Source organism: Phragmites australis, chromosome 9 (genome assembly GCF_958298935.1).
Source record: "Phragmites australis chromosome 9, lpPhrAust1.1, whole genome shotgun sequence".
Taxonomy (NCBI): domain Eukaryota; kingdom Viridiplantae; phylum Streptophyta; class Magnoliopsida; order Poales; family Poaceae; genus Phragmites; species Phragmites australis.
The window spans coordinates 22,795,855-22,867,943 of record NC_084929.1 but is presented as its reverse complement, the minus strand read 5'-3'; the positions used below and the strand labels follow the sequence as shown (position 1 = coordinate 22,867,943).

Below are 72,089 nucleotides of genomic sequence, written 5' to 3'. Positions count from 1 at the left end.
AATTATTATCCTTGTTTGTCTTTTTCAATTGATATAAATTTCTCCTACCATTACAAGTGGTATATCTTTTCAATTGGTATCATTTCATTGGATCATAATTTATAAAACTCTCTCTCTCTCTCTCTCATGTGCTCTAACGCTCTTCCTCGAGTTCAACATGTGTTTGTAGCCTTTTTTGAGATTGTTGATAAAGGCGGAGAAGTTTGAAGACCAAAGCAAGAGGCATGCCTAGTGGAGAATAAGCAAGATGCAAAGGTTAACAAAGGGGGACTCATTTACATTGGTTATGAACAGCATGCAATGGAGAAGTTCTTGCATGGGTCCATCAATGGAGATAATGGCAATAGAGAAAGGGAGAGCCAAACAAAAAGGGGGACTAAGTGGTAAGAGCATGCATCGAAGCAATGTGGTAAGGCTTTGTGCGATCTACAATTGGTATCATTTATTATTTGCCATTTGCTTTGGTGGTGTTGTCATCAATCACCAAAAATGGGGAGACTGTAGCAAAAATGGCCCTATTAGGCCATGTTTTTTATTTTGGAGATTAATGACAACATAGTCATTGGGACTAACATGTTTGTCAAGTATATGCTTTAGTAGGTCTCATAGATGAAGTATATAAAAAAGCCACCATAGGTGGAACAAAGATTGACTGAATTCGAGAAGTCCCAGGAGAATTGCTCTCATCGGATGGTCTGGTGTTCTCTGTGTTGAACTCACCAGAGCATTTTGACAAAAGGGGATAGATTGCTGAAGACCTAACCGGATGGTCCAGTATCAAATGGGTAGAAGCAGCAGAACATTGTTGATAAAGGGAAGAATGTAGATGGCTTCACTGGATGGTCCGGTGATCACCAAAGGATCACGCTGGATTAATTTTTGCAGAGAAGAATCCAAGCATAGAACAACAACGATCAACTCACCGGGATATTCGATGCCTGTGTTGTACACACCAGATGATTCACACCAGAGTATTTCCTGCAAAAGCATTGCCAAAAGTTGAAGATCGAAGAATACCTCACTGGATGGTCCGGTGATAGGTGTTGTGTGCATCAGAGGATTATATCAGAGCAATTTACACAGAGAGGCTGCAGAGGCTCGGATGGCTCAAATGTACTCACCGGATAGTCTAGTGATGGAGATGAAGTATACACCGGAGTGTCCAGTGTTCACATAGGCTTTGAGTGGGTGTCCAAAAGCTAGTTTCTGAAGATGTACTCACTAGATAATCCGGTGTTAGTACTACTGTTCTCACCGAATCATTTGGTGTTAACAGCTTTTCTGAGTAGTTGGAAAAATGGCTAGTTGGCAGGTTTGAGGCTATAAATATCCCTCCACTTAGTCATTTGAAGGGGTGGAATGCTGCTGGAGTCCTGAGAAACACATAGACACTTGAGAAGACATTCAAGCCACCATAGTGCTTAATGTGATCATCCAAGATGATTAAGCACACAATTAGAGACTGATTAGTGCTTATAGGACTAGAGAGAGTGTTGCTAGGTGATAGCTACCTAGAGAGTGGATCAAGGAGTGATCCTAGCTTGTAGCAAGTTTTACGCCGATGTCTTGGAGTCTTTGTGACTCGCTGGCAACTTGAGCTAGAGTTGCTCAAGCTTGTTGACCCTCTGACTCGGTGTGGAGCGGCAAAACATGTGTATGGGGACACAAAGATCCTTGCCTTGGTGGCTCAAGCTCTGAAGTGATCACGGTTGCAAGCGACTGGAAGAGAGGCTAGTTGTGAGACCTTACCTTGGTGGCTTGCTGGCTCAAGAGTCGTGACCGGGTGCCGACCAGGAGCATATCCTTGGTGGAGCTCCAATGTGCACTAGGGGTGGCGTTTATGCCATCGATACTACAGGATAAAAATCCTTGTGCTGAGTTTCCTCTCTCTACCATATTTACATTTCCAAATTACATACTTGTAATATACCTTTGCGCATTTATCTTCCTAGAGTAGTTTACTAGGACTGGCTATAGGTTGCAAAACTCTTTTGAGCGGTAGAGTAGACACACTAGATAAATCTAGAGCAAAATTAGATAGAAATTGAGATGGGTTTATCCTGTAAAGTTTTTGGAGCCGATTAGGTTTTCTACGTGTCCTAATTCACCCCCTCTTAGAACATCACCAATTCTTTACACGGGTTTGAGTCTATGACTAAAGTGGTCGCAGGTACCTCTCACCTTCGACCAGGCGGATCACCCCGCATGCTTCAAGCGCCCCAGATGTTACCCTATTGCGGTCGAGCCCATAATGCATAATGTCCGCATGGGGCGCGTATTGGTCGATGGACGAAGCTCCATCAACCTCGTCTTCGCTGATGCTCTAGATGCCCTGCAAATATCGAGGAGTGTGTTGAAACCATCTCCTCCCTTCTTTGGAATCATCCCTGGCTCTTCGGTCAAGCTGTTGGGGAACATCGAGCTGCCTATCACTTTCAATTCACCGAACATCTTCAGGACCGAGAGGGTCCTGTTCGATGTGGCAGATATTGGGACCGCTTACAACGCGATCCTAGGGCGACCAACATTGGCCCAATTCATTGCCACCGCCCACTATGCATACAAGGCAATCAAGATCAATGGTCTCCAGGGAGCCATCATGATACGGATGGTGTCCCGATCTTCACAATGAAGGATCACGAACAAGATAACTAGCTTCAAAGAAGCCAGATAACTAGTTGTAAGCAGCCGGATAATAGTGCAACCTGGCAAATAAAACTTGAAGCCAACCACCATCTTTAACCAGCAACCTGAATCAAGGATTTGCCCAATCACACTCTGAGTTACCAAGCAACACAACCTGCAATCAAACAGAGCAGGAGCACCAATTGGGAAACATCAAACATCCGCTTATGCAATTCCACAAGGAAACCACAAGAGCAAAGGGGTAGAGATCACTCTGCACACTTTGACAAAAGAATTACAACTGATTGCACTACTCGATTCGAGATTTACACACTTGTTCGAACCGACCTTTCTCACTTCTTTGCCAATCTCTCTATCTTTTTTTTCAGCAACTTTCTTTCTCTCTTTTTTTTGGACACTTTTTTTTGAACTCTAACACCACAATACCAGATATATGACTAGCACAGATAGAAGATAAAACCCAACACAACCAGCAGCTAGAACTTGATGGAATCAAAGTTTTCGCAAAGGATGAACTTGGCCTATGATTTTTTTTGGGATTTTCACTTATAAAAATGAAATGACACAAAAATATATAACAACACAAAGGATACACAAAAGATGGATGATCAGCAACTAAAACAAAGACTCTAATGGACAAAAACTTAACCAAACTCACCAAAATAACAGATGCAAACAAAGGGTTTTGGCTAATTTTTTTTGGATTTTTAGTGAATAGGACGAACACAAAGTATATGTAAATAAGGGTAAATAATCCTACCGTGGCAACAGAGGCTCTGATACCAGATGATACAGATGGTGTCCCAATCTTCACGATGTAGGATCATGAACAAGATAACTAGCTTCATAGAAGCTGGATAAATAGTTGGAAGCAGCCAGATAATAGTGCAACCTGGCAAATAAAACTTGAAGCCAACCATTGTCTTTAACTGGCAACCTGAATCGAGGATTCGCTCAACCACACTCTAAGTTACCAACATACATAACCTGCAATCAAATGGAGTAGGAGCACCAATTGAGAGATGTCGAATGTCCGGTTATGCAATTCCACAAGAAAACCACAAGAGCAAAGGGGTAGAGATCACTCTCTCTGAAATTGTTAGCACAAAGCTAAAGGGAGGGGTTCAATTACCAAAATTCTATGTATAATAGTGATACAAGGGTTATTTATACAAGGAACAACCCTCCTAGCTAGGTGTGAAAGATTGCTTAAGTTTCTTTGAAGATAAGCTTGCTGAAAGGTCTAAAGCCGATGAGCCTCACGCAACTTGTTTAGCTTATGGTAGTCTTTAGTAGATTCACCATTACTCCTTATTATGAATTCAAAATGACAAGCCATTTGTTCAGTGTGAAAGTAGTCTTGATAATCTTTCCAACCATGTGTATCATGCATGCTGAATCGTCACAGACTTGGCTGCGTAACTCATGGAAATTGAAGTAGTTACCATAAGACTGAGAGTGTGGAAGGTTGTGGAGGCAGTCAAGGCCTCCTCTTCGTGGTCGACGAGGTGGTCAATGAGATTGACCACTTGCTCTTCGTGGTTGCTATCTCTTATTTGTGGTCGAGGATCTCACGGCACTGCTCGTGGTTGGTCAAGGATTAAGCGTTGCTGCTCGAAGCTGGTTGATGAGCACGCGACACTACTCAGAGCTAGTCGAGGATCACATGGTGCTGCTTGGAGCTGGACAAGGATCATGCGGTGCTACTCGTAACCCTTTGCATCCAGAGCAATGTCCTTCTCTTCAGGTGTAAACCTTAGCAAAATAAATGTACAACATTTAGGTAGTATAAAATTCTCATCGATATTGAAGTTCAACTCAGTAAGAAGTGAGTTCACCTCTTATTGTAACTTTTTGGCATGGCCTCATGTAATTGGTCCTTGGACTGGGGGTGAAACATTTTGGTTTACATGACTGGCTAGGATGTCCGCATCACATCACCATTTTGGGCAACCAAAAGATGGTCCGGCACTCTAACAAGAGCAGCCTTGACATGGTTGAGCTAACTCTTGGGTCACAGCCCCAGAATATTAGGCCTAGTGGTCATTCAGAGAAGGTCCACATCATTGCCAATCTTGACGATTGACTCACGGCAATATGCCTAAACGATGCCGACCCATCTTGAATGGTCCAAATCGGGGCGGACCTAGATTTGAAATAGGAACTCGCGCTTGTCACTTTCCTCCGAGGAAACATGGATGTCTTCTCTTGGAGTCTTTCTGATATGCCTGGAGTCCCTAGGGGCGTGATCGAGAAGAAGTTGTCTGTACGGCCTGATGCACGACTAGTAAAGCAAAAGACACATTAGGTCACACCCAACCGAAAGGAAGCACTTCGTAAGGAGATCAATAAGCTCCTAGAAGCAGGCTTCATCTGGGATGTGCAATACCTAGAGTTGCCGGCTAACCCCGTCATGGTCCAAAAACCCAATGGTAAGTGGAGTATGTGCGTCGACTTCATCAACCTCAACAAGGCATGCCCGAGAGATCTCTTTTCCCTACCCCGAATTGACCAGCTTGTTAACTCGACTGCCAGCAACGATCTGCTAAGTTTCTTGGATGCCCATTTAGGGTACCATTAGATTAGCATGTATAGGGTAGACGAAGAGAAAACTGCTTTTGTAACGCCCTTCAGAGTCTTTTGTTATGTAAATATTCCTTTTGGTCTAAAAAGCGTCAGGGTCACTTACCAGCGATGTATTCAACTCATCCTTTGACCAAAACTTGGTAGAAATGTCAAGGCATATGTTGATGACATGGTCATAAAGGGCAAGACCGAGAATGATCTGGTCGTAGACCTCTTGGAATTGTTCAACAACCTTCAAAAGTACCGAATGAAGCTGAACCCAAAGAAGTGCATGTTCGGAGTCCCATCAGGGAAGTTGCTCGGTTTCCTCATATCTAGTTGGGGTAGAGAAGCAAACCCTGACAAGATCAGAGCCATTGACCATATGAGATCCCCGACCAGGCTAAAGGAAGTCTAGAATCTAACAGGGTGTGTGGCAGCTTTGAGCAGGGTCATCTCGAGGATGGGAGAGAAGGGTCTACAACTCTTCAAGCTTGTAGGACCAAGAAAAGCGACTAGAGTGGGGGAGGGTGAATAGGAGTCTCACCAATTTATTGGATGACCTATCCTAATCTTTCACCCAATGCGCATCAAATCAACATGTGGAAGCAACAACTTGAGAGAAACAAGTTACACTGAAACATCTCCAAGAATAACATTGCTCTACTTGATCAATCTGAATACTAGGTTCCATTGAAAACCAATCCAAGTGTCATTGCTCATAAAATCTTGCAACTTAAGGAAGAAACACTTAGATACAAGGATCTAGGCACCAGTTGAAGAAACTCTCCAAGTTGATGGTTCTAGAGGTGGGGGATAGTTCAAGACTAACTCATATATGATTTTTATTCCTCTAGCAACAAGAAGAACAACTCCCAAATGATTGAAAATTGTAGCTCTTCAAAAAAAATGAAAATCACCTAAAAAGCCCAAAAAAACTTGCAAATAGGAAAGGGATCCAAGAGAGGGAAATGAGAAGGAGATAAACACAAGCATAAGAGTAAAAAAAATCATCATTACTTGTAGAGGAACACCCTAATTTTGGTGGATTACAAAGTATTTTGCTCACAAAGCTCTCACCTAACACATCGACTAAGCACTTATCTCTCTCACTTCAAAAATCCTAGCACACACTCTCGAATGGCTGGCTCAAGAGGCTAACACCACCCCCTCTATTTATTTATAGGCCTTGGGAGCTTCCTTAGCCGCTAAGTTTCCTTGTTCCTTTCTTGCCCTTCTCATCCAATGCACTCCTACTTACCACCAAGGGTATTTTCGTCTGACTTTTCCTTCGTCCATCGAATGATCGTGGCGCCTCCATGACTTAGCATCATCTCGACGCAAGCTTCACGATGATGCCACTTGCACTTCCATCCTTTCCATGGTTTTGAAGCCAAACCATGAAACCGCTTTGCACGCTTCTCAAAGCGTGACTCACCATCACTTGCTTACACCTTAAGCAAGCTTCATGATGTCGACACGTGTACTTTGTCTTTAGATCTTGATCGTTGGCAAGTCTCTCCCGCTCTTGATTCCTCGGACTGTCTTGTCACTTGCACCGACATCCCTTTCGCTTGACTTTGTCAACATGCTGTCTTCATTCGCCTTCTCATCCTTTGCTTGAACTTCTTCATTGTCCACCACCAAGCAACCCACTTAGCCAGGATCATCCCGCCATCGACCGTCAAGATACGTCTATCATCTGCACATCATAAGACAAGCACAATGTTTCTCCAATTCCATCTCCAATTAGTCAAGATAAAGAATTCTCTGTCAAAAGAACGCATCCCAGAAAATTCATGAACACCGGATGTTCCGGTGTGTACAGCCTCTGATCACCGGACCATCAGGTGTGTACAAGTCATATCCCCTCTAAAAAACCTCCTAGAAAAAGCTCAGGTGATGCATCCGGTGTTCACACCATCAAACACCGGACCATCCTGTGAGTACAAAGCTTCTCTCCACCGAGCCAAGAGGGATCTCCTGGAAAATGCTCTAGTGAAGCATCCGGTGTTCACACCATCCAACACCAGACCATCCAGTGTGTGTAACCACACCAGACACACATTGACACACCTCCTAAAAATAGTCTGGTGTATTCCTCACTTGAACACTGGACCATCCAGTGAAAACTTCTATTTTTGCCTCTGAATTGAAATGCTCTAGCATGAACTTCATATGAACATCGGACCATCCGGTGTGGTCAAAATCCCAAGCACCAAACCATCTGGGGAGTGTATTTTCCTGGCTTAGAGACAAAAGCTTTAACTCCAATATGTTTGGTTAGTCCCAAAAATAGACAAGAACAACCTTGCTTATGCAATACCAAAACTCATCAAACCCGATCAACAACCTTGTCAATCACTCATCACATATAAACCAAGATACATGTCAACTCGATTTCTCAAAGCTCCTGAAGAAAAGTGAGTGCTTCATGTGGACGCTAGATGCGGAGGCATCCTTCCAAGATCTCAAAAGGTACATCTCTTCCCCTCATGTACTAACCGCTCCTCGACCCGATGAAGAGCTCCTACTCTATGTTGCAACTACCCACAGGTCGCGAGCGCGGTCCTGGTCGTCGAGCGTGAAAGTCTTCAATGAGCAGTCTACTATGTTAGTGAAGTCCTACACGATACGAAGGCTCATTACCCGCAGGCACAAAAGTTGTTGTATGCCATGCTGATGGCCTTTCGTAAGCTTAGGCAGTACTTTCAGGCTCATAAAATCAAGCACTACTACAAAACAACATATAAATGTTGTCTCCAAAACCCCCCTTCACTACTGTTTTAGAGCCAGCAGTGGGTAACGGTCAGTGATAGTCAGGGACTATCACTGCCAGCATGGAGGACCGATAGTGAAGGAGTTATCACTGCCGGCTGAAGGCTTCACCCGGCATTGATGATGGAGGAATCATTGCCGGCTAAAGGCTTCACCCGATAGTGATGCCTTGGGAATCACTGCCAGTTGGTGGTTTCATCTGGTTATGATGCCTCGGGAATCACTGTCGGCTGGTGGTTTCAGCTGGTAATGATTCCCAAGGTATCACTGCCGGCTGAATAATTCAACTGGTAGTGTTTGACCTCTCCTCCCTCCTTGTGCTCCCTATCTCCGTCCTCTCTCTATCTCCTCGATCTTTCTGTCTCTCTCCCTCTCAATACATTCATATAATGAGACATATATTTAATTTAAATAAATAATAAAGGCACCTTCATTAATACATAATAATTCATGTCATATTCGAGTGAATACATATTACAAGTCATAGGTATCGACAAACATACACATATACATAATAGTTCTCACAGGTCGATCGATTGAGTTGAGCCAATCCAGTATCCCTCTACCTCTCCCACGATGAGGATCGCATCTCCACATGTACGGCTGATGGCATGTACATCTAGGGACGCCGAGAGACCGATAGTGGTGGAGTGGATGGCCTGGCCACGCCTGATCGACCATAGTGTCGCCTATACTCTAGGCTCGCTGACCTGTCAAAGACATCGAAGTCTGATGCCTGAATGCCACTACGGTTGAGCCTTCAACCTCCTCCTTAATGCACTGATGAGCCACCCTCTTGTGCTCATCCACAGCACACTGACGGGCCATGCTCTCATCTTTCTCCTCTTGGGAATGCTTATGGGATGCTACTTCTTGCTCCTTCACAACGCACAGCTGACGGGCTAGCCTCTCATCCTCCTCCTCCTGGGCATGCTTACGGGCCGTTGCTTCTGGCTCCTTCTTCACATCATCATTGGAAGGCCATTCTATCGAAGAGTCGTCCAATGGTACCAACTCCAAAAGCAGATCGAAGGACACAGTAGGATCCTCTGGACCAAGTGCACTGACATGCATACAATGTGACACATATTTAATGCAAATCAAATAATAAATATAACTTCATTAATATACAGTAATTCATGTCCTTTATTAATACATAGTAATTAATATCCTTCATTGAAATGGTGTCATTTGGTGATATATAAGTCATCTAACCCCCTGGTAGCCTTCCTCCTTGTCGTATATTCTCTACTAGCAAGTATGGAATCATTTGAAGATCTCTCACATGTCAATGGTACAATCGGTTCATGAAACTCACTGGCTGGGTTGATAACATATTCCATGAAGAACCCAATGACCTATTCTTGAATGCCATGTATTTCTACAGGTTGTAACGCACCTATGCATTGTTTGGAGCATTGCGTTTGAAGAATCGAATTCAGGATCGATGAATCCCACTTTATTATTTAATTCTTTTCTGCACGCTTGAATCTCCATTCTACGAAAGAGAGAAGTTAGCCATGCGATTTCAATGTAGAAGATCATATAACATGAATTATATGCATTAAGTCAATTACATAGTCCACAGTCTGATTATGACCACATCGAGGGCTTCTTCCTTGTACCTTTCATACAAGCACTTGAACTTCACCCATAAGCAGTCATCACCATTGAGGAAATATTCATCTTGGTACCTTATGGAGAACGCCTATATACCCTGTCTGGACTACTCCAAATACCAATGATGTAATCGTGCATTTGAGTTGTAAGGTTTCTTTCTATATCCGGTTTGACCAAAGGTTTGCCCAACTCAAACGGCCATATAACATCCGACTTTGACATATTCGCTCCCACAGCAAGCCGTGCTAATTCTTCTACTACTAATCTAGAAGAAGCTAGGAAATCCCCAATGCTTGGAGCATCCTGAACGATCGGACCTGATTGACGGGTGGATGACATAAACCTGATCAAAGAGTTCCGTGATCATTCTCTAATTTGAGTAGCCCGATACCAGCAAAGCCTCAGGCACTACCATGACCGCTGGGTGTAGGAGCGAACCCTGGTTGTAGGTGACCTCATCCTAAGGAAAATCTAGAATAAGGTAGGCCAGAACAAGCTTTCCCCCAAGTGGGAAGGGCCCTACAAGTGGTCAAGGTTACCAGACCTGGTGTAGTCAAACTATACAAGGAAGATGGTCGTGAACCTTACAATTCATGGAACATAAACCAATTGCACAAGTTCTATGTGTAAGACTGCTATAGCATGAGCTCTTTTTTTCTCTATTTTGCAGGATCTCTCGGGCAAGAGCGGACTGTCCTTGGCTTGTAAGTTTTTCCAATTCAAAGGTCCTGCCCTATCAGACGCTCTATTTTGTGGCATATCCCGAACAAGACTAGACTGCCCTCGGATTGTAAGTATTTCCAATTTAAAGGTTAGACCGCTTAGTTAGCAGCCCTTCTGCCGACCAGATGGTCAGGGCTAGAGTAATGATGATTTATTTTCTTTTTTCATACTCATAAATTACCTTTTTATGCACCTAGATTATTTTGCCTATTCGCGCATTTTGTGAGTACCAAGTCGCTTAGAGGGGAAAGAAAATTGCCACTTGTGCAACATCAGAAATGTGGGTGGCTGGTGGAAAATGGCCAAGTGGTCTCATGTCCCACTTCGGGTCGAGCGATGGTCACCACCGAAAGGCTTGTCGTGCTAAAAGATGGCCTAGTCACCACAAACCTAACTAGCAAGCGGCACAAAAAATCTTGGCACCCTCTAGGAATAACAAGCAATTAGAACCTGCTCACCACATAAGCATAGGAAAACAATTTCATAAACAAGTTTGGTCACAAAATGACCCTCGGGTAACGCCCGAGGGCTAGTTCTAGAATTTTGTTCAGTGTCCCCAGGATCTGAAGATGCTTCCTATTGGTTCGAACTAGATGGTCCAAATAAGGGAGTGAGCTACAAAAAGATATGATTGTGCAAGATCATGAAGCTCCTCCGTGGTCTTCATGGCACTGGTGAAGCCTCTCAGAGAGTGCGAGAGCAAGGTTGAGGTAAGGAAAGTGCTTGCTAACACAGGCAAGGGCAAGGCAGGTGCCGTAGACTTTGACCTCAAACAGGTGGCCATCGACGGTCTCACGAAGCCTCTGCTCTAGCACTCCTACCTCCTCGGAGGCTGCCAAGAGCCAATCAATATGACTAATAACGGTGTCTTTGGGAGTTGGGCAAACTTGAATGCTGGCGGACGAAGAAGCGAGTCGAAGGGGGAAAACATCTGACTAAAGCAATCGTAGAAGTACGCACACCGCTGGTCATTTTCCCTCGTCATCCGCTCCAGCTCCCTTTGCACTGCTAGCAGCTCCTCCCGACAAGCTGGTCAAATAAACAGGTCACATAACATGCAGAGGTCAGCTGGTCGAATCTTACTTGGCTAGCTTGAGACTACATGTGACTTAGCCTATGGCAGGGTTGGCGCACCTTGAAGATCGCTCTACAGATTCTCGTCGATGAGGGTGGTTGCGGGCTCAAAGCAAGCAAAAGGGACAGTTAATGCAGAAGCACTACGGTCAAAGTAGCAACACAAGCCCATCAAAGAAAAGGAAACTTCATTCAAATATATTACAAACCTAAAGTACAATACGATATTTACTCTTCGGTGGTTTCCACCAGGAAGAGAGACCCTACGTACTCCACTAGCCCTTGGCACTCCGCCTGCAGCCTTACCTCGGCTTCACAACCAATAGTTGGTTGGGGTGGCGAAGGAGTGTTTATGGTCAGGGTTGTTGACGGGGTCGAGGACCTCCAGTGACCATGAATTACGGAGTCAAAAAAAGAACTCAAAGTGTTTACGACTAGTCGGAGAGCTTACCGTGTGGTCAGAGCAGTGAGCAAACCACTCGTCCTCGCAAAGCCACTAATAGTACGCAGGGGGAGGTCGTAACCACAAGAGAGCCACCGGTGGTCAGCATCCCACTAGCGCATTTGGACACTTATAGGGAGGCCAAATCCACCACCGATCTCTCCCCACTGGTCGTCCCTAGCTGGATTGGAACGAGGCTGGTCATCCCCCTGCTGACTGGCACAGATCGCAGAGCCTCCACCTTTGGTCGATAGCCAACTCTGAGCAGTAGCCTTGATATGACCACGCCATCAAGCAACATGTTACAACCTCCAATTCAAGCTACACCAACTCAAGTACCACCTACATCGACACCAGCCCAAGTCTTTGATGGACCGATTACACGTAGTCGAGCAAAGAAGCTACAACAAGAGGTGAACGCACTACTTTATGAAGTTCATCTTAATATTAATGAGAAGTATATACTGCCTAAGTCGTGCACGTTGCTATTGCTCAGGTTCACCAAGGAGGATGGCAAGAACACACAAGGCGATGACTACAGAGAAGAACCACACTCGAACCAGGCCAGTCCTGCAGAACAGTCGGAAAGAAACATTCATAACTTTTGATTTCCAAAGGCTATGAAGGTGAATGAGCACATTTTGGAAAGATTATTAAGTCTAGTTTTCAATTCCACCAGGGCCGAGTACTTTGGAATTTCCAATGCTGAGTTTCGACTGGATTAGTGAAGACTGGTCAGAAAGTCAACAGTCATCCTGATGTTCAAGTTCCCGTGTAAACCTGTACCACTCTAGAAAGTTTTGTGGTGCATTCTGCACATGGTGTGAAAGCTTATCAAGTTAGCTTTCCAACTCAACCAACAGCACATCATTTGGACTTTCCAAGATGGAGTTATTGCCAAAACACTGAAGACTGCGCAGAAGACCAACAGCCACGCGGGAACTACTCAGAGACTCTTTTCGTGGAAGCCTATTCACATAGTCTATCTTTTTATTTTCTTTTCGTATTTATACCTATCTAGGAGGGCTGTTCCTAGTATAAATACCCCATTGCTTCATAGCAAACGCAGACTTTTTTTGATAATCGAAATACAAAACCCCTTTGTTCAGCTGTGTGCTAACAAATATTGAGAGTGATCTCTACCTCTTTGCTCTTGTGATTTCCTTCATGGGATTACAGAAACGGCGGCTTCATCCGCTCCCAATTGGTGCTCCTACTCCCTTCAAGGTTCGCCTTGATTGATTGTAGGTTGTGTTGGTTGGTTCTTTGAGAGTGTGGTTGGGCGAATCCTCGATTCAGGTTGCCGGTTAAAGACGGTGGTTGGCTTCGAGTTTTATTTGCCAGGTTGCACTAGTTATCGCTGCTTGCAGCAAGTTATCTTGGCTTCTTTGAAGCTAGTTATCTGGTGATTGATCCTACGTTGTGAAGATCGGGACATCGTGACGTATCAAGCCTGGTCATCTCTGGCTAGTTTGGGGCCAGGCTGGTCATCCCCTAATTAACCGGCACTCCTCGCAGAGCCTTCACCAGTGGTCGATAGCCAGTTCTGAGCAGTCTGGTCGTAGCCGAGACCAGATGAGTCTGCACCGCGACCAGATTGGTTGCTGACCGAGGCAGTACTTGGAGATGGGGGGACAGTTTGGGTGCCAAGATTGATGTCCTGAACGACCCTCATGACCTCATCGACTATCGGACGCAGGACATCGACCTCAAAAAGATCTTGTAGGGGCGCAAACCATGAAACCCTAACCCAGGAGAAGGCTTGGAGGTAGGAATTTTGGGAAAATGCCAAACTTAACCTCCTGAGTTGTGCCCTATCAGACAAAGGGAGATTGCACAGCAGAGGAGCACCGGATGGAGGGCCATCTTTCCTCGAGTCAACCGACATTAGGATTCAGACAAGCAAGTCGATGACCTCGTAAGTAAGATCTACATAATAGAGAGACTTGAGAGGTCACACCCTTAACAGAAACACCAAGGAAATGACTCTGGTATTACATGCAGAGCTCTCTCGAGAGATGTTATCGGGCACAGCGTACTGGAATGCCGGATGTGCTCTCCTTTGCAAGGGGCACAACCGTCGCTTGATGAAATCACGGACAACGTCCGATACCGTCAGCCTGACCTCTCCAAGCTAGCTGGTCCATTTGGCAAGGGTCAATAGCTTCGGAGTTGTTGATGAGGTGCTCCCCCAATTGTCAGTGACCTGTGCCGATGCCCTCAACACACGGAGGTTGTCCAAGGAGCTGTCTGCCGCAAGGTATAACCAATCCTCCCTCTAAGCCAATTGTGATGACTTGAGGTCCACCTCGATGTAGGAGTTCGTGGCGCCATCATGGAGATAAAGCCAACAACTTCTTATGGCTGGCCCAGTCACAGACCAGCATGTGTAGAAGAACCAGAAGCGGTCGAGGCATGGTTCGACCCCGACAACGTTCTCAAATAGATGAGCAAAAATGCTCAGCATAAGAATGGAATCGGGGTTGAGATGGAGGTGACAGATGTCGTAGAAGGAGATGATAGTGGTGAATAACTCAGAGAAGGGTAGCACGAGGCCAACCAAGAAGAAAGAGACAAATATCATGACCTCCCCCTGGTAGGGAGCAAGCGCACTCTCCCTGGAGCGATACCCCAAGGACAGGCGGTGGGTGAGCAGGCCAGTGCCGTGCATTTGCTTCAGCCGCACCACACCACACTTGGACTTGGGGAAGGTAGGCTCGCTGCGGGTATGCGCCATCAGACGATGGAGAAATATGCTTCAGTGGCAGGAACAAAGGTGGAGATGAAGGGTTCTGAGTGTGGAAGTATATAGGCTAAGGGAGGCGGTGAAAAGATTCGTGAAGCACCTTAGTTTTCCAATTTAAAGGGTCACCATGGTATCTCCACTACCGTGAGGTCCGGTCCTTTCAAATTTTGAAAAGCCGATCTTAGGGAATCAAAATTCCCTCGAGTCTGGCATCATTTCGTTTTCCTCTCTCTCTCTCTCTCTCTTCCCGAACATTTAGCCTCCACTCGGGATGTGGTTTCCTGTGTCAACCACCAAAAGCGGGCCGCGTTGATGACCACTCCCCACGACGGACATGAGCTCACCTGGGACCCAAGTGGCGTGACCAGACCCAACCATGACCAAACGTAACACAGCGACCACGACCACTAGTCTCATGGCGACCACGACATACTGTGGCAAACCACACAATCCACCACATTGGCAATGAAGCTTGGGGTACTGTCGGTGAAATAGGTAAGGGGGTGCCCCACCAGGTGGGCCTCACGTTGCCAAGTGTCAATCGATGGACTGATATCCTCAAGACCATGGCCTCACCTTGCGACCAGGACAGGGCCCCTGCGAAGGGTCCCCTGGTCGCAGAGCAAAACCTTGGTGCTGGTTACAAGGTAGGTACTCACCTAACCAATCGAATGACATTTAATGCCACCTACTCAAGTGTTTTCCTTCCCTATGCACACCCTTTCGGCAAGCAAGGTTGTGGGTAGGCGTGATGGTGCAGTGACCCATCCTATAGCATTTCATACGACGGGATGGCCTCGTAGACAAGCGTGACATCATTCGGTGATGGGACGGTATGCAGGATGACCAGAGCAGGGCATGCGTACCTATCCTTCGCCATGTTGAGCTAGGAGTGGTTGGCTTCATCAGGTATAGGTCTGCCATAGAGTTTAGCACTATCCGTTTGTATGGGTACCTTTTCTCCTGTTGTACAAAGGGTGGAGGACCTAACTTGTAGAAGAGGAGAAGAAACACATTCTATAACAAGTTCATCCAATCCATAAGAAAATACATAGGATGTTGGGCTATTACCCCATGGGAAGCCTGAACTTGGATAAAACCCTCGTGTTCTTGAGTCCATTAGATCTAACCCTAAGAAACGTTGATCAATGCACCCATTGACCAGTATACTCTGGATTCATTGTCAGGGATTATCCCCCGATAGGATCAATACAACTTGGCCCATCGTTTGGAGACCGTTGACATTGCTACAGGCATATCGAAAGTAGCAGCTTTCCACCAGAAGATGTAGTATTCCAAGACTCTAGGTTGGATTCGACTGAATCTCTAGAAGGAAGTTACATGAATGTAGATTGAAGGTGTATATAGTAGGGCAAGTGGTTCGGAAGTGTTTGTTTCATGACTGCAAGTGGCTACAAAAAGTTTTAGATACGATATATTTTGGTATTGCTACCTGTAATATGGTTCCTTCAATTGGTGGTGCTATTTTAGCTAGTTGTAATGAGCTATTTGATTATCTTATACTTCATAAGTTGTGTTATTACACAATTTGATTTGCTCTCAAAACATGCATCATCATATTTGGTTACTTGATTTACGCTAACTCTAAATATAACAAGTGTCCACATAATTCAGAAACCGTAGTTGTACAATTGCTCGTGCGTGTCGCACGTGCGTGGTTGCTAGTAGCAAAAGTATACTATTATAAAAGTATTTTTTGAGAGAAATCTACCCATATTATTTTCATGTATACAAACTTAATACATAACAAGTAATTTGTAGCCAAAGTTTGAAACAGTTTACGCAACACAAAATAACACTTATTTTGGACTAGAGGGAGTAAAACTGCATCATCCCAATCACCCCCTATTTTTTCTCATAATTTTCATGAGTGTGTCACCTTGGCTTTGAACTCACAACCTCACGCTAATGTCCCAACCTTCTTACCAACTAAGCTAGCTTGTATTTCATACCAAGATTATAGAATATATTCCTATTTAAACACACAAAAAACTTAAATCCTGCATTCGCTTAGAAATTTAAACACAAGATTTAACTGCACAAACAAAAGATAATTTAACACTACAATGCTTGGAAGTGCATATAAGACATGTAGGTGCATGTTTACATAGGAAATGCATTTAAACACAACAATGAAGAATTTAAATAATTTAGAAACTAAATCTTTTCATTATACACAAAAGAAGATCGGTACATGATTACTACATTTTAGTATTTCACCACTATACTATCCTGCATGTACTATCCTAGCCTTCTTTGTCGGTGCCGTTGGTGCAACTGTTAACTAATTTTTTCATTAATTTACACAAAAGAAAGAATAATTACTACAAAAGATCTGGGTTACAAAAAATCCCTCATCTGGATCACAAAAGGCTGCTAAATCAGAATTGGTAAATTCGAATTACCATGCATGAATCACCTACACTAACACTAATACCATGCTAGCCTACACATCTTCATCAACCTAGCACCAAGGGCGGCAGATTTTCTGATGAGGAAGAAGATGCTGGCGACATCGCTATTATCGTTGGAGTGGGAGTTGGTGTTGCCTTTTCCCTTGCCATTACCGCCATCGTCTTCCTTGCCCTCATCACCATCCTCCTCCTCAGCCTCACTATTGTCCTCAGCTTCACCAATGTTGCCCTCACCATCGCCCTCACCCTCGTACTCACCACCAGCCTCCTCCTCCTCCAACGCTCCAAGTTGCTGCCGACCTCTTCCTCCACAAGCCGCCCTCCTCCTGTTCATCGTCCTCTTCCTCCTCCTCATTAGCATCCGTGTTCTCCTCCTCTAAGTTCGGCAATGGTCGAGTGCCATCCCACCACCAGGCCTCGTCAATGTTGTCATCGCCGGCCTCCTCCTCGTTAATGGAGAGGTCAGAGATTGTCTCCTTGGAGGAGACTGGCATTGCCTCCTCCTCCGATGAGGATGACTTGGCGACCACACCGGATCCACGTGCGGAGGAGAGGGTGAAGCGGGTACTGGTGATGGTGGCGGAGGAGGAGGAGCAGAAGAGCTCGCGAAGGCTGGATTGGGAGGAAAGAGGAGGAATGCGGATGGGATTAGGTTTTTTAGGAGGAAAGAGGGCGAAGTCCACCATCAGCCAGGGGGAATTAAAAGGAGTTAATGCGGAAGACAATGCAGAGCATTTATTACTGATGGTTGGTAAGTGGAACTGTGTGAAATAAGCTTTGCCCCTCAATATCCTCATGCCTTCTAGAATAATCCGGACGATTCCAGTGTGATCCATCTGAGAAATTTATCCTAGACGGCTCTGGGTTGTACCTATGTAGGATGAAACTTATCTCAGATGGCTCCAGCCGTGTGGCTTATCCTAGACGGCTCCTAATATAGATCATTTGAGATACTTTATCGATCTCACAGGTTCCAACGAAACTGTCTAAGACAATACATCTAATATGACTATCTTTATTGTAGTTCTAATGTGTGTGTGCATAAGCAGAATAGACAAGGCCGTCCCCTTGAAAGGGCATGTCCAAAATCTGAAGTTAGGCCCTATCTCAAGGCACTTGTATTCAAAATTATGATTTACGCATCTAGAAAAGCAGCAAGAATTAAAACTTGTACTAGAATAATTCTAAAGAGAGAGTCAGTGTAAAACCTCCACTACATAAGAAACCAACAAAGAAGACACCGTGTTAATGACGGCTGCCTAACACGCCTCACTAATGTCCTATTAGTGACGGGTCCAATAAGGATGCGTCACTAATGTGTCTTCTGATTGGGACCAGATATAGACCCGTCACTAATGAGTGGTCATTAGTGACGGGTCGTAACATGATCCATCACTGATGATAATAGTGATGGGTCAAGTTGTGACCCGTCACTAATGACTAGGTCATTAGTGATAGATCATCCTAGGTCAGTCATTATTGACGGGTCAAGTTGTGACCCGTCACTAATAATAAGGTCATCAGTGACGAGTCGTTCTAGGCCAGTCATTAGTGACGAGTCGTTCTAGGCCAGTCATCAGTGACTAGTCATTCTAGGCCAGTCATCAGTGACGAGTCGTTCTAGGCCAGTCATTATTGACGGGTCGTTTTAAACTAGTCATTAGTGACGGGTCATAACTTGACCCATCACTAATGATCCACTCATCAATGATATGTCAACTTGTAATCCGTCACTAATAACTAACTCCAATCACTAATGACGGCATTCGCAAATATTTTTTATTTTTATTTTATATTTCTCTTTTTTTCTCACCTCAGCAGCACTAGAATACGAAATTTGGCAAAATTAGTCTTTAGTGTCGGGTCATGGTTATGACGCGTTACTAATGACCTTTGACAAAAAAGGTTAAAAATATAAAATATCCAACTTCTATCATAACTATGTGATAGCAGAGGTGGTAAGGTGGCTACACGCTCGAGGAAAAGGTCACGGGTTCGATTCCCATGGAACGTAAACTTGAAAATAATGTGAAAAAGTGTGGCTTAGATACATATGGGATAAGCCTGCGTTAGGATGACTCGGTAAAAAATATTGTTTTGACTTTTTTGTCAAAAAATACGAAAAATATTCATTGATCATTAGTGACGGATCAAAATTACAACACATCATTAATATTCAATCAATAATAACATGTCAATTACCCATCACTAATAATCTCAATAGTAACATATCATAGGCATCGTTTCTTGTGCTATAGCCCTCGCTTCATCCAAAAGGGTTACCTGGAACCAGTGAGCATTGTTTAAAGGTTGTGAGGTTAATCAATTTATACGGTGTAAAATTTAGAGCGCTTATAAAGTAACGTTGATATGCACATGCTACATAGATATACATGAAACATATGTGAGCCACAGCTATCTTTTCGATCAGTTAATAGATTCTAATTACATATACTTTGCATGTCACAAGGCTTACAACTAAGCTACTTAAACATGGTGCTGCCAATTAAATAAAAAATAGGAACCCACTCAAATTGGGGCCCTGAGCGGGAATAGACATATTTTATGGCTGAACTTGTTGGCTTTAGAATGGTTGCAGTAGATGTGCAGTAGCTTCACCATGACAGAACATAAGATTCCCATACCTACCAGCATATCCCGGAACCAGTGACGGCCTACAAGCACATAGGAATTGCTCAGCCTCGTGCTGCTTCCCAGAATGCCAGAACCAACGATGGCCTAGAAACATATAGGCATTATTCAGTCTCGTGCTGCCCTGTCCTTTCCTCTCCTGTGCACGCATGCTTTCTAAGCCGTCGGTGGATTTGGCGTGGCAGGTAGGTGCCGCCGTGCCGGACTCGGGACCACTGAAAGGGTGGCGGGAGAATATTTTACCGTTAGAGCTGCCAGACACAAAGATTACGTTATGTGTATGTATGCACGTAACCCTGAGAATACTCAAGAAACCGATGGTGATTAATTTATTTACTGATGGATCGGTATTAGAGGATCATAGCATGGCAAAATTCAGAGTATTTACTTGGTCACTGATGTCCTGAAATGGCCTGTAACTACCACGATGTTAACAGGTTTAGTTTCTGTGTACCCGCCAACCGGCCTGGGTCGTCTGGCGGTGCCGGCTCGCCTGCAAGGCCAAACCGAGCAGGTGCGCCTGGCGCCCACGAATGCACCTGGAAATAGATGCTGTGCACTTGAAGCTAAGCTCATGTACCCTATCTGTCCGCACACAACAACCGGACCGAACCCTGCATGCTTCCACTGCAGCTTCCAGCCAGATTTCCGTGCCCAGACGCCTGCATTTTACTAGAGATATGCAAGCTAGAGTCAGTTTAAGAATGATTCCGCAAGGTGTTGTGAACGCGTAGCCAGCATGTTTGGTGCGATCGAGCTGTAAGCTCATGTGTCGTGTACGTGTAACTTGTGATAGGATCATATGGTATATACACTCAGAATCCTTGTCAACCGATACCCGTGAGTAGATATGGTAATTGCAGTGGAATTTGCTATCGTCTTTTCCCTAATGGAACCTTCATTTCACAACTATAGAGAGACTAGAAGTAGATGAACTTAAGTATGGGGATAAATATAAACTTCATTTCCTACAAAGGATAGCCGACAGATTACAATGTATTTTGCTCACAAAAAACTCTCACCTACACATAGACTAAACTATCTTCTCACTCTTCTAAAACCCTAGCACAAGTCTCTCAAATGGTTGGCTCACCTCTCTCCTACAGTCCTATCCCTCTATTTACAGGCCTAAGGAGGTCTTTAGCTCTTAAGTTTCCTTGTTTCTATAATATCCCTTAATGGCAATACACTCCTACCTACCATCAGGGTATTTTAATCCAAAATTTTCTTCATTCATCAAACGATTGTGGCGCCTTCATGATTTAGCTTTGCCTTGACGCAAGCTTCACGACGATGCAACATGCACTCCATCCTTCCATGTTTTTTTAGGCCAAATCACGAAACCGTCTTCCACGCTTCTCAAAGCGTGACTTACTACTACTTGCTTATAACTTAAGCAATATGATGTCGATGCATATACTCCATCTTGCAATCTTGACTGCCCGCAAGTCTCTTTCACTCCCGATTCCTCAGGCCGCCTTGTCACTAGCATCAGCATCCCTTTCACTTGACTTTGTCAACACATCGTCTTCATCCGCCTTCTCACACTTTGCTTGCTCTCCACATGTGCAGCTAGGATCACCCTTGACTCCGCTCGACATCCATGATCGTCCAGCACCAAGCACCCTGCTTAGCTCTGATCATCCCGCCGTCGACCGCCAAGTTGCATACATCACCTACACATCATAAGACAAGCAAACACATGTCACCAACTCCATTATAGATTATTTGGAATTATTTTTATACCAAAAATCCTATTTATTGTGCAAAGGCTGACTGGGCTAACACGTGGATTGACACGTAGGCAGATCTGATGGCTTGGCGCACACGTGGCACTGATGTGGTAGGGTGACATGGCCGAGGCGCTGACTATGTTTGAAGAGCGACATGTGGTGGCTAGCTACTGGTGGATGAAGGGGTATGGATGGTTTCTAATCTAGGTCGTAGGTTTTGGATCCGATGGCTCAGAGGGAAGGGGACGGCCGGAGACGACAAACATGCCAGCGCCGAGGAGATTGCGGCGGGGTTTCCACCGGAACCTCATCAGAAACGTGTTCTGACAAACCGGCGACGACGACAAGCGGTAGACTATGATGAGAAGATGATAGCGGCTCCATTTTGGGGCTTGCCTTCGGCAAAAGAGCACTGGGGAGGTGTTGGCGACGACGAAGATGGTGGAAGGGGCTTGGATCTTGTCGGGACAGCGGCTTTGGCGAAAAAAGGCAAAGGCGATGACAGCTAGACCTTCAGGAATGGTAGGCGGCTCTGTTGGTGGGCTCAGGCAGCGCAAGGATGTACTGGGATGGCTTGGCGGCGAGCTCGGTCGAGGCAGCACTAATAGTGGCGATGAAGATTGGTTCTCGGTGACTCGAGCTCTTTCAGCGGTTGGATTGGTGGGAAAAGGGCTAAGGGTTGGCGGTGATTATATAGGCGGCTAGGAGAGGCCTCAGGGTGGGCCGGGACTCTTAGGCCGCATCGTTTTCCTCTCAAACACAGTGGCGGCATCGACTCAAAGTCAAAGATGACGGCAACGGGAAGGCGTAAATCGGGTGAGGCGTCTTCACTATGGTGGACTGTGAACGCTGGCACGGGCTGAGTGGCATGCCGAACTAGGCTGGAAACAGGCCCACGTGGGAGAGAGAGAGAGAGTGGGGAAGCGGGAGGCAAGCGGGCCGGCTGGCTGACTAGGCCAAATGTAGGTCGAGGAGAGAGGGTGAGGGAGAGAGGCCCGAATAAGGTTTTGGTTTCACTCTTTTGCATTTTTCTTTTCTAAATTCTACCTCTCTTCAAAAGCAAAACAAAGCAAGGCAAAATTCAACTAAAAATCCACAATTCAAAACCAAACAAAATCAAAGAAACCCTAGATGCCTAATAACAGCATGAATGCATATCAAACAAATATAACCTATGTCAATTTGGATTTACTTTTAGGAAATAGGTTTTATCCTATGATATTTATTTAAACTCAAATTAAATCTAGGAAAATTTTAGGAATTCGCAAAAAAATAAAAACCAGGGTGTTACAAACCTACCCCCTTGGAATGAATCTCGCCCTTGAGATTCGTACATATCAAAAAAGAGATGGGGAAACTACGTCTTCAGGTCTTCTTCTCTTTCCCACGCAGCTTCAACCTCCGAGTGATGAATCTATTGTACTTTGTAGATCGGTATTTCTTTAGTTCTAGTAATTCTTTATGATCTTTCAATGATTTTCACTAGATACTCTGTATAGGAAAGATCTTCTTGAACATCCCACAGTTGATGTGGTAACTCCAACTGATAAGCTACTTCTCCTCTTTTATCAAGTATCTTGTAAGGTCCAATAAATCTTGGTGACAACTTTCTCTTAACCTTGAAACTACGAAGACCTCTTATGGGTGAAACCTTGAGATAGACATAATCTTCAACTTCAAATTCCAATTCTTTATGTCTATTATCCGCATAACTTTTCTATCTTGATTAAGCAATCCTCATATTCTCTTGAATTATTTTAACTTTCTTTTCTATATCTCGTAGAACTTCTGCACCAAATACTTGACTTTCTCCGGTCTCATTCTAGAACAACGGTGTTCTACACTTCCTTCCATACAAAGCTTCAAACGGAGACATTTGAAGACTCTCCTGATAACTATTATTGTACGGGAACTCTGCATATGGAAAACTCTTATCCCAACTCTTGCCATACTTTAGAGCTAGCTCTTAACATATCCTCGAGTATCTGATTACTCTTTCAGTTTGACCATCTGTTTGGGGATTATATGCGGACTTGAAATTTAGCTTCATGTTTATGGACTCATGTAGCTTATGCCAAAACTTGGAAGTAAACTGAGTTCCTCTATCTGAGACAATCCTCTTCGGCACACTATGCAAACACAATATTCTTGACATATACAACTCTGCTAATCTAGCTCCACTATATGTAGTCTTTACCGGGATAAAGTAAGAAACTTTAGTCAGACAATCGACTATAACCCATATTGAATTGTATCCTCCTTGTGTACGGGGTAATCCAACAATAAAATCCATACCAATTTCTTCCCATTTCCATTCAAGTATCTTCAAGGGTTGTAGCAATCCTACTGGTGTCTGATGTTTTGCTTTGACTTTTTGGCAAGTATCACACAGGGATACATATTCTGCAACATCTCTTTTCATTCTATACCACCAATAGTGATCCTTAAGATCTTGATACATCTTCTTACTTCTGGGGTGAATGGAATATGCTGAGTCATGAGCTTGTCTCAGAATAAACTCTTTAATGGCCTTCTAATTTGGCACACAGATTCTTTTCTTGAACCACACAATACCTTGATTGTCCTCTGTAAAGCCTTATGCTTTATCATCCTTGATAAGCTTCCTATTTTCTTTGAGTTTTTCATCCTCAAGTTGACCCTTACGAATATCTTGTTCAAGTGTGCAATCAACTTCCGTGGTAGATGCTTCCATATCTGCCACAAATACAAGGTTGAGCCTCTCAAACTCTTCCACAACTTAAGTTGACTTTCTTGAACCATCACCGAGTTACAATAACTCTTTCTACTCAAAGCATCGGCTACTACATTAGCCTTTCCTGGGTGATAATGGATTCCCACATCATAATTCTTGATTAACTCTAACCAATGATGTTGACGAAGTTTTAAATCCGGTTGGCTGAATATGTACTTTAAACTCTTGCGATCCATATTTATCTCACATCGTTTTTCAATGAGATAGTGTCTCCAAATCTTTAATGCATGAACCACAGCTGCTAACTTTAAGTCATGAGTAAGATAATGTTCCTCATGCTTCCTTAACTGCCTTGACGCATAGGCCACAACTTGACCTTCTTGCATGAGAACACATTCAAGTCCTTGTCGTGAAGCATCATAGTAGATATCGAAGTTCTTGTTAATGTCTGAAAAAACTAGCACTAGGGTTGTGGTCAATTTCTTCTTCAACTCTTCAAAACTTGCTTAACAAGCTAGGCTCCATTTGAAAACCATGTTTTTCTATAGCAATGAGGTGAGAGGTTGAACTATCTTTCAGTATCTTTCTATGAAGTGGCGATAATATCCTGCTAAACCAAGGAAACTCCGAATCTCTAACACATTTGTAGGCGGTAACCAATTCAACACATCCTTCACTTTGCTTGGATCTACTGCTATACCTCCAACTATTATGATATGGCCAAGGAAAGCAACTTGATTTAACCAAAACTAACACTTGCTGAGCTTGACATATAGCTGATGCTCTCTGAGTGTCTGTAGCACTATTCTCAAATGCTCTTCATGTTCTTCCTCACTCTTAGAGAAAATCAAAATATCATCAATGAACACTACCACAAACATATCAAAGTAGTCCATAAAAACCTTGCTCATAAGATTCATGAAGTAGGCGGGTGCATTGGTCAATCCAAATGACATGGCAATGTACTCATATAATCTATATCGAGTACTGAAAGCGGTCTTAGGTACATCTGACGATTGAATCTTCAACTAATAATATCCAAACCTTAGATCAATCTTGGAGAACTGTAACACCCTAAATTTCAACTTCTGCAATAATTTAAAATTTTGTTAGAACTTAAATAGGTGGTTGCAATTTTGTTCAATAGGGGAAATTAATTTCTAAATTTAAATTGGCCTAGGTTATATATTTGTTGCATTTGTTGTAGCTGCAATAAGGTTTTTATGCGTGGAAAAAGTTTGCAAAATTTCGCTAGAAGCCGCTCATTTAAACCCTTTTTGAAAATGTGTTGAAAATCAAAATAGAAAAGGAATTTCTAATTAGAAAACCCTCTCTCGGGCCGTTTCTTTCCCACCGGCCCAATTTCTCTCTCTCTCTTTTCTCTCCCGTGGGCCGCCCCCTTCTTCCCGCGCTGGCCCAATCCGTCGAGCCGGCCCCTCCCCGTCCCTCTCGCTGCCGTGTGGGCCGCCAGCCGAGCCGGCTTCCCCGCCCAAGACGCTCCCCGCTTCCCTCTGCGCGTGGGCCCAGCCCCGAGTCGCCAAGTCGAGCCGCCCCCCGACCGGCTCACCTTCTTCCTCCCCTCGCCGAATGCCCAGGCTCCCCCTTTCTCGGCCGCCGTTTCAAATCAGAGCCCTCCCACGCCATAACACGTGAATTAAATTGCATGGTCGTGATCCTCTCCCTCCCCTCTCTTGATTCCGATCGTTTCCCCCATCTATTTCCCTTTCAATTTCGGGAACTGTCGCATTATATCTCCTTGTATACCGCCGGCCATATTTTCTCAAATCTGGCCGCCCCTCTCCCTCCCTCGGCTATTTAAGCTCACCCTCGCCATCCTTGCGCCGTTCCCAACCCGAACCACCTATTTTCCCCTTTGTTGGCGCACGAGTTCGAGCTCGCCACCGTCTCCGCCATTGTCACCGGTGAGAAGCTCGCTGCCACCCCAAATTCAGCCGTGTTGAACCCCTTTTGATCTTGTTCTTCGCTCTTTCGGTGTCGCAGGTCCCCGTGCGACGCACCCCGATGCTGTTTGGAGCCTTTCCCGTCGTCGGTGGCCTCCGCACCGTGCTCCAAGTGCCGCCGGTCTTCCTCTTCAACGCCGGCCACCCTCGGGTCTCCCTCCGCCGCCGTCGAGCCGTGGTAAAAGTTCCCCATGAGCCCCTCTTCGTTTTGCACCGATCCCCGACTCGATCTGTGGCCTGATGCGCGTTTCGGCGCATCTCCGGCGAGCTTCGGCGCCCCCTCCCCCCCCCCCCCCCCCCCCGCCGCCCTCCTGTATAGCGTCGCCGGCCATAACCCCTTTTAAAACCTGGCTGTTGGATCTCAATCCAGTGGCCCAGATCCCATACCCCTTTGAATCCGGTCCACCGCGGACATGGACCAGCCCTTTGGGCCATTGTCCATGAACCCGTGGACAATATCCATGCATTTCTCTTTTGGAAAATAAATCCGGTTTTGTTTTATGACGTCATAAATCCACTTTTTCAGTATAAAAACAATTCGGTATTTCTCTGAAATTCGAGTAAAATTTGCAGAATAGCCCCTATAACTTCAAAAGCTCAATATTTTTTGCTCGTAGCTCCAATTTGGGCGATTTTCACGTCCAGATGTTCGTAGCAGTGTGTAGAATCTTTTTATAGGGTTTTTATCTAGATTTAGCACTGTTTGGTGTACTGTTCTTAGGTTTTCCTTTGTGTGTGCTTTTTCCAGTTTGTCAATTAGGAGCTGAGCAGTTCGGCAATCTCCAAGACCAAGCTTTCGAAGGTTTTGAGCAACACTCCGTCGAAGGCAAGTGTTGTTGAGCATTTTGTCTCTATATTAGGATTTGCAGGTGTAGTTTTATCCTTCAACATGCATGCTTGTCTAAATATGAAATCCCATGTTAGGGTTTATTAGTTCTGATTGAATATTCCTTTTCGCCGTTTAGCCATGAGATAAAATGGGTAGTGTATGCTAGTGCAGTCATGGTTGGGAAAAATGTTAATCTTGACTAATGAATTATGGAACAAGAATCGGGAAAGGGTAATTTTGTAGCAACATGGTATAGGGATCCCAACAGAATGGTTGTCGAGGTTGGTGCGGGAATGCACGTGTGCCGGTAGTGCACAGTTGTTGTGGTTGTTCCTGTGTGGGGTCCTAAGGACTGGTTCTTGAACATGTAACCAAGTTAGATTCGCACAACCATGAGGCCTAAATCGGTACGGCCTGGCCAATTAATTAGCCACCCCTCTGGTTCTGTGGGCACCGTTGGATGGTTATGTGGCACAAGAGGGGGCCTCTACAGCGATGGAATCGTCTGTTAGCGGTGAAACCTCAGTGGGTGCCTGTAGGTTAGTGGGAGCTTTGTAAAGGCCTTGTAGTGAAACCCTGACTCCACACCCCAGAAGTGTGAAGCAACACGGGAATCACAACTTGTGGACAAAGTTGTGCAAATTCTGCAGAGTATAAACTGATTGATCAGCCGTGCTCATGGTCAAGAGCGAACTTGGACTTCTTCAGGATTAGTTGGAATTAGGGTTTGGTCTGGTTGATCGGGTAGCCGGGTAATGGACTTACCTGGTGAGTCTTGGTAGTCGGATGAAATCTGATGAGTCAATCCTTTTGTCATAATTGTGTCTTCACTTAGTAAATAGGATGCCTGTTGTTGGAATCATAGGTTCAGGTTGCTTAGTGCAGTTAACCTGTGTCTAAACCTTTCCTTGACTTAAACCCCATATCATGTTTCCCTCCACGTGCGAAGTACATTTTTGTACTCACACTTGTTGTCCCCTCCCTTGCATTCTACCAATGTTCAGAAGCCGGCAATGAAGCTACTACCTTCGACGAGGACGACTTCGACTCGGAGCTTCTTTTCTAGGCTGTTGTGCCCCCGGTCGACGCCTGTGGAAGATGGAGGCCCAGCTGGCGCTGAAGACCTCTTTTTAGTTCCGCTGTGTTTTTCTTCTAGACCCTCGGGTCCTTTTGTAAGAGTTATTTATCGTTGTAATCTTGGCACTGTGATAATACACTAATGAATTAAGCACATGTATGAAACTTGATCCTGGCATACATGTGTTTTGCCCAGTTTTGTTATTTTAAAACTGGGTGTTACAAGGACACTCGAGCTCCTCTCATCTGATCAAACAAATCCTCAATCCGGGATAACAGATACTTGTTCTTAATGGTCACATCATTGAGTGCTCTGTAATCTACACACATCCTTCGAGTACTATCTTCTTATCCACAAAAAGAACTGAGGCTCCCTAAGGTGATGCACTTTGTCTAATAAAACCTTTATCTAACTGCTCTTGGATTTGCTTCTTTAACTCAACTAGTTCATTAGTGGGCATTCTATATGGCCTTTTAACTATTGGGAACGTACCAGGTACCAATTCAATAACAAACTCAATATCTCGATCCGGTGGCATACCTGGCAATTCATTGGGGAAAACATCAGGAAACTCACGAACAACTTTGATCTGTTCAATGGGATACCATCCAGTGAATTGAGAGAACATTCTTCAGTTGCTGGGACAGTAGCTACAAACTCAACTTTAGTTCCATCTCCATTGGTTAGGTGAACTGCCCTTCTGGCACACTCTATTACTCCATCAAACTTGACTAACTAATCCATTCCAAGGATAACATCTGTACCCTTAGATTCCAAGACTATAAGATTCGCTTGAAAGTCTACCCCCTCCCCCCTTATTTTAAGTTTCATCCCATAACACATATATTATGATTTCATATCTCCACCAGGAGAACTAACAAGCATATTACTCTTCATCATAACCATAGGCAAACTTTGCTTGGTAACAAACTGAGTAGTTATGAATGAATATGAATCTCCAAACTCAAATAAAGCTGATGCGGGCTAAGAGTTGACACGGAACATACCATAGACCACATCCCAAGCATCTTGAGCTTCTTCTGTTGTAACTTGGTTGACCTTCCCACGGACGAAGTTCTGTTGTCCACGATTGTTCTGAATAGGGGTCTGATTTCCACTGCGTGACTGAGCTTGGTCTGGAGTTGACCTTGGTATGTTATTGGGGTTGGCCTGAGCTTGCATCCTTTTAGGGCATTTATTCACAAAGTGACCTTTATCTCCACAATAGAAACATCCTTTGCTTGCTTGGACCAGGAGTAGTTGGGCTATTCTTGACTTGCGTAGATGGTGGAGTTGAACGAGGTGTCTAATAACTGGGGCGTTGAATAGGAGCTTGATGTTGAGGCATGTACTGGTTGTTGGAGCGGAACATAGGTCCTTCTTGAGGAGCTTGAGTTGCCACACGGGGACGTGTGTTGCTTCCTTGTTCTTGAAATGACATCTTTCTCTTCTTCTCATCCAGCTAATAACGCTTGTGTTCAACTACTAAAGCTTTGTTCACCATGGCTTGAAATTGGCAAACTCTTGAGGTAGTAGGGCATACTCAATAGCATCATTCAAACCTTCCAAGAAGTGTTCCTATTTCTTCTCATCAATATCTACTTCACTTGGTGTGTACCTAGACAGCTGAGTGAACTTGGTCATATACTCTCTCACAGTCATTGGTCCTTCCTTCAAGCTCATGAATTCTTTCTTCTTTACACGGACATCACCTGATGACACATGATGAGTGCAGAAACTGGATTTGAATTCCATCCAAGTGATAGCTGTTGGGTTATCATGTGTGGCACAATATGCTTCCCACCAGTCCAAAGCTTGACCGGCGAGTTGGTGCAAAGCATAGAGAACCATCTCTCTGTTAGTGCACTGTGCGACTTGTAGCTTCCTTTCTATGTCCTTCAGCCAATCATCTACATCCATAGGCTCCACTGCATGACTGAAGACTGGGGGTTGAGTTCTCTTGAATTCTCCAAGTCTTGATGGTTGGTGGGGTTGAGGAGTATGAATTGGTTGTTGCTGCTGCATCTGCACCATGGTTTGAGCCAAAGCTTGCAAGATGTGAGTCTGCATAGCCATCTGTTGTTCCAGGGTCATTGGAGGAGGTGGAGGTGGATTCTGATTGTTCTTGTCCTCCTCACTGGTACCGGTTCTCCTTCTTGTGTTAACCATCTAATTGGGGTTGAAAACATAGAAGTAGACAAGCAAAACTGAGAAGGATTTAACTAAGAAAACCCAACTGTATTATATTATAGAGATATTAAAGATGCGTCTATGGACAAGGTGTCAACACATTCTACAGCTCATACCGACACTCAAACAAAAGATCCAAATCACACACTTAGCACCATAACAATTCTCACACTATCATTATTATCCTTAACAATTACATCGACGCTCGACTCTAATGACACTACGGCGATTATACTAAAAGACTCTACTACTGGGACTCCTCTCTTATGTGGGATCCAGAGAAGGAATCGGTTGATCCTTCTTCTTGTATGGCGGGGGTGTTGAGGCAGGTTCTCTTGCGCGGAGGTGAGTGGATAGACAAGGCTTTATCTTCATCTTCGTCTTCATCTTCTACAGGTTCTTCTTGGTTGGCACATTGTTCATCCTTGAGAAATGAAGTGACAAAAGCTAGGTGACGATGAACATCTACCAACTCCCGTAAGGCGCAGTCCAGCTCATCTTCCAAGGCTATGGTGAGCGCCACTTGCTCACGTAGCTTGGAGCTTTCTCCAAAGGTGTGCTTCACATATGGTTCATCACTTCCACGAGTTCTCCAAGGGCAGTAGGCATAAGGAGAGTCAACCATTTTGTTGTTGTACTGATCACGGACACGGGATATAGCTTGACCTGTTGCACCTCGAACGCCGATGGTGAAGGTTGTTCTTGGGGACATTGGTAAGTGAATGCCCAAAACTCGATGAACATCTAGACCTTCATCTTGGCTTCTCTCATGGTCGTACATAGTGACTTTGACCTTCCATTCTACATATCCAGAGTGTTGCTTCTTAACTCTCATGTAGATTGGCTTCGACGTATGTCCAAGTCTAGAAAGTATTCCCCATAGTAAGTGAGGAAGGTGTCAAGTGTGAAGACCATCACTCTCACAGACGTCGAGAACAAGGTCCATATTACGGAAAGTGGGATCATCAATCTCCTCTTCGGTTAGAACAATGAAGAACAGGCGGACAGCCTCCAGTTGACTTGGGAGCAGTGAGCAGTTGATGAACCATCTATAAAGGAGAAGATAGGATATAAGAATTAGCCTTAAATATAGCAAGAAGCAAGTAAGAGAACTAAGAAAAAGCTTCTATAGGTTCAGACAGACCAGAGAAAACCTTAGAGACGACCATTCTAGTTAGGCTTGTGGTCCTACAGTCAGTATGGCTCTAATACCACCTCTGTCACACCCTGTTTTAACGGACAAAACCAAGTGCAGCTTATGTGTGGCCATGAAGTTTAACACACATAAGGATATCACAGGTGAAGTAACAAAAGCAATACTTTACCTTACAACCGTTTAACTCTTACAAAAAGACCTCAACTACACAACTCTATTAACCAAACAACTGAAGTAAATGATGGTAGAAGAACGAAACATCGGGGACCAAGCAACTCCACATGCACCGACCGAAAGACACGCTCGTAGAACACCAGGTTGTCATCTTAAAAATCTTCAAAGTCCTCCACTGAGCAGCATATGTATTGTGGGAGATAGCAAAGGTGATCACATGAAGTACTCAGCAAGTGTGGTAAGTAATGACATGCAGGATTTCAACAAGAATAGGCTGACACATGGTATATTTGCATAAATGCAAGTAAAGAACAGTAATGTAATTAAGAAGTATTAAACAGTTATTAAGTGAGTATAACCTAGACGACCCAATAACTATTACCCAAGGCTACCCACCTTGCAAACCATAACAATCTAGTACCCAATACTACCATACCATAATCATGACCATTCCACCACCAAATCCAAAATCAACTAATTATGTGAGGATCCAAGTCCCTCATGACCGTAAGCACAGCTGATATATCAGATTTTACACTTTGTAGAGGTTGTCCAGCTTTCCCCACGAGTCAGTGAATTTCATATTATCGTGTCGCGTAAACACTTAACACACGCTAGTGGTGTGCCACCAAGAAATCATTGTATGACATATACCACTAAACAAAGTCTCATCCAGTATGCACCTGCCCACTAGGTTTCACCACCAAGGATTACAAAAGAACCTTCCAACCCAGAAGCCCCCTTTTGTGCTGACCCTGCACACACTGGATAGAACTCTAACTAGTATGTCACGCCTTACCCATATCGGCCTCGTGGTTGGTACGGTACTTCTTGGGTTGTTACTCTATGAACTGGTCCTTACTTAGGTTACTTGAGCAAAACTAAACCAACAACATAACCACAATAACCACCATAACCATTTTGCTCAAGGCCTAAGGTTTCATGCTGCTAAACTATTAACAAATTAACCATTATCATTACATATGTTCATTATTCAAGTTTATGACACTTCCCAGTATCCCAAAAAGATGGCTAAGCACTTCTACCCACAAAACACACCTAACTGTAAACCATCTAGGTTCCAAGGGATCATAAGGGAAAACAAGGACAAATCCTAACATAGGTGACTACCTATCATATTGACAGATATTGCATGCAATTTGTAAAATAAAAAACATTTAAAACATAGGTTCAAGATGATCAAGGACACTTACCTTCTCCTTGCTGAGCTCAGTGTACTCTAGCTCGTGGTCTTGACGTTGCTCAAACTGATCTGGGACATTGTTGTCTAATCGCATAATTATTAGCAAAGTAAAACAAATACACTAATAACAGTACACAAAACAAAAAAAAACAACAAGGCAAAAACCTATCTAAAAAGATAGAGCTCCAAAAAACAAATCTAACGGTGCAAGAATCATTGAAAAGGGAGCTAGGACGAAAAAGTTACGCTAAAAACAAGTTTAGGTTTTAATCTAAAAAGAAAAGAACTTAATTTGAAATAAACAGAAATTTTAGGGACCTTTTTGTAAAATAGAGGGACATTTTGTAATTATGGAAAAGTTTAAGGACTAAAGTGCAAAAAGATAGGGCTTTATGTGAAAATAGGAAAGTTCAAGAGTTTATTTGCAAAATTGCTAATTATCAGGATTATTTGGAATTATTTTTATACTAAAAGTCCTAATTATTGCGTAGAGGCTGACTAGGCTAACACGTGGACAGACACGTAGGCAGATCTGTTGGCTTGGCGCACATGTGGCATTGATGTGGTAGGATGATGTGGCCGAGGCGCTGACTATGTTTAAAGGGTGACATGTGGTAGCTAGCTACTGGTGGATGATGGGATACGTGTGGTTTCTAATATATTTCCTTATATTGTTGTCTAATTCAGTTGGCACTATTTCTAGTTTAGCAGGTGTTTGCATCCACCTGCATCTATGCTGCAGCATGCAGTGCTTTGCACATACATACATATACACACACATACATACATACATACCCTGAACAATCATGCAGCAAGGTATACTTGTTAGTTGTTACAAACCAAATACTTGGCAAAAATCCAAAAATAGACAACATACACCATCGTATTTGCTAAAATAGACAAGATACTGGTGTATTTGTAAATTTCGCATATGTATTTCGCATCTCGTTCACTGAAACTCAATTTTGGTATCTGAGGAACTGAAAAATGGTGGGCCCAGCTATATTCGGTACCTAAGGTGCCGAATACGCCACTGTGCACCGTGAGGTGCTGAAAACACCCTGTATTCGGCACTTGAGGTGTCGACTACGATGCACAGTACCGTATTTGGCACCTCAGGTGCCGAATATAGGCCAGCGTTCTTGTCATCTATCATGTGTGATGATGTTGTCCGCATTTTGCTCATTAGGTCATACAGCAATACTGGCCAATATCTGTTCTTGTGTTGGTAGCGGCGTGCTGCTGCTATAAATTTGTTTCGACGTAATTTTGTCAACAAGTTTTTATTCTCTTAATGTAAATTTGTGTGAGTAATTTTTCAGTGAACAATAGTAGTTGTGAAGCACAATTATCATATAACCCGGCACAGAGGTTATATATGTTGATAAACATTATATGGGACATGGGGTTTTTCGACGCTGCGCGAATGGACCCTAACCATAAAGAGATGACAACGACAAACATTTGCACATAGGATATTTGCCATTCCTCAGAGCATCGGGGCCCTCCGCCTTAACACGACGGGCCCTCTCCCACTTTCTTTCTTTGTCTTCTTTGTGAGCTTCAGTCACGGCGTGCTCCTACGCTACCTTCCTCATGCGCTCCTCCTCCTGACTCTTGAGTCGTAGTTCCTCCTACTATTGTTCGTATTCTCGGCATTCAGGACAAATGAAACAAGAGGGGATATTAGTAAGACAATGCATGAAGTCATATGGAAAGTGCCACATGAGTGATCTATGTCTCTATACTGGTTGGTACTCATATAGTCCATATCGAGGCTTGTCGTACTAGTAGTTGGCACACATGAAAAAGCTTAGGACATAGGTTTAGGAGATGTCTTCAGACACACGAAACCTACATGGGTCACCACAGAAGCACATTGGTGGTTTGACCCCTTGGGGGATGAAAATCCCCCAATGTTTCTTCGGTGAGCTTTGTGGAGCTGAGGAAGACATTGCAGTTAAGAGAGCTAAGGAAGGAGTGATCTATCCATGGTTGAGAGTGGGGTTATTTATGGTGGTTGAGGGCTAGTGCATGGACTGAGTGTATGGCATGGGTGGGGGCTGGAGCATGGGATTCCCAATGAAAGCTGAAAAAGTTATGGAATTGATGCTTGGCATAGATTCCCTGTGAAAATTTTTGCATGGTGTGGTCATTTCATTCTGCAAAAGTTCAACAAGGATTTATTGTTGCCTCTGCATGGAAGGCTAAGTCAAGATAGAGATGTTGTCATTTAATTATGATTAAAGCTCTTTCATGTTGTCACTTCGTGTCTAAAGCCTGAGCCCGTACAGAGGTTTTGTCATTTCATGGTTAAAGCTAAGTCGTGTGGTCACTTCGTGTGTAAAGCCTGATTCACGATGGAGGTGTTGTAATGTCGTGCTTGAAGCTCTGTCATGTGGTTACTTCTTGTCTAACGGTTGACTCAGGATAGAGGTGTTGTCATTTAATTTATGATTAAGGCTCTGTTGTGTGATCACTTAGTGTCTAAAGCCTAAGTCAGGACAAAGGTGTAGTCATTTTATGCTGAAAACTCTGTTGTGTGGTCAATTCGTGTCTAAAGCCTAATTCACGACAGAGATGTTATCCTGTCATGCTTAAAGCTTTGTCGTGTGGTTACTTTGTGTCTAAAGTGTGAGTCACAACAGAGATGATGTGCTGGCAGGAAGGTGTTGTCATTTCATGCTTAAAGCTGAGTCGTTTAGTCACTTCATGTCTAAAGCCTGACTCACGACAGAGGTATTGTTTTGGCAGCAGTGTGTGTTTGCAAGTGATGCTGGGAACGACTATAAAAGGCAACGTAGAACTGCGTATGTTATCTCTGCCCCAAACACAAGATGAAGTAAAGAGATGGTGAGCTTTGGTATGCGTATGTTTGCTATACCACTGCCGTTATGCAAGTGTGGTACTGCATGCGAAATGAAGGTATCCCATGAGCTCGAAACCTATGGGAGGAGATTCTTCCGGTGTTCAAACTTTGATCCTTCGTCCGTGTGTCATGGGGTATTTAATTTATGTCATATTTCGCATGATTCATCAACTTGTGATTCGGATAGTAACTAAATAATGTGTAGAATCATCCATTAGGATTTGTGACTTCATAATGTGGACCGACTTTGACATCAAAGCCGAGGACAAGGAATGGGTGAACTTGTTGAAGAAATGGGACATGGAAGACCTCAAGATTAAGCGACAAGCGGAGGAGACGAAGGAGAGGTTGAAGAAAATGGGTGAGGACTTTATGAGGTGGGAGGCGGAGAAGAAATGTCGTCTCACGGGAAGGGTGGTTCAACAAGTGTAGACCATTGAGTTTATTACCGCCAATGTATTTCATGAAAGGCATTCATGTGTTGTATGCTACGTGTGTTGTCAGTTCTGTATGACTAGAAGCAATGTATTCTAATGTACTGCCTTAGCCTAATGTAATATTTCATTATACCATGTTGTTCGTAATTGAATAAATTATACCCTATCATGTAACATTATATTCATGTGCGAATGGTTTTGACGTGGAAAGTTGCAAGCCGACGATTTATTGCCTGATAGGACGGCACACAGATACGTTCGAAAGCGGCTAAGTGATGATTTTCAGAAGTTGGAAAGAAATATGCTTGGATAGTACGTTAATATAATACACTAACTATCACATGCATTAGACATGAAGGTCACAAATAGTTCATAACATAGTACGGTAATATAAAACACTAACCATATACCTATCGAACTGAACTAATGTAATGGAAAGGTAAACAAAATAAATAGTCATGCAATAGTCTGAACAAAATACATTACCTAAGCATAGAAGTAAAAGAGACTACACCTGACCCCTATCCTGGCTCGTACCCTAACCCATATCCTGAACCTTGCCTCTAGCACGCTTTGACCTACGTGTTGATGCTTGGACAGTTGCCTTCTCCTCCACCCGAGGATGGTCGTTGTGGCAAACCTGTGTGGTAGTCTCAATTAATATGTAACAATGCTTAAGAAATAACTAATAAATAAAGTTATATGTCATAATTATTTGATAAATATTAAATAAATTAAAAGTAATTAGATTAACAATATAGTGAATAAGACATAATAAGGATGACTACTACATTAAAGTGAATAGTACATGTCATGAACAAATACAAATGCACCGAACAACTGCACATGCTCCGATGGAGTCCGATGTGCCGAAGGCTCACCCTGCTAGTACCACAGTGAACCCCTAGGTTCATCAGTATATTAGGGATATTGTCCGCTAAGGAGATCAGTGAAGCTTACGGCCTGCATTACAGCAGCCCAGTCAAAATCATACGTGCCGCTCCAGTCAAGCGTCTATTGCGTGCAGTCAATGACATCCTAGTGATGATGCGATGCTACAGGCAGAGTTATCATCGTAGTTTGAGGAAGTTGTGTCCACTGCAGGGCCAGTGAACCCAGTGTACATTGCTCGAGCTCAGGAGTCTACGTGAACTTCTCGTCCTCAGCACTGGAACATGACACATGATGCACCGAAGCCAAAGGTTTCTCTCGCGAGTGTGCCCAAATGGGTTCGTCACGGGCACTTGACGAGCACCTGTTGTGGGAGGCGTGGGATGGGTCCAGGTTGGTAGGTCATATCCCCTCTAACGTGGGGCACAACCACCTAGACCACGTATAGTGGACAGAAAGCAGGACCCTCTCGTCATCATGTAGTCACAGAAAGGGTTCTGATCCCTCTGCGTTAATGACCCACTTGCTTCCCCACAAGGTTCCTCCGCCTACGTATGCATCTCGTACGCCTCATCGGTCTGCATAAGATGAGGGCCATATCCGTAATAAGAGGTTTAACCAATAAATATCGTTATAAGTACCACAACATGAAGAAGGCGGACACGATCCTCGGGTAAGAGTCCGGGGTTGTCTCTACAAGTCCGCTGAGTAAGGTGGCACGCATGCGCTGACAATACCACGAAAGGTACTCCCAGTACGTGGTGTCATCGTATTATCCGGTAGGAACGACGACATCCACCGCGGCTGACTCCGTCTACCTCTGTATGTGCTCAGTATTCACAGATGCCTAGTCCTGCATGCCACCGCCCACCTATTCGCTCCTCATGTACGTGACATAAACAATTATAATTTGTTAACATGGATCACCTAATGTACTAATACTGCCTAATACAACACACTTAATCGTGCGCCCGTCCGAAGTCTCATGGGGGAGGTAGTGGCACCACATGTCGATACTCTAACTACCACTGTACACACTCAGGATAATATACTTTCACATTGTTCATGTACAACAAGAAGCATCTGGTCATCCATAAGTCTGAGTCACACCAACAAGAGGATGTGATGAGCCCTCCAGTCACAATTTTGGTCACTCGTGCCATACGCCATAGATCCCACTCCACAAGATCGGTGCTGAGGACGTCTAGATCATTGATCACCCGAGAGTAGCTACCATGGTCTTGCTGGTGGCTCCATCTCAGCCTGGCATGAATCCACTGATACCCTATTGTAGGTCTCATGTCATCTGTAATGTCATCAGAGATGGGGACTATATAGTAGCTCTTGAGCACCTAAGGCCGACAAACTGGGAGATACACCCAGCTCCATAGCTGTAAGAGGTGTAGGCAGCCTGTAACATATCCCTTCTTCTTTGATCGCTAGGTTGTAGCACATAATCCTCTGTAGGTTACAGCTAGCATAGCATATCTCTAACTGTAAGATGTCAACTCATAAGGCATGACGCAAGATGACTCACTAACCATACAATACGGAGGACGACATAATCGCCTACCGTGTTGCAAAACATGATGCCTCCCAGCAGGAGGTACAAGTAAACCTCATAGTACTGCATAATTGTAGCCTCGTCTGCATCCTGTGGGCATAGATAGAACTGTGGAACCCACGAATCTAGGACATGGAGATCCCAATATCCTTCATGTCATATTGCATACAAAACCTACAAGATGCAGAGGGTCAATGAAGCTTGAATAGCACTACAACATTTGAAGTGTATTACATAATAAATAATTACTGTCCCTCAATTGCTAGTCGTGAAACTATTAATGGGTCACCTCTGATTGGCAGCTCGGTCAGCATAGCCACGTCCCTCAATGTTATAGCCATCTGGTCAAAAGGAAAGTGGAACGTGTGCATCTTAGAACGCCACCGGTCGACGAGCCCTGTGAGCAGTGGCTCCTCAATCGGCAGGAGAGGTGTCGTGCCACCGCCTTCCATTGGAGCTCTGGCCATCATGAGAGTGAAAGGTAGTAGTCCTACCCGTGCAAGTGCCTCATGGAATCGATGGTCTAACTCCTTAATCGTGTTGACACTCCGGACTTGCAACGGAAGCAACTGCAAAAGGTATCCAATACATGTACAGAGTTAATAGCAAATTATTATGGCAATTAAGAAGCACATATAATCGTGGTACTTGCTATCTTGTGAAAATCATCCTTCCCCTATGGTTCTCGTCATACTACTGCTGAAGAAGCTCGGGAAGACCACCATGAGGCATGACAATGATTTCAAGCTTCATGGTTCAATAAATAGGTGAATAAAAAATTATAATATATTACAAGCTTCATGGTTTAATAAATAGGTGAATAAAAAGTTGCATGGTTCGATAAAAAAACATCATATGTGATGCCAGTACCATACGATATATTACAAAATAAGTAGTACAACTAATAGATGAATAACAATCTAGAATACAAATCATGTCTGCGAATAACTTTAAAGGAATAAACTAAATTGCAACAACTCTAATATAGTACAGTTCGATAGTGTCCTGATAGTTTACTATCGAGTCGGGCAAGTCCTCCTATCATGGTCAAGTTATTTGCAAAGTTTGCACTTGCGTAGGCCGTCAATAGCATCTGCTTCATCCACGTCACCCTGTAGCCTCGTGGCTCTAGGTTTTCCAGGATCCATGTATCGTGCTCAGGGATAGGGTACCCACTTAGGCCCCTCAACCGCTTTGTAGCCCATTCCGATGTTGAAGGACCGCATCTTTGGAAGCCATGTGCTCCTCAATGCATCGATTGTGAAGTACGATGATACGTACTGTGATCCATTGTTGTCGCCCACGTCCCTGCAAGCAACAAACACATGGGAGTACGGGATATGATGCAGTTTTGGCTTATTGCATGTGCACTTCACCTTGTGAGGCTTAAGTTGATATTGATGCATGTTATCCCCTGCGCTATACTCTGAAGCATACCTGCGACGACACATGACCTCAAATTTTTGTTGGCCAGGTCATAGATCTTGATCTAATGAAACTGTATCTTGTTACTCCTTCTGGATATGATTTCCTCCACCTCAAGTCTGAACCGTGTGTGCACTTCATAGCAGTATTACCACGGTCACAAAAGTAGTCCGACATTCTATAGAATGTGAGCTCAACGATGGCACACAATGGAAGGCCGCACAGACCCATTAGGATATTGTTGAATGCCTCCGCTATGTTTGTTATTATGATGGTGTACCTAACATGGGATACGCTAATTTTAGAAGGGTTTTTTACATAAAAAATGGGTAAAATACGATTATTAAAAATCTATGTGCTAACCTGGCACTGTCAGTGTCATGTATTAGGGTTCAACGCTATGCCGCCTTCCCCGCTATCCACTGGCTAAATGTAGCACGTGAACGGCTAACAATAGTTTGGCCCCCAACCATTTGCATCCACAGATGGTCCTCTGTGCTTCCAGCTCTGTCATTATCTTGCGAGTGGTCTCATTTAACTCTATCCATATCTCATTGAACTTCTTCTGCTGGTTCTGAAGATACAAGCCTTTGAATCTCTTTACAAGAGACTTACTGTGGTACCTTGCGTACAGGTTCACGCCCAAGTGTCACATGCACCATCTTCTCTCCACATCAGGCCATGCAATGGAGTTGTTTGTGCTATTATGCGACACGTCCAACGCATGCAGAAGGCCCTTATTGTGGTCTGAGATGATGCAAACCTCATTCTCTATTGCCCACGACACGTGTCCTCACCAAGGTGAGGAACCACAACCAACTATCATTGTTCTCACTCTCAACCATTGCAAAGGCGAGAGAAATGATCTAATTATTTGCATCCGCTGCCATCGCTGTCATAAGGGTTCCATGGTACTTGCCGCTTAGAAATGTAGCATCCACGCATAAAACCGGCCTGCAATATCTGAAAGTTTCAATGCATTGTCCAAAGGACTAGAATAACCTAATGAGGTATAGGTCAGTGGTGTTGTATGACCCATCATTTAGCTTGATCGGCTCATCCGTCATGGCCCGCTGAGTCCCTAGATTCGTCATGTCAATCTTCGGTAGTAGCCTCAGAGCATATATGTAAGACTCTTCTAAGCTTCCAAATAGCATCTTCAACACTTCTGTTTCGCTCACCACGTGGTGTGATAATTGATCAGCATACCTATCTTAGTCTGCACCTCCCCCATAATCGATTTTGACGACAAATATATGTTCATGCCAATAAGGGTGATGAGGATTTTAGCTATGAACCTTGCATCAATGGTGTGGCTCACACCCTAACAACCTCTTTGTTGCATGTATGTAGGGTGTGTCTACTGATCACAAAATAGTGCTCATATTTCAGCTTATGTGCTCGTACAAAGGAAGGACAATTCGGGTGCTTGATACACCTGACCTCATACTTCGTAGGGTTAGACCAAGCGCAAGTGTAGTCTCCTCTTACCATTACAGCATAGTTGCAAATAAAGTGGATGACCTCCCCCATGTTATGAAAATGTTGTCTGACCTAAATATCGCTATCCTCGTATCTCTAGTTAGATAAAGTGCTATACTCAACAACGGCACAATCTAACAGCCTAGCACCACGAAAGTATTGGATCACCGGCATTGTGTCATTGTTTCAGTAGCTTCTTCATCCCTGCTACCACCGGCTTCATCGTACATGCATCTTGCATCTACCTCAAAAGGGTCCACTCCAACTCCCTCTGTACCGAAACTGCCCTCCCCGACATGTCCTCCCTCCTCTTCATGCATCACCTCTTGGTATAATCCTTGCACGCTAGTCACTGCATCACCTTGCACTAATCGTGGCACTATGTTACGCACACCCCCATATCAAATTTCTCCTCCGATGTCTTGCATGAGTACAAAGCCCATGCATTATTCCTTTTCATCTCGAACAACGTATGGACAATGACTGAGTTGTTTGGAACAAGTTGTAGCCGCATACCCTCCAAGACAATAGTAGGTGACTGCTGGTTCACACGTAAAAGTCTCATAACATGTGATTTCAGGCCATCTAGGCCAATAGGTAGCTCAACCAAACCATCTATATGCTAGCAGTTCTGAATTGTTACGAGCCTCCCGTGCAAAGCAGCGGGACGTTCCCCATAATAAATTTGGATAGTCATACCGTATCTAGCACAAACATACATGTAATTAAATAACGACTTAGATATTACGATACACAGCTAATTATTTACATGTAAATAACTAAACAATGCAAATTAACTAGTACAGCACTTAACAAAGCTAAATATTTAAATAATTAATAATGCTAATTAAATCATTAATATTGAATTAAAATGAAATAATTAATATTTAAGATTGAATTAAAATATTAATTAAACATTAACTAAGTACTAATATACAACTATTGTGATTAAATATTTAATAAATATTAATGCTTTTAGCCAGAATTCATTTTACATAATTTCAATTGATAATTTTTTTGGTGCATTGTGATTTTAATCGAATCTTTCTTTCCAACCCAAGTTTTTTTAATCTTTCTAAAATTTATTTTATGTTTCCATTCTTTTTCTTTTCTTTTTCTCTCTTTTCTCTCAATATATCGACACCCTACTTACACATATAGAGAGCATGCATGTACTAGGCCATTACCCTATGCCACCACTTGCACAAAGTGCTATATGAGGAACTGTCTAAATAGTATTCTAATTAATCATCAGCATAATCATTTGGTTAGTCACGACCACGATAATTAACCAGAATATCATCCCAGTAGTTCCAGCACGTGTTTTGTGCCCAAGATCGGAACACATGCATTTCCAACACATAACATCACAACAAAACTTAAGAAAGACTGATTCTCCTCTCCTCATGCTACTTCTCCTCTCCTCGTGCTGCTGCTACTCCTCGCCTCGCGCTGTTTTTCCTCTCCTCACGCTGCTGCTTCTCCTTGCATCGCGTTACTTCTTCTCTGCTCGCGCTACTGCTCATCTCCTCTCTTCTCACACTACTGCACCTTAACAACCTGCTCTCATTTTATAGCAAAACACGGCAGCACGGTGACAACAGCATGTGGGCTAAAAGCCGCAGGGATAGCTACGTGTGGGCTGCAAAAATCGACAAAAGCAGCACAACGCGTGAAAGTGGTGACAAGACGTGTGAACGGCACAGGTGACAAAGGCCAACCGTATTCAACACTTAAGATGCCGAATACGGCACTGTATATCATATTCGTACCTCAGATGCCGAATACAGCTAGGCTCACCATTTTTCGGTTCCTCAGGTACTGAAATCGAACTTTCGGTGAATGAGGAGCCGAATACATATGTTAAATTTGCAAATACATCGGCATATTATCTATTTTTGCAAATACGATAGCGTATATTGTCTATTTTTGGATATTTGCCCCAAATGCTTTGGTTGGGAGTATCTGTATAGTCTATTATTTCAGTTGCTTCATGGTCATATATCAGTTGTCATATATCAGTTGTCATATAAATGCAGCATGCATCCACATGGGATACCTCTTGATTATGGAATTTCACTTAACCATTTTTTTCTGAATATTTTGAAACTTAAACCAAATTATTGTGCTTGAGCCCTCCATGTAGGACTCCGCACCTACAAGCTTACAAATTCCAGGTGCTCACGTAGTCATGTGACAGGCTCTCGTGTCGCAAGCAACAATAAGAAGAATAAGTAGTGATGCATGCAGCACAACATCCGGAACCGTACTCAATCTTGGAACGCATGGCGACGATCAGAGTCTTGGACGAAGTTGATGCATCGCCGGCCGCATCGTTCCTATCGTTATCATTCATGCATGCGTAGCAGCCTGACAGGGCCCCATATGGCCATATGGCATATATGCTAGCTGGAGCATGACGGTTCACCGGCAGTGACTTTCAGTCTGCAAAGCTGACCGGAGATCACGGCCTCACAGGTCATGCATGGTTCTTTTTTTTAACATTAGTCATGCATGATATTGTAGCTGGAAATCGATAGGATAGCATTGCTACAATAAAAGAAATTTTATGATCCTTGAAGAGGTAGCACCGGGTAAATAGAAAAAAAAAGACATATCCTACGTTAAATGGATTTCAAGCGTGCGATGCAGCAAGTAATGGGATCAATGTGGATGGCAAAATATATCTCTCAACGATTTTGTGTTTGATGGCACTGATCTAATGTTCTCTTTTTCTATGGATTGTGAAGAGAAAAAAGAAGAAGAAATGATTGCCTATTCTCACATGTCAATAGTTTCCGATATACATCATGTGCTGGTATACAATACGTGGCGAAAGACCAGGCACCCAAACAATGAGACCAATGTATTATACCAGCACAGAGCACATGCACTACTACAAAACCAGGCTTATATGCCGGTCTATCACTACTAGTTTTTAATGGGCCGATAACGATGTGGTATTACTGCCAGTTCGTAAGCTACGTGGGAAGAATCAGCCATCGTGACTTATGAACCGGCAGTGATGACGCTTATCACTGCCAGTCGATGGATTAAGCCGACAAATGCCCTACTCCCTCATCACTGCCGACTTAATCCACCAACTGGTAGTGATAGCATAACATCATTGTCGGATGATTAAATGATCCAACAGTGATGCCCTATTTCCTCACCTTCTTTAAGCTTGAGCTAACAGACAATTTGATTAAAACTTTCTCTCCCCCTCACAAACTCTCACATGGCAACACCCACTTCATTCCTTCTCCCTTTTTGATTCTCCGACCACTTAAGCTCATTTTCGGTTAAGAAGAAGGGCTAGAGCTCTCTCTAGCTATCCAAACAAAATCATTTCTTTCCTCTCCATTTGCTCATTTGCCTTTCCTTTATTTTTTAGCCAAGTGAACCCTGGATTTTTTTTAAACAACAAGCAAGCTTCTAGAGCCTCTTGAGCTCAAGTAAGTTGAAATCCCTAAGTTAAATCCTATATTTAACATTTTAACTCAAAATGTTACCTTAAAAACCAAAGTTGATCTTATATTTTGATCTTTAATGAATTAGAAAATGTCACCATGATATTTAGGTATGTAGCAAGATCCAATTGTATTTTTGATATTTTATTTAATTAGCAAGCTCCAATATAGAAATTTTTGTATGAGCATATTTATTTTTCATGTTTCCTTAATTAGTTATAGATAAGGGGTTAAATAATAATAAAAATTCTAGTGATGGCACCAACAAATACTCATCGAAAGTGGACGCAAAAGCATGTAAAAGGCGGCTCCTCCAACCAGGCTAATTGCCGATAGAAGATAACGAGGTAATTTATTTGTATCAGACCAAGCAGGTTGTGTGCCCATTAGGGTTGGAAGTGCAAAAAATATATGCATGTCCAAACGATTGTATGTTGTATCGGAGAGCATGCGGACTTGGAAGTGTGTCTCATGTGTGATGCATTACGGTACAAGCGTGACCGTGATGATATCAATGGTGAAGGAAAGAATAAAAGACCTCCCGTCAAGGTGATGTGGTATTTTCCTATAGTCCTCATTTGGAGCGTTTATTCATGAACAAAAGGCATGCCAAACTGATGCGGTGGCACACCGAGGAGTGCAAGGATGATGGAATGCTAAGACACCTCGCTGATTCTACGCAGTGGAGAAACATTGATAGAAAATACAAGGAGCCATTTGTAGAAGATGTGAAAAATATAAGATTTGGGTTGAGTACGGATGGGATGAATCATTCGACAGCATGAGCAGTAGTCATAGCACTTGTCCTGTGACTCTATGTATCTACAACATTCCTCCCTGGTTGTGTATAAAGCGAAAGTACATTATGATGCCGGTGCTGATACCAGGGCTGAGGCAACCAGGCAATAATATCGATGTCTACCTTAAACAATTAATTGAAGATCTTGTAATACTGTAGAACGATGGTGTGCATGTATGAGATGCATACAAATAAGAGAACTTCACCCTACGTGTAATGTTGTTCGTAACAATCCAGGATTAGCTAGCACTTGGCTACCTATCGGGCTAGACTGTCAAAGGCTATTGTGCATGTGTGCATTGTTTGGATGAAACAGAGAGCTTGTGGCTGAATAGCCAAAAAAATGGTGTACCTAGATCATCATAAATTTCTTCGTAAGGATCACCCGTACCGCAACAACAAGAGAGTTTTTTATGGGAAAATTGAGACTCGATCCCTCCTAAGCATCGCACTGATAGGTATATGAGATGGTAAAGAGACTTAGGGTTATCCTTGGAAAGGGACGCGGGAGTACACCGATTCCAAAATCTAATCTTAGAGCTCCTATGTTATAAAGAAATCTATTTTTTATGACTTAGCTTATTGGCTAGATTTGGTGGTTCGACATGTAATATACATTGAGAAGAACGTGTATAATAGCTTGATTGGTACGTTACTAGACATACTTGGCAAAATAAAGGATACACTCTAAGCACGGAAGGACCTGAAATGTTTGAAACTCAGACAGGATCTACATCCCGAAGATATGGAAGAATGTGACAAATATCTTGATCCCGCTAGCTACAGTCTGAGCAAGGCGGAGAAAATTGCAATATATAAGTGCTTGCATGGAATCAAAGTTCCATCCAGTTACTCCACCAACATAAAGAGACTAGTAAAAATGAAAGATTTGAAATTAACTGGCACGAAGTCTCATGATTCTCATATGATGATGACACAAATACTTCCAATTGTAATTAGAGGTATTCTATCGCTGAAGGTCCCAAACCCAATCATAAAGCTATGTTCGTTCTTCAACGCGATATCATAGAAGGCCATCGATCCAACCAAGGTAGATAAGCTGCAGGAAGATGTGGTCGAGACTCTATCCCAGCTTGAGGCGTTGTTCCCTCCAATCGTTTTTATATCATGGTGCGTCTCATTGTTCATATTGTGAAAGAGATAAGGATTATTGGCCCCGTATTTCTACATTAGATGTACCATTTTGAGAGGTTCATGGGAGTTCTGAAGAAATATGTTTGTAACCAAAATCAGAAAAAAAGTCTGCATGGCCGAGGGCTGGGAACCAAGGAGGTCATTGATTTCTACGTCGACTACAGGAATCTCAAATCTATTGGTGCGCATGTATCTCACCATGAGGGGAGGCTATTGGGGAAAGGGACAATAGGTGCAAACTCATTCCATACTAATGACCCTGTTTTATTCACACACGCACATTTCACAGTTCTGCAACAATCAATTATAGTGGACCCATATGTCGAAGAACACCAGAAGATGCTACGCACCAGAAACCTAGGGAAGTCCGATGTTTGGATCGCGTGAGAGCACCAAGATCATTTTGGCACCTGGTTACGTAGACAGGTGATGTATAAGCAGATAGAGTGTACTCAGTTGATTATGTTAGCTCACGGACCATCAACTACAATCCTCACATTTCAAGTATATGACATAAATGGCTATACATTTTATACGAGAGCTTAGGATAATAAGAGTGCCAACCAAAATAGCAGTGTCCGTATAAATACCTTCGACTGCAATGGAAATAGGGAGACCTACTATGGATTCGTATAGGAGATCTGGGAGCTCGGCTATGGAGTGTTAAAGGTTCCTCTTTTTCGGTGCCAATGGGTCAGACTCCTAGGGGGTGTGAAGATTGATAAGTATGGCATGACTACAGTGGACCAAAAACTCGTTGGATACAGAGAAAAACCATTCGTACTTGCAAATGATGTTCTGCAAGTCTTCTATGTAAAGGACCCAGACATGGCTAACAAGGAGAAGCCCCATGTGGTTCTCCAAAGAAAAAGAAGGATTATCGAAGTGGAGAATGTTGTTAATGAGGAAGACTACAATTTCAACACGCTACCTCCTTTCGGAGAGGACGTCAACCTAGATCCCATGGAAGATACCGATGAACCTCCCTATGTACATCGTGATCATAATGAACGGTGACTCATGTATGAATTTGTTTTATATTCAATTATACCTCACTTTTGTTATGGAAGCTTTAATTTGTAGTTTATGGTGGGAGATGTCTTTATTATTAAGCAAATTGATTTTTTTATTTTTAATAATGAATTAGCAATAGCACAAGCTAGCACAATTGCTATGTATTACTATTTTTTATTTTTGATGAATTACCTATAGTTATGAGCATATTTATTTTCAATTCTTAATGATTTAAAATATTTATCGATGAAATTAAGATATATAGGAATCTCCAATTATATTTTTAATTAATTAGCAAGCCCCAATATAGAAACTTAGGTATGAACATATTTATTTTAATTTTTTTATTAAATTAGAAAATTGAAACAGGAAATTTAGGTATATACAAATCTTAATTTTGGTATATAGAAAGTTCAAATTTAAATAAATATGTATTAGGATTTTAGTAAACAGAATGTTAATAAATATAGATAGTACAAACTCAATCAAAATTACTTGACTAATGCAGTAGTTTGTTCGGATCTTACTTGGTTCAGGTCATGGGTTCGAGTCTCAGTGCGTGCGCGAATTTAAAACAAATTTTTTGCACCCGCGGCACCAGAAGTGAAAGAGGTTCCATTACCGGTGGACATATTGGGCCGACAGTGAAACTACTTCTACTGTCAACGGACTTATTGGGCCGACAGTGAAAGTAGTTTCACTATCGGTAGTCCTCTTGAGCTGGCAGTGAAGGTACCATTTCACTAATTAGCAAACCCCAATATAGAAACTTAGGTATGAACTTATTTATTTTAATTTTGTATGGAATTAGAAAATTAAACCAAAAAATTTAGGTATATACAAAACTTAATTTTGGTATATAGCAAGTTCAAATTTAAATAAACATGTATTATGATTTTAGGGCAACAGAATGTTAATAAATAAAGATAGTACAAACTCAATCGAAATCACTTGAGTAGTGCAGCGGTTTGTTTGGTCTTACTTGGTGCAGGTCATGGGTTCGAGTCTCTGCGCGCGCATGAAGCGAAAACAAATTTTTTGCACCCAGCAGCACCAGCAGTGAAAAGGGTTTCACTATCGTTTTACATATTGGGCCGATAATGAAACTACTTTCACTACTGGTAGACTTATTGGGCCAGCAGTGAAAGTAGTTTCACTGCGGTAGTCCTTTTGAACCAGCAGTGAAGGTACCATTTCACTGCTTATGGTCATATTGAGCAGACAGTGAAAGTCCTCCCTTATAAAATGGCTCGACGCCCTGCGTCTTTTGACACTTTGAAAAAATTTCCCCTTCCATGTGCATCACGAGCCTGTGCCCATTGTCCCTGTCATCCTCGACGCTGCCGTCCTCCTCCCCGGCACCATTCCCATCATCCTTGACGCCCAGCCCACGCACCCTGCCGCCCAGACCCTTGTTGTCTTGTAGGTACCGATCGTTCTAAACCTCATACTGACCTTCTTACCTCACCTCCCTGTCTCCTAGCTATTGTAATTGAGGCGAGTGGTATATAATCCTTAGTTGAAATTCAGGCATTAACTTTTTTTATCAATTCTTTAAAAAAGATTGTATTTGTGTTTTGTAGTAGTAGTACTGAGTTTGTATTTTCTTTTTTGTTGGCTTTGTTATCAAGGTCAAATTGGTGCTTGCCTTGGGATTATACACTTGCAGTGGGGTAAATATGTGTGCATAGTTCACTGCTGCTAAGCTTGTGAAGGTGTTCTTCTCATTACATAACTGTTCACCATCTTACAATCTTTTGAATATGGGAAGCATATTGTGGCAAAGGGCTGTAGGTGTTTTCTGGGGGTGGCCAAGGGGTATGTAAGAAACTAGTTGAATAAAAGGTCATCTAACTAAACAAATATGATGATTATATCTCGCATAGTCATGTAGGGATCTCATTGCCAGTACTCTTTAGAAAAGTAGCGAATGACAATAGTTAGGTAATTGAACTTGAGGTTGTTCCTTTACTGCAGTGGGAGATGTGAATGAAGTTGCAAAGTTTAATTTGATGGTCTGCATAAGATGTAGAAATCATGATCCTTTTAGTGAAAGGTAGATGAAGAAATGAGTGATAGAAGTAGCAAATATTATCTTATAATTAGCATGTCCTTTGGCATTAGTGTGAACTCTGTTTCAAAATATGCACAATAATCTACAAAATTTTGTGATGGTAAAGAAAGCAAAAGTGGAAATGTTGTATGCTTATATGACAAGTTATATGTATCAAGATGAATTTATGTATTGATGAATCATTAATGGTGCTAGACATATCTTAGATGTATCTAATGACAGTTTTCATTAATGCTTAATAACTTAATAATAATATAATTAGAATTCTAATCGCACAAGATGCACAGAATTATTTGTAGCAAGTATGATCCAGTATAGTGATAAAGTCAGGCTCATTAATTGGGAGTTTGTACTCCTATTCATTTAGCAAGTTAAACACCTGGGAATATTCTTGTCGCAGCGGTTACATTGTAATAGCACATTGATGCCAATTCGAGCTGAGAACATTAGGCCATGTATAAGGGCGATTATGATCCTATTCCTGGAGCCTATTCTGTAAATTTTTGTTACCTTCTGATGTTCATTGTTAGATGAGAAAATGATTAAAGGAGATAATTATCTCCATAATCTGATGCAAATGTTGCTAGGTTTCTAGATTTTACATTAATATTGAGTTGTTATACACCATTTCAGGTAAATACTCTCTACGGAGAAGCAAACGTTTCTTTATACAATAAAAAGTGGCGATGATGATATGGCTCGAGACCATATTTCTTTATTTCTTATAGGACTTCAGTACTAATTACCTGTTCGGAGAGGAAGGGTGTCCAGCTCGTCTTGAGAGAAGCTGCTCCCTGAACTAGTAGGACTGGCACATAAATGCTGACTTGATAAGAATGCTTTCTCTTTGAACAGGTAATCAGTACTAAAGTCCTAATAAGGCTATTTGCTAGAGCCATTGTGCCTAATAGTTTTTTGCAAGAATATTCTTTGGTGTTAGTTTGGTTTGTAGTATATCATTTTTGCATATTCTCTGAAATTTAGGACTGCTATGACATGGTATGTTGTTTATCGTGGTTGACAAAGTGGAGTTTTCTCCAGTTGGGAGGAATGCCATGCACAAATTAATGGATTCAAAGGAGCATGTAACAAACGATAGAAGTCAAAACATGAAGCTATTGATACAATAGTCAAGTTATCCAAGCTGAGCTAAAATTGGCTAACTTTGAAAATAATAAATGTGATTTCACATGTAAAGATGTCATAATCCTAGTTCTGGTTGTAATCATCATTATTTTTCTATGTAAGATGATGTGAGTTGTAAGATCAATGTATCAACTGTTAGTATCTTTATGCCTATTTTGCTATGTAAGATGTGACTTTTTTTGTTAAATGTGGTCTTAACGTACTCATTAAAAATATTACATGTTTATACAATTTATCTATGGACTCCTTCATAGTTATCTCACTCTTTTGACAACCTACCTCCTTCCCTCATCATCTTTATCTCTATTTTCCTCCTTCCTCTACTCTTTATATATAGAATACTCAACTACTCGTCGTCATCATATGCAGAACTCCCAGGAAGGGATGACATCACCAACCGCCGATCCAGCCTAGTGCTAGAAGGAGATGTAGTGCCACCGTCAAATATTGAAGAAGGTAGCCCAAGCCACTACCTAAACCTGGACCAAACAAACGCCTATGGAAGCGATGAGGTAATTCATAAGTAGATGAATGCATCTGTTCTACATATTATCATATAGGTTCCTAATAGTTTTTTCACTTATGTGTAGATACTTGATGCTCAGAAGGGTCACAACAATGAGCAATCTCAGGAGCTGTATCGTGTCCAAGGTCCGTCGAAGATGCCTACAGGACGATTTGTGATCACGGAGGTCTCACCAGCAAGGAGCCAACTGCACCAAAGAGAGTTCTGGGGCCATATAAGTCAATCTGTGGGATTGCTGTTAAGGATCACGTGCCCATCAGCTACAAATTTTGGACTGACGAACGAGGTGATCTGCAAGTGGTTCCTAATTCGATCAAGAATGACATCTTGTGGCCCAAGATATTAGAGAAATTCGACTTCCCTGAAGAGACAGATATGGAGGTAGTTAAGCGTAAGACGCTAATGATCATGGGCCTTTCATTTAAGAACTGGAAGGGACACTGAACAGAACATATGTGCAGAAAGGTACAGTGCCAGATTTCAATAAATAATTGTAACTGAAAAATCATTGGCAAGCCTTTGCGGAGTATAAGTTATCGAAAGAAGCATAGAGGTTGAGTGAGGTGAACAAAGCAAACTCGAAGAAGAACCTGTACCCCCCCCCCCCCCCCCCCACAAAGTTGGCTATCGTGGGTATGTGAGGAAAGAAAGGCAGTGGCAACAATAGCTAGATGAAATGTGACACAGAGGTGTCACGTCCGAGACGGAGGGATAGAGCGAACGATCGACATACTTCCTTCTTGAGAGGGGTGCTTCTTACTCATCTGATGGAAGCTTATCCTTTACGACCTCTAAAGACCTGGAAGTAACGCAAGATCTTGTAAAAATGCTTAAGTAAGCCCACGAGACAGGGATAGGGACGAGCTCACCTTGGCCCTGGGAAACAAGGAGCATGGTGTTCACACACGAGGCGTTGAGATGAAGGGTTGGAAATATGGATTGCTGGGCGACGTCGGTAGTTACAAGAATTGAAAGAGATCCCAAGCAAAACAAGATGCAAAACCAGAGGCAGAACAAGATAGAATGATAGAAATGCTTGAACAAGAGCTAAAAAAGGAGTGGGAGCATACAGAAGAAAAAATAGCACAAGCAGTATGACAAGCCCTCATGCGTGAATAAGGTGCCATTGTGAGCGAACAGGAACATCCAGCAGCGTCTCCAAATGTTGTGCGCTCCAGCCCCAGTGGTCGTTGGAGTAGCTATGAGTCCATAGGTGTTTCGGGAGCAAAATCCATTGCTTATGTTGTGGACCTCATCACAGCACGGACACCATGTGAACTACATATTGGTGCTAGGAACATTACTATCAAGGTGGCTTATCCCTGTGGCTCCCATGAACATTTGCATGGGCGTCCAATACCGGAGGGCTACGCCATGGTCAAAGTAGACGAGGCAGTTGACCAGTACCACCATGTTGAGGTGGACTACCTCGCAGAGGAGGGGGCGAACACTATAGGAGAGAACGAGCACACATTCATCGTGTGGGAGAAGGTCTACATAGTGTTTCCACCAGGGACAGATCCCGAGAATATTTACTCTCCAATACACCCCGGGCCGTCATGCCTTGAAGATCTCCCTCTCCTCAGCCATCTCCCAAAAGAAGTCCACCCCCTCAGCCATCGCCTCGAAGAAGTCCATCGCTCAAGAAGCCACACCATCAAGAAGCCAACCATCAGCTCAAAAAATAAGATTAGGTTATGCAACATCCAAGCATATGACATCATCTAAGAAGTCGGCGGCATCAAGAAGTTGGCAGAACCCAAGGATGTCCATTCACTCACTAATGAGGAAACCAAAAAGGTTGTGGACGCCGGTGTCATGTCTCATGTCCATCCTCCACCACCTCCACCAAAGCCTATTGTGCCTGAAGATGCCTTGAAAATTTTCATGAAAATGGTCAAAGCTAAACAAACGGGGGTGGCTTCAAGTAAGCCACCAACTGACTATGAATGCATCAGCAAGAAGCAGGCCAAGAACAAATTAGGCCCAATCATTAAGGATACTCCAAGGATTGCGGACTTCCTGGCTAATTCGAGAATAACAGCAGAGGAACTAGCACAGCTTACTGTGGGAGTGGATATATCAAAATTGGATGTTACATGGCTGTTTGAGTTGAGCAAACCTTTGGTCAAACCAAATATAGAAAGAAACCTTACAACTCAAATGTGCCGATTACATCAGTGGTACTTGGAGCAGTCCAGGCAGGGTTTTCAGACGTTCCTCGTAATATACAGTGATGAATATTTCCTCAACAGGGGATGGCTTCTTCTGATTGGAATTCTTACACTTGTATGAACTGTACAAGGAAGATGCCCTCGATGTGGGTATAGTCAGAGCGTAGACTCTATAAATGACTTATGCATATAATTCACGTTATATGATCCTGTACCTTGAAATTGCATAGTTAACTTTTCTCTTTCGTAGAATGGAGATCCAGGCATACGGATAAGACTTAGATAAGAAAGTATGATTTATCGATCATGGGATTGTGAACTATAAACTTGTAACAAAGAATCCAGACTACCGATGACTACTTATTGAAGTGTCTGCTTCACCACCAATACAAGAAATTCATACTCTTACCCTACAACTATGAGTACGTGTTTGCGCGCTAGGGCATCCTCATTTTATGGGCAACTCGATTCTAGTACTAATTTACTATGGTGACATATTCTGTAATTTTCATTGGATCCTCTTTGTCATCCACCCAGACTTGAGTAAGATCATTGTCTTGGACTCACTTAAGAGAGATAAGATGACTACCAACACCTCATCGACATGCTAAATAGGTTAACTCAATCATTTAATCTTCTTGATGATTGCATCTAAGTTAATTGGTATTTATATTCACATACAGGGCGCACACAAGATACCGCAAAAAAGAGTGTTATCCACTTTCCATTCAGGAAGCAGTACGATGTAAAAACTGACTTTTTGATATACAATCCATATCCATGTCTTTCATTTCCTACTAAAAGGTTCAATTAATTCCACTGACGAATTCTTTCCTCCTGAAGTGTATGAGGCAGCCACCCGGCAACAATCTGTGCATTTTATGTTCTTACTTTCATGCACGCATTCAGCCCGGACAGAAACATTGTTAGGTTCAATGATCTTGAGGTATGAAATAACATATCGATGCCTTCTTTTCAATTTCTACATGTGTTCAAGGACTAATTCTTTTGATTCTTCAAACACAGCGCTCTAAACTACGCACAAGTGTGTTACAACCTACAGAAATACATGCCTATGGTCAGGTTCTTTTTGGAATATGTTATCAACCCAAACGACAAGTTTCATGAACCAATTGTGCCGCCCATGTGTAAGAGACCTTCAGATGACACTGTACCTTCTAGTAGAGAGTATGCGACAAGGAAGAAGGCTACCAAGGGGCTTGACGACATATTATATTTTGACAATTGACACAATATTAATGAATGACATTAATTTCTATTTATTAATGAATGATATGAATTACTATGTATGATGCGAAGTTGGTATCGTCGGACGACTCTCTGACATAATGGCTTTTCAACGATGATGCGATGGAGGAGCAAGAAGCAGTGTGCCCAAGAGGAGGAGGATGAGAGGCTGGCCCGTCAGCTGTGCACTGCGGAGGAGCAAGAAGCAACGTCCCGTAAGCACACCCAGGAGGAGGAGGAGGAGAGGGTGGCCCATCAGTATGCTGCAGAGGAGGTTGAAGGCTCAATCCGTAGAGGCGTTCAGGCGTCAAACTTTGATGTCTTTGACGCGCCAGCGAGCCTGGAGCATAGGTGACGCTGCGGTCGATCAAACGTGGCTGGGTTCTCCACTCCACCACCATCGGCCCCTCGGCGTCCCCGAACGTACACACGCCATCAGTCGTCAGTGCGGAGACGCGGTCCTCATCGTGTGAGAGGTAGAGGGATATTGGACTGGCTTAACTCGACCGGCTTTTCAGGGGTGACATGTGAGAACTATTATGTATATATGTGTGATGGTCGATGTCTGACTTGTAATATGTGTTCATTACTATGTATTAATGAATGTGTTTTTATTATTGATTTACAATAAATATATATATCATTGTATACATGTATTGAGAGAGATGGAGAGATCGATGAGAGAGAGGGAGTACAGAGAGGACAAAGATGGAGGACCGAGGAGGGAGAAGAGGGAAAACACTACCTGGTAAAACCTTCAGCCGGCAGTGATTCCAGCAAATCATTATCGGCCGAAGGCTTCAGCCGACAGTGATACCTTGGGTATCACTACCGTCCAAATCCTTTAGCCGGCAGTGATAACCCCCTTTATTGCCAGTTCACCAAACCGGCAGTGATAATTCTTGATTATCACTGTCTGTTACCCACTGCTGACTCTAAAACCGGTAATGAATGGTTTTAGAGCTAACAGTGAAAAGAGTTTATAGAGTAGTGTATCTCATTCCTTTCCATTAGGATATCAAGTGTTTCCTCTGCAAGTCGTACGTTTGACTAACCCCTCGAATTAGTATCATGCTGTCTAAGGAAAATGTGGCTCATACTTGACTAAAGGTTCCTGCTGGATCCCGCTGGCACCGACTGGCTCGTGGCATATGGTTTGGTGTGAGTAGTGATGGCCCCTATCAATTGCGAAACAGAAAATTGCAAAAGATCACCTGCAATTTTGGGGGGTTTTGGCAAAAAAAAAACTACAACTTCCTTTTTGTCTACCACACTGCAGTTCTAACTTGATGTCAAATTCCTCTTAGCACTGTTTGACTGTATTATATGGTACTTGTGTGACTTCTAAAATCGCACGGTGGCTTTTAGAATGATTTTTTAGTCTCATGGACCAATAAATTAGATATGCTACTATGATTTTACACACATAAATAGAATAAGCATTCAAAAGTATGTGAGTAGAGAGCACAAATAATGAAACCATTGGTTAGTGTAAATGGTCTCCTAGCTGCTGCAAGCGAAGCTAGATATCAATATGCCACATTACTAACATTAGGAAGTTACGTATCCACCATATCACGTGATCAACAATCATAGAGGAGTATTTGACAACATGGAATAGTTGTTGGTAGGAAACCAAAGAATAAGAAGTTGCAGGGTTTTTTTATAAACCCCCAAAGTTACAGGTGAGTTTTTTATATATATTTTTCATTGCAAAACTAAGTATTCTGCCATTTCTCCTGCACAAGTAGTTAATTGTACAATCCCCAACTACAAGTCAGTTTGTCGGGTAAAGCCTCATTTGAAACACGGGAATGTTACGAGATCCCAGTGGGAGTTACATTGTTTTGGTGAACATCCTATAAAACTTCCCTGTTGGGCCTAAATGGATGAAATCGCTAGCAATTGTTTAAGCACAGCGTATTCGGGTGACCTGTGCGGGCAGAACTTGTCGGCTTGGAATTGCTTGCAGTGGCTTGATCGCTTCACCGTGGCAGCAGAGGTCCCCATACCTACCAGCATATCCCAGGACCAACGACGGTCTAGAAACATATAGGCATTGTTCAGTCTCGTGCTGCCTTGTCCTTTCCTCTCCTGTGTACGCATGCTTCATAAGTCGTCGATGGATTCGGCGTGGTAGGTAGGCTGTGAACCGGGCAAGGGGTGGCGGGAGAATATTTTACCGTTAGGGCAGCCTGACGCAAAGATGCATGTATATGTATTTAACCCATTCCCTAGAGCATCAGAAGGTGTCGCGATCGAGCAGCAGCAGCAGGGCTTGAAATGCTTGGTCCCCTCCGTTGGATCGCTCTCCCTGCCGATGAAAGCTGAAGGCAATTTATGCGAGGTGTACGGAGACAATGGCAACGTGCTGGCCATCAGCAGTTTTCTATACGTATCATCAGATCGTTTCAACTGAACGAGATCGCGAGAAACAAGATCAAATATGGCTCGTTTATACGTGATAAATAATTGATAAGTTTGTATGAATTTGATTTGATAATTTTTAGACTGCTTAATCATATATATGTATTGTAATGTTGATTTTGATTAACCAAAGTTGCGGAAGAATTGGAGTTGCCATTTCTGAGTTCAGAAAGATTGTGCATGCCGGATGATCTGACGCTGTGAAAAATAAATTTGTCGGATGGTCTGTCGTTCAGACCTAGTACACGCTGAAGTAATGCAACTCAGAAGAAAAACTCAAGTGCAAGCCGTATGATCCGGTGATTGAGAGATATGAACGCCGAAGTATTTCTTGCAGAGAGCTTGCAAGTTAGATCTGGTGAGCCAAGTGCTCACCAGATGATCTGGCGATGTTGGATATGAACGTCAGAGAGATCGTCGAAGCATTTCTTGCAGAGAGGATGTAAAATTTGGGTCTAGCAAAGTTATACGCACCGGATGTTTCGGCGATGGGTTGATGAGCACACCGGAGTATTTTTCTGTAGAGAGGATTTCAGATTGGATGGTCTGAAGAGTTGCACACGTCGGATGGTCCGGCGCTCAGGAGGTGTGCACGCCAGACCATCCGGGGTTCACAATTTCTCTGAGATGTGTTTTAACTGATGATTTTGATTATAGACTGATCTATAATAGAATTGGAGATATGTGTTTGCTTGTTTAAAGTTGTGCAGGTGATGGATACAACTTGGCGATCGACGATGGGATGATCGGAACTAAACGGGGTGCTTGGTGCCAAACGATCGAGGAGGTCGGGCGGAGTCAAGCATGGTCCTAGCAATGCACATGGAAATCAAGCAAAGCTTGGAAGGAAGAACCAAGATAGAGTATTGACAAAGTCAAATGAAGGGGATGCTGGTATAAGTGACAAGGCAGTCCGAGGGATCAGGAGCTGAAGAGACTTACCGATGGTCAAGATCGCAAGACAGAGTATACGTGTCGACATCAGGATGCTTGCTTAGGGTCAAAGCAAGTTGTAGGGAGTCACGCATTGAGAAGCATGCAAGGCGGTTTTCACGGTTTGGTCTCAAAACCGTAGAATGGTAGAGTGCATATTGCATCATCGAGAAGCTTGTGTCGAAGCGAAGCTAAGTCATGGAGACACCATAGCCGTCTAATGGATGGAGGCAAAAATAAACCAAAATGCACTCTGTGGTAGGTAGGAGTGTACCACAAGAGATGGATATTTTGAAAACAAAAAGTTAGGAAGCTTAGGGATCAAGGAACCTAGGTCTATAAATAGAGGTAGGGCTTTAGGATATGTTGAACCAGCCATTTGAGCTTCTCGAGCTATCCATATGAGAGTATTGTGCTAGGATTTTAGAAGAGTGGAAGATAAGTACTTAGCCTATGTATTAGGTGAGAGCTTTGTGAGAAAAAAATCTTTGTAATCTGTCTAAACTAGAGTTGACCTTTGGAAGTAATAAAGTTTTTTTTCCATGCTTGTATTCAACTCCTTCTAGTTTTCTTATATTGGTTCCCTTGCAAGTTTACAAGTTTTTTGGTTTTCGGTTGTGATTATCATTTTGTGCTTATGCTGAAAATTTTCACCTTGTTGGAGTTATTCTTCTTGTTGCTAGAGATATAAAATTCACGTACAAACATACACAATTAGGTATTAAATTCCTCTAAATCATTAACTCAGAGAGTTCTTCCCGCGATGTCTATCCTTTCAAAGTGTTTTTTCTCTCAAGTTGCAATCTTTTGTGGCTATGACTCGTAGAATTGGTTTCAATGAAAACTGAGGTTCATATATAACTAAGAGAACTATGATTCATTTACGTTTGTCGGTGTATTAAGTAAAGGGGTATCTTGGCTAAACGGACTCCGCTGGGGACCCAGCAACTAGAGGAGCATACTACGCAAGGTCTGGTCGGTCATACGACCAGGGTGTGGCTATAATGATCAGTCTAACACCCGCACGACTATTCTCTCTACACCATCGTATATACCCGCGACCAGCCCTACTGGTTGTAGGGCCAGATTTGACGTAACCTATCCAGAGTGCATTTTTTGATAAACCACTCAAGTGTTTTCTTTCCCCATGCGCCTACATCAGTGGACGAAGTCATGGACAGCGTAATTGGGCATTGTCCCGTCCCGTAGCATTAAATGTTGCGGGATAGAACTTTGCTAACTGGCACGGTGGCGCACGACAGATGGGACGTTGTTGTCAACCCGACCAGGCAAGTGGATGGGGTCGACGGAGAAAGGCACTGTCTCATACCGTAGCATTAAATGCGGCGAGATAGAACTTTGCTGGCCGACACTGTGGCGCACGACGGATGGGACGCCAACGGCAGCCCGACCAGGCAAGTGGATGGAGTCAGCGAAAGAGGACCTTATCCCATCTCGTAACACTAATTGTTACGAGGCGGAACTTTGCAGGCCATCACGGCGACGCACGACACAAGTTTCCTAGGAACCTCAGAGCAAGTGGGCATGCCTAGTTCTCTGTAATGATGGTTTGGGTTAGATATCAGGATGAACAGAGGTCTTCTATTTGGACCCACATGTAAGTTCTCATCATCCCTGCCATATATAAGGAGACGAGGAGGAGGAAGGGAAGGCCGGGCTAAGATATCATCTGTAGTTCAACTAAGATCCTTCATAACACACAAATGACATAGGGCTATTATTCTCCGGGAGGTTCAAATCTGCATAACTTCTTGTGTCCCCTAGTTCTTCGAACACACACATCTGATTCCTGAAATACCATCCACGCGCCCACTATCCAGCATACCCCGGAATCACTGTTAAGGATTTACCCCCGACAACGTTCTTAATTGATACTTGTTTCTTTCTAGATTTTACTTCTGCTTAAATTTTAAGATGTGTTAGATAAAATAAAAAAGACCATCCGATTAAAAAAATTTAATAAGACAACTATTTATCTTCTCTAATCGTTATTCTCGATCTTACTTACCAGTTTGAAATTCTTATGACAGAGCTGGGCCATTCAGGACCCGATGGCAATCTACTAGCAACTGAAGGATAGGCATTAGGGGACGATGACGGCATGGTAGTAAGACTCGGAGTGTAAAAATGCTGTGAAAAAGTGGCCTGCAAGCACCGAAACTTCCACGATTTCACCAGATTCTGTGCACCCGCCTACCGGTCGATCGGGTCTTGGCGTCGCCCTGCGGCCGGCTCACCTGTGCCAAGGCCAAACCGAGCAGGTGCGCGTGGCGCCCACGAACCCACCTGGAATTAGTAGATGGTGTGCGCTTGAAGCTAAGATCATGTACCCTACCAGTCCGCACACAACAACCGGACCGAACCCTGCATGCTTCCACTCCAGCTTCCGGTCAGTGTGGTAGCTGCTAGGACAGTAGGACAGGATCACAGGCCCGTCAAAACAAAAAGCCGCACAATCATACGACCTGCCGGCACTGGCCACAAGCTTGACGACATTCACACCGTCGCCCGTGAACAGGTCGACCGGCGGGCGTCCGAGCTCGAGAAATCGAACCCGCCCGAGAAGATGATTAGGCTTCTGATTAGGAATCGCACGTAGCCAGGACCAGGGACGCGAGTCGTTACTGTTGGGATGGGCGAGAAAGGCTGCAGGCTGCAGGGTCACTGCAGGTGGTAGTGCTTCGGTTCTGTTTCACTCCACTCCGGTGAAATGAATTCGGCGCGAACGGCAGGCACCAACCGTTCCTCGTGCAGCGTACGGCAGCCGCCGGTGTCTCGGTTCATTGCTCGACGGGCGTGGGGCCACCGGCAGCGGCAGGCCGGCAATAATTTCCGCGCTGCGACGCCTGGCGATCAAGATCTCTCGCCGAGGCGCGGTACACCGTACGCGTGAGGAGCCGATGCAGTCAGCCGTGGGAGGAGTCGCGGGAACGAGGCTCGTGACGTGCACCAGTGCTACTGTTTGCCAGCGTGTGCGGAGAGGGGATGGTGAACTACAGGTGGTGGCCGGAGCGAGTGCGAAGTGAAGAGACGATGACGGTGCTGGTGGCGTGAACGGAAGGATTCCGGCGCCACGGAGCCAGGCGTGTACAGTTCCACTGTACGGTAGCAACAAGTACTGCTCGCACAGGTGGTTCGTCTGTAAATAGTCAAGAAATCGCTGATGTTTGGAGTACATGGAATGGATCACCTAGTGCTGGTTTAATATGATCCCGTAAGAACGTGTTGGGAATCTACATGGCTGCCATTTTGGTGCTAGGATCATACACACGTAGTCCTTGTCAACGAGAACCCGATAGCAGGTTAGTGATTATAGGAGAGTTTCACACTGTCTTTTCCCTAATGGAAACTTCATCTCTCATGCAGAGCCAGGCGGGTACACTGGGCAATGACTTCACCTGCTGTCCTCATCTGTTCTCAAGTTATCATGCCCACCGTTTTTCTTCTCAGCACAAACCACAACTTCCCTGCAACAAACAACACTAGCTTACGCCATCTCGCTAGAAACAACACAGACACCCTCACTCTCCGAGAAACGAAAGCAGCCTTGGAATAAAAAACTCCCAATGACAAAGGCCAGTATGGTTGCGTCACTAACTCGCCGCCATTATTCTAAGCCGATGCGTCACTAACTCCTCAAACCCAGGAATCTAATTCTAATCCGCTCTCCAATTCGCCGGCCAACCACCATCTTGTTGAATAATCTACCCGCCCTGGCCGCGCGCACCCACCGCTAATCAATCATCGTTTTTCAGAGGGCGGTCCTAATCCGTATCGGACCCATGGCTAAGGCGAAATTGCTGTTTTGTTTTGGCATTAAATGGTGAGAATCCAATAAGTCTATAGGATTTATGGAATTTTTTTCCATCAGATTATGGATTATATATTTCGAACTATAATTTGGTTGGCGAATTATGAAAATCAATTTTTATAACGTGATCTTTGTACTTTTACCTTTGGGGTTAAAATTTATAATCAAAATAAAAAACAAATGCCTAACAAGCTCGCTTTATTGATTTTTTTTCTCTCAATTATCCTGTCACTTTCGCACGGGTGCGTTATTCCCCGTGGTGGAGCGTGCAACAGCACGTAGCACTCTCGCGCATGGAACGCAGCTGGCCCTGCACCTGTTGCTGCCGCTGCGGGAAGGAAAGGAGCAGAACGTTGCCAATGAGTGGCACGCTGCGATGATTCCAGTGCAACGCATCCGTGCTTTCTTCCACTACACCACGGTACAATATTAGCCTCGGATATCAGTCGTAAAAATTGATGATCGACGATACACAGTTGATCGGCAAAGTGTAGTGATAAGTGGTCGGTTGGTAATCCAATTTTTATCAATAAATAATCAGTTGGTATTTGTTAGATGTTCAGCATCAATCTATCTATCGAAAAAAATTTAGATGTTCGACGACTGATTGGTTAGCAAAAATAGATGCTTGAACTGTGAGTCGCTGATTCTAACCCGCGCACAAATAAAAATTAGGTGGACAATAAAACTTGGACCGCACGTCTAACACATAAACTTAGCGCACTACCAAAATTCCCTATTATACAACCCCTGTCGGCGTGCCACTCCCTCCCAAAATCCTCACCGCTCCTAAATCCCTAGCACACCCCTACCCAATTTACAAGCCCGCTGCACTCACACCTCTCCCCGGCCGACTAGCAGCCCGTCGCCGCCCCACCAACTCCCTGACCCAGACGCCAACGTTGCTTCCCATCTCGCACGCCGTTGTCCAGTCCGTATGGTAAAAATTTGGCCGGAGTAGAACGCCCGTCAAAATCCAAGAATTTCACGATGCGGCAAGGGTGGAAAGCCGCTTTTTTTTTAATTCCTCTCTTGACGCCCATGACAGTGTGCGGGGATGTAAATTTAGTAGCTACTAGGTTATTAGATCAATTCAAAACTAAAAATTTAATTTTACCTAGTTAAGCTAAGAAAAATAAACTAAGTAATAATCTAGAACTATTCATTGATACTCATTTATATATGTAGCCATGCGGTTTGTGGAATGGAGTGGAGTGGAATACCATCGCGACGAGCCAACCCATCCCCCAGTTTTGCACTTGTTAGCAGTTGTCTGCAGCGGAACTGGTAGCAACGGCTAAACAGTGATAAGCTTGCTTTATATTTAGTCGGGTAAATTCAATGTGCGTGCTAAATTGGAAGGGGAGGTTTAAAGGTACTTTTGTCTGTCCCTATGAAGACTTTGAGTAGCATATCCCATGATTTTACCGAGGATTTGAAATTAAAGAAAAATAATTTCACCGAGTAACTCTTGGACTGCGTCTGGTTTAGGGTTAAGGGGTGAGTTAGCTGTTTATCTTGCCAAACATCGATATGGGTTTATGGGTGGCTAAGAAAAAGGGTCAAACTAAGCCTTGCAAACCTGACCCTAACCTAGTTAATTCATCTAAATTTCTGAACAGTTATTAGGATTACTAGATTAAACAACAAAAACAAAATATAGGTTAAGTTGACCTTATTAGGTCTTGTGAGATTGATCTTTCAACATTGTGAACAACAATCAGACATTTATGTTGTCTCCTAATGAGCAATAAGTAAATAAAAACATACAATGACAGATTTACAAATGCATAGCGAACCTGCGGAACATCTTTAGCTAAAACTTGCCATAATTGAGTAGTCGATTTGGCCACCACAAACGATGCTTATTTCACTATCGCAGCCATAACAAATTTGAATGAAGCAAGTTTTACAAACTATACATAGTGTTTGGATCATGGCCATCGTAGTGGCTTTCTACACTACCGTAGCAATCTTTTCTACATAACATGTGTTTGGATCATGTGGGACTCAGCCGTATTAAAATGTTGCACTCTATTAATTCCAGCCAAAACTTTCTAAGTGTAGCAAACAAGATGAACACCATGCAACTTATGACATAGGTTGCGTGCATCTCATGATATAGACACTACTGCAGAATACCTCATCAGTGTCAGTTCAAAATCATCATCAGTGACGGGTTTTGAACCGATACTGATTACTCGGTACTTATAGTCAATGACTATCAGTGTCGGATACAAAACTGACACTGAAAATCACTATCAGTGTCGATTTCATCCACGAACCGGCACTGATAATGAATTATCAGTGTCGGTTCCCTGTTAGGAATCGACACTCATACTGATTAGGTTCTAAAATAGAACCGACACTGATAGATCTCGGCTGTCAAAAATATTGCATAATCCAAAATGCATCACATGCACATGCATCCATTCTTCTAATATTTAAGTCACGATAAATACTTAATACATTAATTCAAACTACAGGCATTTCTAAAATTACATCAAATATCATTACATGTATAGTTGATTTCTAAAATTTTAACTCTAAATATTACATCAAAATGATTCAGTGCATAAATGAGCGCGCTAGCTATTGCTTCAAACGGAAGTTCCATTGGACTTTTGTAGATAACGAAACTGTTACTATCACACTAAAACTTAAGGTTTGACTGGTACTTTTCTTCTCGAACCTTCCTGCATTGAGGACCAAGTAATGTGTACCCCCACTGCTAGGCAAGAAGATGTAGGATTAATGTCAAGCTACGATCTATCCGTATCCGAGTGTTCCAGTAGACAAAGAGTAACAATATAGAGAAAAAATTTAATATTATTGAAATAATCTTAGCTACAAACTATAGGTTCATATCACCAACCATTTCAGCTGTATGTAACCGTGAGAGGCTAGGAGTCATTGCAAGCACATCCTCATTCTGTTCAAGCACTTTCAATTTGAAATAACTGTAATCCGGAAACATGTATCCAAATTGCAAATTAACCGATTGTAGAAACGCATAAATAGTAGATCTTTCAGCCATAAGTCTTTGGTCTGTTTTGGAGCTTGATGCTGTTAAAGTGATATATCCTTCTTTAGGAAAAGCAATGTTAAAAGAGATAGTGATCTTCATTTTATTGTTATTAGCCAATATGGTCGTCACCACAGGTGGTGTGCCACCAAGGTCTGCATAGATAAGGAAGCATCTACATCAATCGGTATATTAGTTTCTAAATTTGTTAACTGCAAACTACAATATTAACTGACCTTCTTATAATTTATGGCAAAGGGATCTTCATCTCTGAACATGCAGATGTACCTAAGACAAGTCACAGGTACATCTACATGCTTAGAGAAAAAAATGTCAATGCCATATCAATTAGCACATGTGGATAATCTCGCAATTATATCAAGTCATCAATTGCAGAACAAGGAGGTAACAAACTAGTTACTTACTGAGAAGTGATGATAACATCTAAAACACTGATATAGCGATACACATCTAATATAATGACATACACATCTAATAATAAGCCAATATATTTTGAACTAAAATACATATCTAATTTCAGGACCTAAATTGGCTAACTAAAATTGCTAACTTAAATTTGAGAACTAACCTAGGTATTTCGTGACCCTTCCGGGTAGGAAGGGGATACGTCATTGAGGATCTGGAGGTCAGGAGTACGAGGGCAAAGGGATTTTCATCTCTGAGCATGTAAATGTACCTAAGACAAGTCACAGGTATGTCTACATGCTCAAAGAAAAAACGTCAATGCCATATCAATCGGCACATGTGAATAATCTAGTAATTATATCAAGTCATCAATTGCAGAACAAGGAAGTAACAAACTAGTTACTCACTGGGAAGTGATGGTAACATCTAAAACACCGATATAGCGATACACATCTAATATCATGACATACACATCTAATAATAAGCCAACATATTTTGAACTAAAATACATATCTAATTTCAGGACCTAAATTGGCTAACAAAAATTGCTAACTACAATTTGCTAACTTGAATATGAGAACTAACCCAGATGTTTCGTGACCCTTCCGAATAGGAAGGGGATACGCCGTTGAAGATCTGGAGGCTGAGAGTACGAGGGTGGTCACTCAGACCCGCGCGGCCGGATAGGATGGAGAGGCCGTCTCCATGCTACCTAGATCTACGTCCTCCAACTCCACTGCCACTGCTGCTTGCCATGTGGGGACGTCAAGGAGGCGACGAGGAGGCGGTAGTGGGCCGGCGCGCGATGAGGATGAGGAGGTGGCGGTGGGCCAACGCATGACGAGGACAAGGAGTCGACGGTGGGCCAACGCATGACGAGGACAAGGAGGCAGCGATCGGCGCGCAACGAGAAGGAGGAGGCGGCAGTCGGCGCGCGATGAGGACAAGGACGAGGAGGCTACGAGCCGACGTGGGAGGAGGAGGCTGCGGACGGGGAGGAGGCGGCGGTCGGGGAGGACGAGCGGTGTAAGGCTGAATGGAGCAAACAAGGAGAGTAGCTAAGTGCTGGATATAACTATAACACGGCATCAATGTCGATTCTAATTCCAACCAGCACTGATAGTAACTATCAATGCTGGTTCTTAATCTCCCACACGCGAGCAATAATTGAGGCGCTAAGAACCGACACTGATAGGCACTATCAGTGTCGGTTCATGCCACGAACCGACACTGATAGTGCCTATCAGTATCGGTTCTTGGCGCCTCAATCATAGTTCACGCGCGGGAGTTTGAGAACTAGACTGATACGTCAACAATACCAGTTACGCTCGAACTGATACTGATGAGGCGTTACTTATGATCTGTTCTGTAGTAGTGAGAGGCTGAAATTGTTTTGCATTATTAAGAAACACAACTTATAGCATGAACATTTTTTTGGCACAACAAATGTGGTAATGTTTGATACATCTAGCATATCTAAGCTGGGATAGGGCCCTGTTGAGGAAAACTTGTTGCTTATAAATTAGAATGTATGTTTTTCCTTTGATATAAGGTTTTGGTAACATTTTTCTTTTTTTTTCTTCTTGGTTGATTAGTTTGTTTATTTTTTAAGTGGTTGGGGTCCTTGGGATAAGTGGGTTTGAGTTTATAGTCTATTTATTTTGTTCTATCTACTGCATGTTTTTGTGTGTGCACATTCCTTTGAGTAATAGGTAGTCATCCCTAGGCCATTCATTGAGTAACCAAGTGTCATCCTTGCACATTCACTTCTAAACTCTCCTATCTTTTTTCCTCAACAACGAGTGAGATCACATATCCCAGTTGAGATGGTTCTCGTTTAGTTGCAAGTGACTACGGTGATGACTGCAAAACATTCTAGTCATGACGCCGAGTAGGGTTGCGATGCAAGTCAAGAATGGAGATGGAGATGTCATATGTGCCTCAACATACCTCAATTAGGCATGTGTTGTATGTTGAGCATGGCAATGCAGGTGATTTGCGACTGAGGTGGAGATTATGTAGGCAACATACTTGAGCTAACACTACAATGTAGGCCATATTTTTTTTACCAATAGCAACACACGAGCATTGAACTGATATCACTTTAGACATTTAATTGTCACAGAATCAATGAATATGAAATTACTTCATTAGAGGTAAACTTGCCATAGATTGAATACAAAGGGCTAGGTTGCCGATGCACTATGCTTAGAGGCTGAGTCGTGTGGCCTCCAAAGCCAATTGAAGAACTTATGCCGCAAGATTTTGTTATACAGCTGTCAAGTGCACCTCCCAGTCGCTAGTATACAAATCAAGGGTTGAGACAATTAAAAGAAGAAGGATAGAAGAGTGGGTGGAGAGAAGGGGTGACAAATGGAAGAGATGGGAGTTAAGGTGCGGTAAATGAAATATGGACATAACCAAAGGGTGGATCCATTAGAGTTTTCTTTATCTAGACCAAGTGATAAAACCATTGGCATCTATATCATTTTTATATTCTCTCTCCTTCCTCCCCTCTTTCCTTCCCATCTCCCCTCCCCCTACTTTCCTACCTCTCCTCCTTCCTTTCTCATACTTTTTCTAGTGCATAGCAGCGCATCCCACTGCTCGCATAGTGACCAGCGCCTTTCACAATATTATCACACTTTCTCCCCTCTAGTTGATATAAGCCACGTTTTTTCAAAAAAATGCCACATTTTTTTTGTCTAATTCGAGAACTACAAAGGTGTGTTTTGTCTACAATTATACCATGTAGAACAAAATTAGGCACATTTGACCAAACAATTAGCACTCGAATCGTGACCATATATAGTTGTACCTGCTAGACTTTTGTAGTCCTCGACTTGAATCATGGTGAACATATTTTCTAGCGGGAACTTGTTTGAAGTGTGGTGGACACTTTGGGTGTCACAAAAGTTATGTCTTGCACACTTTTGGAACAAGAAGTCTGGAAGAGTGTAATAAACAAGAAAGATTTCCAAAATTCGTGGCAATCATGCTTTGCCACAAAATTTTACAAATATATAGTAAGCACTGCTCCAAATTATCCTAAAGTCTTCATAAAGTTAGTTGAGGTACATAATAGCCCATGGTTGGGGCATGCTTATGTTTAGTTGTCTTGAAACTGATCAAGCAACACAATTGGTCCTCGAGGTAACTTTTGCCATGTCACCAACAACAAATGATCAAAAATAGCTTTCTGTATTCGAGGACTCTCAGGAAAGAAAAACACTTTCCTCTCTCTGAGGTAAGTCGGACAATTGATATGTCAATGTATAGCTTAACTCAAGATGAATCGGGAACTTACATGGCATTGTGCATAGTGATGCAGCCGTCCAGTGATCATAAGGCAAACATCACCACCTTAAACATTTAGTGACCCAACTACTAGAGAACAAAAACTAGATATCTTAGACAAGAACCGTTATGGTAAAATGAATGTGAAGAACGTGATGTGCAAAAGTACTAATAACAAAAATCATACCTTACGTGAAAAATATTACAAACCACAGTCTTATAGAAAACAAATTAGCTTATGCTTTCAGGCCATCTCCAACCGAGATAGCATCTGTACTTTTTTTCTTTCTGCTACAGTAAAATACCGCACCTTCCCGCACCGTACCCCTCTCCGGAGGTAGTATCGAGCAAACAGTGATACGGGAGGCAGCTGCCCGGCGGCATTTTTGCGGCACGATACGGCTGCCTCTATTACTGTTTATAGCGTATGCATGTGGGTCCGAAGAGAGGAAAAGAGTAATAGAAGGTAGGAAATAAAGTAGCTGTTGGAGATGAAAAAATAAGAGATGCTGTAATAGTATTAGGGGTGCTGTAATAGTATTATAGGAGATAGATTTTTCAAATTTTTGTTAAAAATGATCTTACCTTGTTCTAAAAGAAGACACGCTTAAGGTGACGTACCTGCGTTTCGGGTTCGCCAAACTAGACCAGTCTGACAAAAATAGTAGAAATAATGTTTCACACTTTATAATATAAAACACTTTTCTCTCTCACTGGTAAGTCTGGGTACTTCTACATAATTGTACATAGTGATGCAATTGTAGATGCTCAGTTATCATGAGCCAGACATCACCATCTCAAATATTTAGTGTCCCAACTAGAAAACAAAAGCTAGATATCTTATAAGAAAGTCATGATAATATGAATGCAAAGAAAGTAATGTGCAAAAATACCACTAATAAAAACCCATACCTTACGTGGAAAACATTATAAAATATAGTCTTAGAGAAAACAAATTAGCTATTGTTTTTACCATGTTCTAAAAAGAGACACGCTTAGGGTGACATACCTACATTTTGGGCTTGCCGAACCAGACTAGCTTAACAAAAATGGTGGAAATAATGTTTCACACTTTATGCATATAAAGCACTATTCTCTATCACCGTAAGTTCGAGTACTTCTACGGCATTGTAAATAGTGATACAAATGTAGATGTTCAGCTGTCATGAGCCAGATGTCACCACCTAAAATATTTAGTGTCCCAACTAGCTAGAAAACAAAAGCTAGATACCTTACACAAAAGCCATATTATGATAATATGAATGCGAAGAACGTAATGTGCAAAAATACTTATAACATAACACACACCTTACGTGGTAAACATTATAAACCACGGTCTTATAGAAAACAAATTAGCTATTGCTTTTACTATGTTCTAAAAGGAGACACGCCTAGGATGACATAACTATGTTCTGGGCTCGTGGAATTAGACCAGCTTGACAAAAATAGTGAAAATAATGTTTCATACTTTATGCATATATCACATTAGAAACAAAAAAACAATATTTAATCAAATAAAAATACCAATATTTTTCAATAATGAAATTGTAGTAATTTAAAGGGCTTGTTTCTGGCTTTGGTCCGGCGTTGCCAGCTCATGCCCGGTTGGGCCCTGGTGTTTAAGGGCCAGGCTCTTTCCCGGTCTACCTCGAAGCTCCACTTGGCCCGGTGTTTGAGCAGCTGTACATTTCGCACACCATCTGGTTCTGACCGGTTGGAATTACGGATTACCTCCAGACAGCGGGCAGGAAGAGGAAGGGAAACTCCAATTAGCACCCGCGGGCGAAATAATTAACGTCATCAAAACACCCAGTTCACCCTTGGTGTTCTGTATTCTTCTCTTCATTTCCTCCACCGCACACCTCCTCTCCCCTCTCCAACTCCACCCCATGAAAATGATCGTGAGAGGCTGCTAGCATCAGCTCTCGCTTCCACTCCGCCATCCCACCCACCTCGCGGAATCCCCCGAGCTGTATATATCCCACGCCCCAATTCGGCCCGTGGCGTGTGTGAGGTCAACTGGCCAGGTGTTTTGCTCACAGCTCGCGCGCGTGGCAGCAAGCAAGGAGAGCGGCGGCGGCGGCGGCTCCTTAGCATGCGGCGGTGAGAGGAAGGGAGGAGGAGCAGGGAACCGAGAGAGCGAGAGATAGAGGATGATGCAGCTGCTGCAGCATCACAAGCCCTCCGCCCCCTCCTGCTGCTCGTCGTGGATCCGGAGGTCCCCGCCGCCGTCTCCGCCGCACAAGAAGAAGGGCGGCGGGGGCGGGGGGAGGAGCCGGTACGCGTGCCGCCTCGTGCCGCTGCTCGTGCTCACCGTGTACAGCGTCTTCACCGTGCTCCGCATCCCCAGTTCCTCCCTCGTCGTCAACACCGCCGATTCAGGTACCGCGGGGCTCCAGTCCCAAATCCTTCTTGCTCTCGCCGTCATGAATTGCTGGATGCTCGGTTCTCCCCCCCCCCCCCCCCCTTGTGCGCTGAAATGGCGATTCGTGCTTCTGCAGAGCGCGTTGAGAGGCGGGAGGACGTGGAGACGCTCAAGACCCACCTGCCGTCGAACCAGAACAGCCTCGAGGCCCGCGAGGAGACGCGTTCCGTCGCCTCCCTCCCGTGCTCTGCGTTCATCAATGGTGAGTTGCTTGCTTGGGGATCGGTTAGCTATCCGGTTCGAGATGCTCGCTCGCTTAGCTAGCTAATTGCAAATCGAATTTGTGCGCAGGTGAGGCGGGGCAGCGCGAGGAAGGCGTGCTCTGCTGCGACCGGAGCCAATACCGCAGCGACGTGTGCTACCTCTGCGGCGACGTGCGCACGGACCCGTCCACCTCGTCGGTGCTCCTGTACAACGCGCCCCGCGGGAGCGCGCCGGAGAAGGTGCGGCCGTACACGCGCAAGTTCGAGGACGGCATCATGAGCACCATCGACGAGGTGACCATCCTGCCCGTGCTCGGCGCCTACAACGCGAGCGCGGGCGGCGGCAGCCTGCGGCGTCGGTGCGACGTGCGTCACCCTCGCGGCGTGCCGGCGGTGGTGTTCTCGACGGGCGGGTACACGGGCAACGTGTACCACGAGTTCAGCGACGGGCTGATCCCGCTGTTCATCACGGCGCAGCGGTTCGCCGGCGAGGTGGTGTTCGTGGTCCTCGAGTACCACTACTGGTGG

The 72,089-nt window shown here is 43.4% G+C and overlaps 1 protein-coding gene across 1 annotated transcript in view; it reads left to right on the top strand.

Annotated features, from left to right (window-relative positions):
- The first annotated feature begins 70,653 nt into the window (after nt 1–70,653).
- Nucleotides 70,654–72,089, top strand: part of LOC133928821 (xylan glycosyltransferase MUCI21-like) — a 6,881-nt gene continuing 5,445 nt past the window's right edge. The window contains exons 1-3 of the mRNA XM_062375315.1: nt 70,654–71,315; nt 71,435–71,560; nt 71,650–72,089. The exon at nt 71,650–72,089 is cut by the window's right edge and continues 151 nt beyond it. Coding sequence (XP_062231299.1) covers nt 71,087–71,315; nt 71,435–71,560; nt 71,650–72,089 — 795 coding nt within the window. The 5' untranslated portion in view covers nt 70,654–71,086. The remainder of the gene's footprint in view (nt 71,316–71,434; nt 71,561–71,649) is intronic.